The following is a 72,089-nucleotide window of genomic DNA, read 5'->3' on the forward strand; positions in this document are numbered from 1 at the left end:
TAAAATATGTTTTACAGCTTCAATAGCCCCTTTGCTGCATGGGCAAAACTTTAGTCCATATGGAATGCCTTTGTTTCTCCTTTCTAAGAGCGCTGTAGGAAGGGCATTGAATTGGGCCAGAGAGAATGCTCTCCTTCATTTAGGGATTGTGATTTGGCTGACATGTCTTGTAGGTCTAAAGAGGGCAAAGAGGCTACCTAGGAATATATCTTTGGGAAGAGATGCCAAGTCTAACTCGCTGCCTCAGAGCTGCTATTGGACTCTTGTACCTGAGCATGCAGAGTTGTCTTAAAGAAAATCCAGGAGCTCCAATTTTTTGTCTATTGCTTTGCACCAGGATGGGACAAAATTATCAATACGAATTTGAGGTGTCAGACCTGCAGGGGCAAAGGATATTGTGGCCCAATACCTAATAATGTGTAACCAAGCATTACTCTCAATCTTACTGATGCCAGCTTCTGAGCGAAGAATTGTACTGGAAACACAGCAGGGACTTGGAATATGTTTCTCAGAAATTTGGTCTGGACTCTTTCTAGAGGAACAAAAGAACTATGAGGGCCTAAACAGGCACCAAATAGCAGCTGTGCTCTAACTTTAGTTGAATACATGCAGAATGCAGCAAAGATAAATAATGCCCCTTTAATTGCTGATAATTGATTATAAAACCTTATATGGTTCTGGGCTTGGATACCTAAGAAACCACCTCCCTCAAGTAAGTTTGCCCATCTGATCCCCTCTTGTCATGAGGTGGGAGCTCACCTTCTCTACGAGAATGGCCCCCACTCCCCATGGCCTTCCAGAAACTTGTAAACACTTGGCTTTTCTAGAAGGCTTTTAGGATGAATTACTGGAGTCATGGGCACCAGAATTTTTTGTTATTGTTTTATCACTGTTAATTATTGTTATGTTGCATTACTATTTTATTATAATTCATATCTTTATATTGCCTATAGTCCATCTGGATTGAGGTGGTAGATAAATTTCATAAATAAAAAGTTCCAGTTTGTTTGCATATCTTGTTTGATATTGATCCAGTGGAAAATTGGCTGATTTAGCTGTGGACTGAGTTTGTTTTTTATAATTTAAGAATTTTCAGTCCAGTCTTCTGTGGGCCATTAAATAGCTGATTGATTGATTGATTGATTCAGTGCCATCAAGTCATTTGTTGATTCTTAGCAATCACATAGATAGATTTTCTCTATAATACTCTATCCCTAACCTGGATTTTCAAGTCTTCCAACTGTGCATTAATCACCATTGTAACTGAGTCCATCCAGCTTGCTGCTGGTCATCCTTTTTTTCTCTTTTCTTCTACCATTCCCAGCATTAGAACCTTCCTCAGAGAGTTCCCACTTGTGGTTTAGCATGTTAATGCTAATCTAGGAATGTAAATGAGTGGGCATGAGTATTTGAAGGGTGGGGAAGAATTCAGTATGCAGGATTTGGAGCAAGTAGGATGATCAGATGCAGCATCTGATCATTTTCAAAAAATTATGGCACAAAAGGAATTTCAGCTGGTTTTTTTCCACTCATAAAACAAATTGCACTTGCCTGTGTTCCTATTCTGCTCAAACAGTTGTGGAATGTGAGTTTCTATTGGCTAAGCTGTTTGTACTACCATTATAGATTCTTCAAAGTAAAGCTCGGCATGGATGTTCATGTTTCATGATCATACTGACTGACCCTACTTCAGACCATGCTGGATTCCACAATTCAAGTTCCATTAGCACCAGCATTTATGCACAAGACTAAATTTGTATTGTGTAAAAATGGAGAGTACATGTAATGAATTCCAGGGGCCAAGTGAAAATGATATATACACATGTAGGTTCCAGTGCTGTTGGGACTTTCAGTGTGTGGAACTGGGAAAGAGAGTAGAACTAATTTCTGTGATTGAGTTCTTAATCACCCAGAGTCATGTATATGAGATGGGTGGTCTATACATTAATTAATCAATTAAAATTAACTACTTGGGAGTACTGTAGGTCTACCCATACAGATTATATATCTGCTTTGATCAAAACTGCACAACTTTCTTACATCCAGAGAGCACACTTTTCAGTGATATCATAATGTCAGTGGTATGGGAGGACCCAAATGTTGTGGTCCTTTGGGTTGTGTGTGTGTGTGTGTGTAAAAGCAGCAAATTAGATGCATTTATTGAAGCTTAAGGCATCCTCTTTGTTCCTTACCACCACCACTCCCCTTCCAAATGGGAAGTGTGGTTCTAAATTTTTGAGGTTGGGTAGGTTTTATGGGATAAAAGAGATCTTTATGCCTTTAACCACCCCTAAACCCCAAAGTATCAGGCCACCAATTTTGGCTCCTAAAACACACTTGAAAGTTGGGGTATTCAGAGCCTTCCAAAGTGCTTTCCTGAGTGCCCTTTGCTCTGGAGGTCAGTCTTCATTTTATTGTGAGAATAAAATGGGATCACCTCCGTATCCTCTGCTCTAAGCCTCTTGGAAAAAGCCTGAAATAGAAATATATCAAGCAAAATAAGGAAATTAATACCAATGGAGGAAAAAAAAGGGGGGGAATCTTAAATGAGGTAATAAGGTAAAATTGTGAGGAGAGACGAAAAGGGAGAAAAGAAGAAATGTGCTTAAGAAACAGCTCCAGGATCTTCTTGGAGGATCAGAAAGAAAATTTACCCTAGAAAAGAAGAATGGAAGAGGCAACTAAACAAGAATACAGTCAGTCAGGGTTTGCAGGGAGAAAGTGTGCAAAATGAGTTAATAATAGCTAAAGGGATTAAAGGGAATAAATGGTTTTACAAATACATCTGGAGAAACTGAAGAACTAAGCAGAAGGGGAGAGAGGTGAGAAAAGGCAGGATGGACAAGGATTCTAAATGTAAATGATCATTTTCTCTTCTGGCAAAGGAAAAAATGGGGACAAAGCTTAAAGACCTTTTAATTGTTCACTGAGATGTAAATCTGTTGATGCAGTGAATACAAATACTAATAGGCATTTATATTTAGGTATTTATTTAGGTTTATAGGCTAGTTCAGTCATAGATGACTGTGACGTAAACTCCAATACAGTAAACAAGAAAAGTTGAAACAATAAATGATAGTAATGTAATAGAAAGTTAGGAGTAATATTAGCTCCACATCTGTCCCTCCAAGGAATATCACTCTCAGTAGAAACAATCACCAACTTCAGGGTGGGAACCCACCATTCTATCAATTCCCCAAGGCTTTCAGAAATAGCCATGTCTTGGCAGCTTTTGTAAATGCCAACAGGGTGGGTGCTGCTCTGACCTTGGCTGGGAATTGTATTTCTCCAGCATACAAACAATAATATTGTGCCCCTGAAATTGTTACTTCCTGGCTAGCATGTCTAATTACTGTCTAGTTGAATGCCAGGTACAGGTATTAAATAACGATCATGACATCAAATGGTGATAAGCAGTACTTTTGCCCTCACTTTTCTTTGCTATTTCACTGGCATTTTTTAAAATGGTTTGTTGTACAGTATACCCTGAAGTAGCTTCACTAGTCAGTGGTGTAATTAGATTTTTAATTATGTTTTAATTATATTACTTTTTTATTAGCTACTTCTGAATGTTATCCATTGGCAGGAAGTTGAATGTTTGTTTTCATTTCCCACATAGGGACAAATCTAATTTTTACTGAAAAGAAATGAAGATACCTTATTATCTATAGCATAATGTTTTAGAAAAGTTTATCTACTAGTTTAACCAAATGCATAATAAGAAAAGGGAGGATTATTGTAAGCAACTTTTAATTCTTTAAAAAATTCCTCCCTGCTTCTTCTTCCATCTTCTCCTCTTTTCTGAAACTTAGTGCCTAATTTTTCCAAGACTCTTGTTTGCAACATAAAAAAATATATATATAGTGAGGACATTGAAAGGGGGGGTGAATTTAATGTTACAAATATGAACTTGAAAATGTGACTCACTACATATATAAATAAATATGTTGCTCCCTAAAAGATAGATTGCATTCCAGTGTTTAAGGCGGTACATAAATAGAATTTTCTCAAAGAAGACTTTAAAAAATTATAGAGGAATAGAGAGAGAAACTCTGATGTGTATTCTCTGGTCTATAAATCTAGAAATGTTGACTTTAAATTGAATTCACCTTGTGGCTGGGTGGGGCAGGATCCCAGTGAACCATCTCACTGAAATGCGTGGCCTCCAAGTGGACCTGAGTGGCAGGAATCCTCAGAATTCCTCAGAAGAGCAGAACTGCATGTATTTGGTTGCCCCACCTCTGCCACGAAACCCTTCCCCAAATGCACATCTCTCTTAGAGAGAATATCTAGTTTATAAAGAGCTGAAGGCCAGTGCTTGATGTCCCAAGACTCCCCTTTGGCCAAAATCAGTGGATTCAAGGGCCTTGTCATGTGTTCTGGCCCTTTTGTGAGAATAACCAGCTAATCTGACCTAAGGGAAAATTCCTTCTTACTCCCAAATATGTGGATTAGTTAGCCTCTTGGCATGCAAATGAGACTTGTCTGATAAACCTGTAAGAACAGTATACTCTGGAGCAATTTTAGTACAAAATGACAAGTCTCCTGTAGAAATCTGTAGTGATTCAAAGGAAGAAGAGATCAAAATATTTTAGATAGGCAGAGGCTTCTAAAAGAAATCTTACAAAGTCACCTGAGATTAAAATCCATGTTGAAATTCCACATATACATATATTAGGTGTTGTATTAGCATTAATTAAATTCAAAACTGCTGTTGTTGTTATTGTTATTGTTCATACCTTGCCTTTCTGCCCAGGGAGCAGAAATTTTAAAAACCGACAATCTTTTAATTGTTCACCGTAGGAAGAATAGATGTGTAATTTCTACATGTTTTGCAGCTGCCTCCTCCTCCTGTCTTGCTACTGCTATTAATGAATGCAATTTGAATAATACCATCTCCTCTTCAAGCCACACTTCAGGCCACTCCTTGTGTGTCTGGCCTTAACAAAGCAGGAATGGCTATTGTCATGGGAATCAGGTGCCAGTAGGTCTGTCTCTGTTTAGTAGATGGGATAATGCTACTTCATAAAGTGACAATGACTGATCAAAAATACTTTGGGGCTGAAGGTCTTTTGTTTTTCCTTTTTACCTGAAGAAAGGTATCTTTTGATCCTATCACCTTTTCCCATTTATTCTTTCTCTGGACCACTGATGGGCTTAAGCACTACCTATCCATCCTTGCATCCACACAGAACAGTGCCATCCTAAAGTTTGCTATCTCTATTGACAGTCCCTATCCTGATTCTATTGTATCTGTCTGAATCACTACTAAATCTGGTTGTTCTGATTTGTGAATATGCCACTACCTTAGGCAAGGTGATTCATTTTCTACAGTGGATTTGCTGGAATCCCCTTTCTCCAGGCCATCGGCAGGAAAAGCATCCACTGATGGTGTATTGCAGCATGAATGAGAAATGTCTGACTTTGAAACTCTGTCTGGACTTCTCTTGGCTGGTTTATCTACCCTTTTGGCTATGTCCCAAATTAAATTAGTGTGTATTAAAGAAATATATATGAGGAAACCTGGATAGAAATAGCTTCAGAAAGGGGGGAGGCAGATCCTTTCATGATTATGCTCTTGTAGAACAGTATACGTGACTAGCTACTTCTGTTACTTTGTGGGCAGAGGAAATGATGGAAACTAACAAGTAGATGAAAACTGGCAAATCAGCAACAAAAACTCAGCTCCTTCATTATTTTCTGAATAGTGCAATGAAGAAAAGTGGGCTGCTGCATCTAAAGGTAAAAATTCTCACCAATGCCATTTCAGAATTATGTTAACAGAGTTGCACAAAAATGACCCTTTTCTTCCCCAAATAAAATAATGGAGGTTTGCTCAAAATAACAGAGTGAAATGAAAACTTAAACATGTGAGAAGGGGCAGGGACATATATGAAGGAAGCTGAGGACGCAAAATGCAAATGGAAAAGTGAACACTGGGAAAGATACAGCTTCAGTAAAAGCACACCAACACTCCCAGAGCACCCTTCTAGTCACACTCAGAAATGGTCACTTGATCTCAGCTTCAAGATAATACATGACAGAATTTCAGATAATGTTGACTTAAGGACGGAAATACTTTTAGTACATGAGTATGCATTAGTACACTGCATGTAACTCCAACTTGAGGGGGTGCAGGAAACAATATGTTGACTTGCAAGACAGACTCTAGATTAGAGATCCTAGATGTATAGAATAATGTGAGTGTGCTTGGGATAAAATTGAGCTTTAGTTGTACATGTAGTAAATTGATCAAATGTATCAGAACTGATTGGTTAGAAGAGAACATTCATATGGAAACTAGGGCTGGCAATCTATATTTTCTGTATCTTCCTAAAAAAGCATTATGCAAAAGCCTTGGTTAAAAGCCACCATAAGTGCTGGAGAAAGACTGTAACTTAAAAAGTAAGATGAGTAAACGGTAAGGAGTATGAATTAACTAATGAACTTACAGAAAGAAAAATAGCTAATCAATATCACTATTTGGGAGTGTTGAGAGTGGCTCTTGGAGGAGAAATGAACATGGAAAAAAAGAAAAGTAAAGAAAAAACCCTAGACAAAAAGATAACAAAGAATGTAGTCAAAGAGAGTAGGGAATTATTAAGATTAAAAGAGGCAGAAAAATGCAGAGCAATTTTGATGAAAATAAAAATTGTTTTGGAAGTTTGTGAAAAGGACTAAACAAGATCCTCCAACAGAATGAATGGAATTAAAAGTAAAAGTGATGGAATAATTTGGTATGAAACTGAAGTGAGGGAGTGCTGAAGGAATATTTTTGAATGATGATGATATATCAAAGATTGGAATTGAAGTGATGTGTGTGTGTGTGTCCAAAAATAAATAAATAAATAAATAAAATGGAATGGAATGGAATGGTATAATCTATTTTATGAGAATGTTGAAAAATGATAAGGCTGCAGGTATAGATGGCATAACTGGAGAAATGCTAAAATATGGATGTGATTTGCTTCTGTACAATTTGTTTAATGTGTATGTGAAGATTGCATTTGTGCCTGATGGTGGAAGAATGTAATTATTATTCCTTATACAAAGAGAAAATTAGCAGTTCCCATCATCCAATTACCATGCTGGTCTTTCATACATCTGAGAGGCATGAGGTTGAGGAAGGCCAATATAGAGACATCAGAAACACAAATAATATCACTATTACTTCCTTAACTGTTTTTCTTCCATATTGCATATTTCTTGCACTGTTTTCCTTATTATACTTATCTTCCTGTCCACAGCATAGCTTATACTAGGATTTCTCACCTTCCTCCACAGATTGTGAAGGTTCAAAGCCCTTATGAATCTCTTGCTAAGTGTGTTTGCATCTCTTGAGGTCTGGGAGGAACATCTCTATTCAGAAGTGTTTTACAGCAGATGTACAGATAAAAGTCCAAGTATCCAAACCTACAACATCATCTTCATAGCCAAACTTCCACTTCAATTTTTTTTTTTTCTGTGTCAGAACCTGCAACAGGAACAATTATTGATGATCCCTCTATGCCTCAAAATCCATCATTTTATAGCTGTATAAATCTTATATATTGAAAGCTGTGTCAGGCAATGAAATGCGTTCCCCATGGATCAGCAGAAAAAGATTATGACGGTCAGTGAATCTTCCTTTTGCCTCTCTGCTTCTCCTTTTATTTCCGTCTTCTTGAACTTACATCCCACTTTCTAGTCTGCTACTTCAGGAGCAGGCATTGCTGCAGCTCTACCAGCCACAGCCTTTCCTCCTAGCAGTGTTTCTCAAACTTGGCAGCTTTAAGATGTGTGGACTTCAACTCCCAGAATTCCTCAGCTAGCATGCTGGCTGGGGAATTCTGGGAATTGAAGTCCATGCATCTTAAAGCTGCCAAGGTTGAGAAACACTGTCCTAGCAGATGCACAGGTACCTCATAGCAGTCCCAGTTTACTCCTTTCACCACTGCCATGTAAAACCTCTTGTTTACTGCTCTTGCTGTCCAGTCTTTTTCAACACTACTGTGAGCTAGACTTAGCTTGACCCATCCAAGGTTGATATTTGTTTTGCCATTTGCCAAACTTCCTTTTTACTGCTTAGACATAAATGAGGGAGTCCTATTTCCTCTTTTTAGTAACTGGAAACTCTAAGGTCAAATCCTAGTTGGTTGGTTGCCAGCCCAAAGATAGATATGAGAAACTCATGGCTGTGCCAAAAGAAGTTCTTGATGAAGGCGCTAAGCTCTCCTTTGTATCTGGTCCCTTTTAGGAAGGTTTCAAGAACCCTTTTCAAACTTTCTCAACCTTGTATATTAGACATGATCATTTATGTCCACCAGGACTTTTGCAAGCTGGGAAGGGTAGCCTATTTGGTGTCTCACCCTGTGAATGATACTTGTCATGCAGCTTCCTCCTTCTTTCCTCCCTCTTCTGCATCATTAGAAAAGATGGCCAATCTCTCTTGTCTCATTGGATCATTGCTTTTATTTCTCCAAGGAGCAGGTTTGTGAGAAAAACAACAAGAGGTAGCGTTGGGAAGAAGCTGAAAGGGCCCAAGCCAACAGCCATCAAAGCCAGAAACAGCAGCAGGAGCAACGGAAGGCAGCGCTTTGAATAATCTAATGAATCAAGCATGACATTATCTAGAGTGAAATGCCTGGGAAGGGGGTTCCCATGTACTGTTCTGACCTGAAAGGTTGAATCCAGAGGGACCTTTAAAGGCTTTTTCAAAATGCAAAAGACAACAACTAAATCAGAAGGAAATGATATTTTATTTAACCTTGGCGTCAGGGGAGTCAGTGACAGGATCACAAGAGATAATACCATGGGATTGAGAAGAGATAATTCAGCAACATATGGGGCTTTCACTAGAGCGGCGTATGTGCCACCAAGAAGCCAATTCTGCCTCCCCCTCCTGCTCGGCTTCTGTAACGTGCTGTCATTCACTTTTAAGGAGGGAGAGCGGAAGGTCTTTCAGAATCTGCACTACTGCTGTGGCTGCTGCTGGGGGAAGTGGACACTAAATATGTCTGGTGTTCTGTTTTGTTTTTAACAGCAGCAACAACATGAGAGTGAAACTGGTCTTTTCTAGGGTTATTTTCTATGGGTTTTTAAAATATGATTTTTATATTGCTCTTCGTATTTTAAATCGTTTTTTAATTGTTGCAAGCTGCCCAGAGTCATGTATTTGAGATGGGCGGCCATATAAATTGAGTAAGTAAATAAGTATTGCAAATGCTTTGAAGGGACAAGAAATTAACCTTTGTAAAAGGCTGATATTTCTCATCAAGGTATTTACAAATGTGGAGCCAAAGCCTATGTTTCTTTAGGAGACTGCAAACATTTCTTATTGCGGGAATTGTTCTTTGGTTTTCCAGGACTAACCACATACCTCCCAGACCAGGTGATGGGGTATTTATATGGCAGCTAATTTTGGACTTGGTTTATAGATGGCTGGGTTCAAAAAGACAACTATGCTGAAGATTTGCTATTATGACTTTGCTATCATGATCTATAACTTAGTGATATGTATGAACTAGGCCAGGATGGCTTATTCAACAGGAACCCAGGGATTTGCACAATATGGGAATCAAAAGTATTTTTTTGGTTCTATACTTCAGCCAGGGAAGTAAAAGATATACAGGATTTATCTTCACAGATCTCAGTAGATTAGTCTGAGAAATAGTAAGTCTCTCTTACTTACTAGCTAGTATTATTGAGCAATAGGGCTATGCAACAAAAAGGATTTGAGAGATTATTTGGAGCATGCATCGGCATGGATGTTGCACTTTCTTAAGTATGTCTGTTTGGGGGGATGGTGTGCTTGTAGTCACACGCAAGCAGAAAAGACAGATACTCTAAGGCAATGCCAACAACTGCAACTTGGGCAGCCACATGTGCTCCAAATCAACTTTCCCCTTCCAATCCAGAGCACTGCACAGCTCTAGTAAGCAGGCTTTGGGATCGAATAGAGGTTTGGACTCTGTTGCTCAGTATTTCTTTGAAACTTCGTCTACATGTTACTTAATTTCAGTGTGCATATAGCAGAATAGGTTGGCAGTAACATGAACAGGTAATATTTGTCTGATGGAGTGGAGTGTCCTACTTCATTCTGCAGACAGGTTACATTTTTAGTTCTCTATTTAAGAAAATTAGTATGACAAAAGTTAAATTAAAGGGATTTTTCCTTGATACACTAGGTTTTTCTCCCAGTTTTGCTTTTATTTGAAGGAAATCTTTTAAAAAACACAAGAAGAGTTCAAAATTATGACTTCTGTCACTTGCTGTCCTAAGTGGCACTCTCTAGTCTAAACCTTCATTAAATTGATGGCGTATGTGTGGAGCAATCAACTCTGCTGTGCATACCTGGAAGCAGCTGCACCAGCGGTACTTCTGGGATCAAATTCACATAGTAAAAGGCTAAATAGAATTCTCAAAACAAACAAAAGTCTAGTTTACGTGGCCAGGGCAATTCATGTGGCATTCAAGATCTCTGTCTCCCAACACCATGCCACCACTCCCATTACCAGCTTCTGCTGCCTCAGACAGCCACCCTACTTTGCCCAGTGGCCAAACCAGACATGTTCATTGCATGGGATATTCCAAAATCTAGGAATAGCAATCAAGAAAATGCTTTCTCCTTTCTACCAGCTGAGCTTCTTATATCTGTAGTTTATATGGTGGCCTTACCACATACTTGTATCATATAAGTAGGTATTCAATATGTGAATTTGATCCCAGCAATCCCAGGTATCCAGGTAGCAGACATTTAGATAACTTATCCTAAGGCTGGTCTACATATTGTATACAAATAGGTGTAGCTCCCCAAACCAACCAAGCAACCTCAGATCCTTCACCTTTGATTTAAGTGAGCATCTGAAATGCCATGTTGGAGAAAGCAGGACTGGTACGTGGAATGGGATGCATACCCATTTACCTGCTGCTGTTCTATTCAAAGCTCCAGTCGTCCAGTTACTTTTCTTAATAAAGAAAGCAAGTTGGTGCTCTGATAGTATACATTTGTTTCAGCTTGATGTATAAATCTAATCTTTGACTTTCCAGATATCTTAGTACTGAGGAATGGAAATGGAACCACAAAAGCATGTATGTGGTCTTCTCATTCTTCTTCAGGATATGAATGAAGCTGTCCTCCTCCATGATTGTTCTCCTCCAACCCTGATGCTAAGAAGCATTGCTTGCAGTCCTGGAATGAGAAAATAACCCTCCAGGCTTCTAATCATTGAAGGCCTTCTCCTCTATAAATTTATGCATTCCACTTTTAAAGCCATCGAAATTAGTGGCAGCCATCACATCTGGTGGAAGCAAGTTCTGTAGTTTAATCCCATCACTGTATTTTGGAAATTGGTAAAACATCCAGTTCTAGGAAGGTGAGTACTTAAATATCAGATCTTGCTGTGCCACGGATCTGGAGTACATGGAGACTGGGAAAGAGGATGACTCTTGATGTCCAGAGAGGCCCTTCAGATTTTCCACTGCCACCAAACTTGTTTGACTGAATTGCAGGTTAAAAAGGCATGCCAGCTGTAATTCTTGAGCTCTAGGGAGCATGTCCTTTGCCTTAATGAAATACTCTGCTGATTCCATTTGTAAAGAAACCAAAGACTCCTCAGGTTTATGATCAAGTTGTAAAGATTTTATTTACCCCATATTTCCTGCTGGGTTATTTATGAGGCCTTTTGTCAGGCCTCATAAAGCTGCCTAGTAAAATATATTTTCTTACAACAAAAATAAAGTCGTTTGTGCAAAACATCTTAGGACCACAGAGGGCAGATGTGATAGGACACACACATGTGTAGATGTCACAGTCAAAGCCTCAACCCACAAAGTTTTGTTGATTCTCTTTATCTAATTATATTTTTAAAAATAAGACTGCAGCTTGTACCTTTGTCTGGGCATTGAGTCCCACTGAATTCAATTGACTTTACTTTTGAATAGACAAAATATATAGGATTTTACTGTTAATTCTCTTATAATTGTTCTTTCTGGAAAATGATCTGTAGAATTGAAAATAATTATCTACTGAAAAACTACAAAAGTCAGAAAAGGATGATAGAAACATTCAGTCCACATAAATAATCAAAATCTACTTTGTAACAAATTATTTCTGCAAATAATTTGCTTGATTGCTTTTTCTCATTTTCAAGGTATCATGGTAAATGTTTGGTTCTTAAAAAAACAGGATAAATTTAAAGTTACGAAGACTACAAGCTTAGATAAACTTATTTGGAAGTAAGTGGAACCAAGTCAAAAAATTCAAGCGGGGCTGGAACTTGCTTCTCAATAAACATACATGTATTTAAGTTCATAGCTCAGCCTCCCAAGTTTTTACCACTATGCAGTTCTGTCATGTTTTATTAAAAATAACTCCAACTCATTTCAGCTGAGGTTCTTCAAATATATATGGTTTGGATTCTAGTCCTTTTCTCATTAATTTCAGATTGATACAAGTATTATTAATGACTATTTGTTCTTTAGATCACTTTCTGGGGACGAAGTGTGGTGCCATGGGTGTGTAGAGATGGTGATGGTGGTGGAAAATCTTGTATCAAAATTGTGATATTGATATCTAGCTAAAATTTGTGATACTCACATTTCACTTTAGTCTATTGAGGTGACTAGTGTTAAATTCTGAAATGTGTGTGGGAATGTTTCTAGTTCCGGTGGCACATCATTCTTCAGAACAGCTGAAAAATTCTTCCTTCATTTCAAAGTTGGCATCAATCTTATGTCAAAAGGAAAAAGAAGAAAGGAGTTTGAAGTTGATACAAAACTTAAGAGTAAGGAACGACTTGCAGTGGGTCTCAGTCAAACTACTGTCATCAGATTTGGGGGGGGGGGCAGAAAAGGGGAGAATAAGTAAAAAGAGACAAAGCAGAGCATTAGTCTTCTCTAGAGGAGATTCTGCTGCTTTGTTCCTCCCTTCACTGCCAACCTCATCCAGAGCTAAGTTATTCCCATTGATACAGAGATACCAATTGTTGTAAAACTATATACAGACCCTCTGTTGGGTAAGGTGCTACAGTGATTCTATTTACCTTAGTAAAGGAAAACAACAACGGCAAAGGTTTAGGTCTTTCTGTTGCATCTGGAGAAGGTGAAACCTGGACATATGAATCAGCTTTCAAGTAAGAGTTCTATTGTCCAGATTTGTTATATAGAATGCTTTCTTGTACATCTGGTTAGCCTAGATGTTTCCTGCAGACTATGGATTGCGAAGTTAATTGTAGAGATTTTATCTATGAAGTTGAGACCTAGCTAGAACTTTTTGTGCATTTCTTTGAACTCAGCAACAATGCAAATGCAGGAAAGCAGCAGAAGAGCCTCTGAGTTGCACTTCTTGATAGACTCTTCTGTGAAAAACTCTCTGTTGTACAATTTATATGTGTATAAAATAAGTGGCCCCTACACATTAGCCTCAAAGAAGAAAGGTATGACATGCTCACATACATAGAAAACCAAAAATTTGCACAGGCTAATTTATATGAGATGCAAATTTAGAGAATACTTTAATTAAAATAGAAATATCTATTTTGTTATTATGAGAGCCAGTTTGGTGAGTGCCCACCAGTGTAAGATATAGGCCTTCGGTAAACTGAATGGAAAATAGCTTAGCAAAATAGCCAAAAAAATTGTATGTCTGATGATAATGGATGCTCACCTTAGACTACATATATACAAGCACACATAGCATCAAGGAGCAGTCCATCCCAGGTAACTGATAGACCCAGTAGGGTTCCAGAGGGAGCTTGGAATTATTCCTGAGGCTCTAGTGCATGATTTGGCTGAGGCCTTAGTCACGGCTTGGAATGAGCTCATGACTTGGACCAGATCACACCTATGCCTTCGACCAGATCACACCTATGCAGAATCTATGACTTCAGATCCCATAGGGTCCCCCTGGTTTATGGAGCAGCTCCAGGAGATGAAATACCTAGAACATAACTGGAGGAAGATGAGGGATGAAGCTGAGCGGACACAGGAAACAGACTTGATTAGGACTTCCTTGTGATGGTAAGAGTGGCTTCTGTTGGAAAATGGGTGGCAGCTGTAGCCAGGGGGGCCTTTGCAGAAATTCATCTTGGTGTTCCAATCATGCCTATTCCTGAACCAGGAGGCCTTGCTCAGAGTCACATACATCTTAGTCATCTCCTAATTGCATTACTGCAATGAACACTGCATTGGGCTGCAACTGGTCCAGAATGCAGTGGTGCATGCAGTTCTGGGTGCCCTGCCATTCACCCAAGTTGCATCACTGCTGTGTGAGCTGCACTGGCTCCCAGTTGCTTTCTGGGTGCAATTCAAGATACCAGTTATCACCATTAAAGCCCTTCATGGCACAGGGCCAGGTTATTTGTGGGACCACTTCTCCCTGAGGATGTCTGCCTGTCCCATTAGGTCAGATAGGATGGGAGCACTCCAGGTGTCCTCTCTTAAGTGCTGTCATCTGATGGGACCTCAGAGGCATGGCTCCTCTGTAGCAGCCCCAGCACTTGAGATCCAAGGGATCCCTATCTTTTTAATCTTCTGGAAGGCTGTGAAGACCTGCTCTTCCCCCAAGTGTTGGGCTAGGATGGGGGTTGAGTCAGGAGGTTAATTGTCTGGTTGGTCTGGTGAGAAGGGTGGTTTTGTTTTTGTTCTCTTCTATTGGTTTTGTTTTTATTCTTGTTTTTACTGGTTGATGTGAGTCACCTAGGACCATTATATGAGATAGGCAACCATATACAGTAAGTTAAATAAATAAATCAGTAAATAAAGCAATACTCTATCAAGGAACCATTAAGGAGGAAGCCACACCTCCACCAAAATTGGCAGGGTGAGCTAATATAAACAACCAGCAAACCCCACTCTCTGTCACACTGATGATGATACCTAGCTTGGTAATGAAATGCCTGCAAGAAAACAACTAAGCTCAGAGAGCACCAAGAACTCAACAAATTGATGTGCCCCTGGACTCTTTCCTTGGTGACTGCCAGGTGCACTGCCTATTCTGACTTTATCCATGTCTAAACACCTTTTCATTTAAATAAGTGAGATTGGGAAGCTGGTATGTTGCACAGCACAATGCCAACCCAGCATCATGTTTATTTCCAAGCCTGCCTTTGAGCCCCATTTTTAGAAAATAAAAATGCCTTACTAACTACTTTGTTTAAAGTAGTTCTTGAACTGGAGGTAATTACCCAGGGGGGTAATTTGACATATCCTGGGGGTAATGGAGTAATTTATAATTGCTTGCTTGTGAGTTGAGGATCCAGTTTGGGACCACCACTGCGGAGATGCTTTTTGGGGGGGGTAATGACATCAATCAAGTCTGAGAAAAGGGGTAATTGGGTCAAGCAGTTTAAGAGCCACTGGTTTAGAGTTTCCAGCTGCCTTCAAAAGAGACTCTAAAGGTAAACTGGGGAAGGAAAACTGGATCCATCCTGGGGGTTGGAGGAATTGGTAAGGAACACCCTTACCAGCTTGCTGGCTTGTATATGTGACTGGCCAATCCAAAATGGCAGCCTTCTGGAGAAGAAGCATCCACAATATGCTCAAAAATTGAAAATGTGCCCATTGTCCCCAAACTTTTGTGTAATAATAGGAACTTGGGCATATTTCTATTACATACTTTTAAATAAACTGTGTTTCCAAACTCTCAAGAACATATACACAGTAAATACTGCATACGTTTTGAAGGCTTAAATCCCTGGATTAGTTTGGTTTCTTGGAAACAGAAGCCTTTTTCTTTTTCTTTTTTCAATTATCAGTAATTCCAGATACTTTCCTGAAGAATTCCTGCCAGCAGTACCAGTACTGTATTTATAAAAAACTATCGTTAAAGAATACACTTAATTTCCCACTCCCCATCAATATTTTATTTAGTTTTGTTATCAGTTGCCCCAAAATGTGAAGAATGTTGCCCACATATGAATGAAAGCCCTGAATAGAAATTTTTCCAACCTTCATTCCATTTATGGGCTGAGCAGAGTTCTCTACATGTTGCAGAGGATTCTAGGACTTGCCTTGCAGTTAAACCCAGTTTATCTCCTGGCCTTTAGGATTGCTTTATGTGACCTAGGAAGATGCTTGAAGCCGATGTCAGGGTTTGGCACTGTTGTGCATGTTACCCATGTCCTAACATTCCCCATACATGAAGGTAGACATCTGTTTTCTATTAGTTACCACATCTGCTGGCATCTGCCAATGTAATTTCCCCACTGTGTAATCTGCACAACACCTCTTTAGTATTGCTCCAAAGGCCTACAAGCTTGAGAGGGGGAGGAAAACGGGGTGAGGTGGGAGCTGAAAAACACTATTTGGTAGCTATTAGACCAACCTTTTTGCTCCTCGTGATGCCTGTCTGACTCAAGGCAAGAAAAAGACCATGGAGTTTAATGGGTGATGTTGGGCCAGTCATTCTATTTTAGCCCAACAATCTACCATACAGCACTGTTGTTGGAATAGAATTAGGGGTGATTTCTTTGTATGCCACTTTGTGCTGTTAGAGAAAAGGAACAATATAAAAATAATAAAACAACCATTGTTGTTGCTGCCACCTGATATGACAACTTATTGACCAGTTTTCTCACCCTTGACAGTGGAAATAAATGTCAACAATACTGAATGTGCAAGTATAATTTTTGATTCACTTATTAAGAATTCTCCATAAAAGTAGATAGCATTTTTTCCTGTATAGATCAAATGATTTTTTGTTCTTTTTATTGATACAGTAGTTGGTGTGCCCAAGCATTTGAGTACAATATCTCATTCAGATCTATTGTATTTTTCATAGTGATCTAGGAGTTCAAGGCAGTAATTTATTAAGGTGAACAGTTTAGAGTTCATTTTTGCTAAGTATGTTTCTCCCAAATCCCACTCTGATAGGATCACAGTGGATGTCAATTTAGAATCAGAATTGGGATTGTCTATTATCCCTATATCTCTCGGAAGTGTTTGTGTACATTTCTGATGTATAGAGTGCTAGATCTTTATGCAGTTTTGAAGGGGTGTGTGTCAAAAACAGCAAATCAAAAGGGAAAAGTAACAGGTTAAAGAAGTTAACCATTCTCCTTGTACTTGGTCCCACCATTCATAGTTTTCTCTTGCATCTTGATATGATACAGTTGCTGGTAGGCCATGCTTCCCTATTTATAGAAGACAAGTGGTTTATATGAAGGGCTGTCCAAGGATTGTCCTTATTTGAAGGCATGCTCTGTGTGTACAGTTTCTCACCACAGATTATCTTCTTTCTTTACTGCTATGGTGAAAAATATGATGTGGCATAGCAATTATAGCACATACTTCACATATCAATTTGTAGGTAATTGTGTATTTTCTTTTGTCTTCTTTTTTTTTATCAATGTATAAATGGCCAATCTAATCTTAGGAGCTGGTATTAAATCCCACAATTTAGACTGAAATCACATGCAACATTAAGTAATGGTGTGATCCATATCTCTGTACTGCTCAGTTGCATTACTCTCCTCTCTAAATGTGTTTGTGCTACAACTTCCAGAATGTCCAGACAGAATAGGAATTACAGGAATTATCTAGGTTGGGGAACATTGTGTCAGTGCATTACAGAGTACTGTGATCATGAATCTTAATTTTCTTACATTCCAATTTAATCATACAAAAGGAAATTATTCTTAGATTTTTTTATTTTTAATTATCCAGTTAATGATTAAAAACTGATGTTAAAATGTCATTTTAATTATAAGAAAAACAAATACAGCTCTCTGTTGTAAACAGAAACATGGCATATTTTAGAATTTTCCTGCTTTGCTCCCCACCCCCTTTTTTTTTGCCTTCAAGTCTGTTTTTGACTCCTGGTGACTGCCTGGACAAGTCCCTGCAGTTTTCTTGGCAAGATTTCGGAAGTAGTTTCCATTGCCTTCTTCTGAGGGCTGAGTGACTGGCCCAGGTTCATCCAACTAGCTTAACGTCTAAGTGGGACTAGAACTCATGTTCTCCTGGTTTCTAGCCTGGTACCTTAACCACTACACCAAGTTGGCTCTCTTTGGTCCCTTAATCCTCATTTCACTTATTGTACATCTACTGACCTTTCCTATCTTAGGAGGCAGACAAATGAAGGAATGAACCGAAGGCATGTCAAGTGTGACTAAGGCAAACTGGCACTCTGTAAGGTCTGTGGGTTTCTTTCTCCTACTCCAGTGGGTCTGTTTCCTAACTGTACTGGCTGTCAGGAAGATGCTAGGAAGGGTAAACTGGCATCAGACAGATTTCCACAGATCTAGCTGACTGGACTGAGGCTTCTCTGTGTAATGAGCTAATGCAGTGTCATTTTTAATGTAGCTGTTCATACCCTGTAACTGGGAAGGTAAGGCTGCCCAGTTACATTAAAAACCTGACAAGAGCCCTGCAATTAGTGAGAGCCTTAAATAGCATTGATAGTAACTGTGCAAAAACATCATAAAAACACTAATAAAATACTGAGAAAAACAGAGCCTTTAAAGGTGTTCTAAGGCTGTCACAGGAAAAACATACACCAATGCTTCTTTATTCTAGGAAGCATTTTTATACAGTAAGCAAGTTCTGTTTTCATTTTTGATTTCCTAGATCTGAAGGGACGTTTTTCCTTGCATGTATTTGTGCCAAAGTTAATTCTGGTTTATTGGTAAATGAAAGTGGCCTCAACGCTATGTTGCACACAATTTTGTGATGAAAACAATTTAATACTATATGTTACTCCCTTTGCTTTTTTTAATACTTCCCTATGTGCAGCACTGGATCAGTAGCCAAATTATCCAGGGGCTCCAGAGCTGTGATGGGAACGACATTATAGCAATCTGATAATGATGAGATTATATCACTAGTACCGATTGATCTCTATCTGAAAATATAAAAAATGTTTCAAATATTCTAAAATGTAGCAGATATTTATCCTATGCTACCAAATCTGAATTATGTGCTTTTACATATTACATACTTTTGTTATTGTTGTTGTTCAGTCGTTAAGTCGTGTCCGACTCTTCGTGACCCCATGAACCATACTGCACCAGGCCTTCCTGTCTTTCACTGCCTCCCTGAGTTTGCTCAGTTTCATGCTCATTGCTTCAGTGATGCTATCTAACCATCTCATCCTCTGCCGTCCTCTTCTCCTTTTGCCTTCAATCTTTCCCAGCATCAGGGTCTTTTCCAAAGAGTCCTCTCTTCGCATTAGGTGACCAAAATATCTGAGCTTGAGCTTCATTATCAGTCCTTCCAATGAGCAATCAGGGTTGATTTCCTTTAAGATTGACTGGTTTGACCTCCTAGCAGTCCAGGGGACTCTTAAGAGTCTTCTCCAGCACCACAGTTCAAAGGCATCAATTCTTCGGCGCTCAGCCTTCTTTATGGTCCAGCTCTCACAGCCATACATTACTACTGGAAAAACCATAGCTTTGACTATGCGGATCTTTGTCAGCAAGGTGACGTCTCTGCTTTTTAATATGCTATCTAGGTTTGCCATAGCTTTCCTCCCAAGGAGCAAGCGTCTTTTAATTTCATGGCTGCAGTCTCCGTCTGCGGTGATCTTGGAGCCCAAATAAATGAAGTCTGTTACTGCTTCCATTTCTACCCCTTCTATTTGCCAGGAATTGATGGGTCCAGATGCCATGATCTTAGTTTTTTTAATGTTGAGTTTCAAGCCAGCTTTCGCACTCTCCTCCTTCACCCTCATCAAGAGGCCCTTTAGTTCTTCTTCACTTTCTGCTATTAGGGTGGTATCGTCTGCATATCTGAGGTTATTGATGATTCTCCCTGCAATCTTAATTCCGGCTTGTGATTCTTCCAACCTGGCATTTCTCATGATGTACTCTGCATATAGGTTAAATAAGCAGGGTGACAGTATACAGCTTTGTCGTACTCCTTTCCCTATTTTGAACCAATTGGTTGTTCCGTGACTGGTTCTAACTGTTGCTTCTTGGCCCACATACAGATTTCTCAGGAGACAGGTAAGATGGTCTGGTACCCCCATCTCTTTAAGAATTTGCCAAAGTTTGTTGTGATCCACACAATCAAAGGCTTTTTCATAGTCAATGAAACAGAAGTAGATGTTTTTCTGGAACTCGTGCTTTCTCCATGATCCAGCGAATGTTGGCAATTTGATCTCTAGTTCCTCTGCCTCTTCGAAACCCAGCTTGTACATCCGGTAGTTCTCGGTTCACGTACTGCTGAAACCTAGCTTGTAGGATTTTGAGCATAACCTTGCTAGCATGTGAAATGAGTGCAATTGTGCGATAGTTTGAGCATTCTTTGGCATTGCCCTTCTTTGGAGTTGGAACGTAAACTGACCTTTTCCAATCCCGTGGCCACTGTTGCGTTTTCCAAACTTGCTGGCATATTGAGTGCAGCACTTTAACAGCATCATCTTTTAGTATTTTAAATAACTCAGCTGGAATACTGTCATCTCCACTAGCTTTGTTGTTAGCAATGCTTCCTAAGGCCCACTTGACTTCACTCTCTAGGATGTCTGGCTCAAGGTCAGTGACCACACCAGCATGGACATCAGGGACATTAATAACTTTCTTGTATAGTTCTTCTGTGTATTCTTGCCACCTTTTCTTAATCTCTTCTGCTTCTGTTAGGTCCCTGCCTTTTTTGTCCTTTATCATGCCCATCTTTGCACTAAACGTTCCTTTGATATCTCCAATTTTCTTGAAGAGATCTCTAGTCTTCCCCATTCTATTGTTTTCCTCAATTTCTTTGCATTGTTCATTTAAGAAGGCCTTCTTACCTCTCCTTGCTATTCTCTGGAAATCTGCATTCGGTTGCTTATATCTTTCCCTTTCACCCTTGCTTTTCACATTCCTTCTTTCCACAGCTATTTATAATGCCTCATCAGACAGCCATTTTGCTTTCTTGCATTTCTTTTTCCTTGGGATGGTTTTAGTTGCTGCCTCCTGTACAATGTTATAGACCTCCGTCCATAGTTCTTCAGGCACTCTGTCTACCAAATCTAATCCTCTAAATCTATTCATCACCTTCACTGTGTACTCACAAGGAATATGATCTAAGTCATACCTGAGTGGTCTAGTGGTTTTCCCTACATTCTTCAATTTAAGCCTAAATTTTGCAGTAAGAAGCTCATGATCTGAGCCACAGTCAGCTCCTGGTCTTGTTTTTGCTGTCTGTATAGAGCTTCTCCATCTTTGGCTGCATAGTATGTAATCAATCTGGTTTCGGTATTGACCATCTGGTGATGTCCATGTGTAGAGTCATCTCTTGTGTTGTTGGAAAAGAGTGTTTGCTATGACTAGCTTGTTCTCTTGACAGAACTCTATTAGCCTTTGCCCTGCTTCATTTTGTGCTCCAAGGCCAAACTTGCCTGTTATTCCAATTACTCCTTGACTTCCTACTTTAGCATTCCAATCCCCTATGATGAAAAGAACATCTTTTTGGTGCTAGTTCTAGAAGGTGTTGTAGGTCTTCATAGAACCGGTCAACTTCAGCTTCTTCGGCATCAGTGGTTGGGGCATAGACTTGGATTACTGTGATGTTGAATGGTTTGCCTTGGATACGCACTGAGATCATTCTGTCGTTTTTGAGGTTGTACCCCATTACTGCCTTTCCCACTCTCTTATTGACTATGAGTGCAACTCCATTTCTTCTAAGGGTTTCTTGGCCACAGTAGTAGATATAATGGTCACCTGAATTAAATTCACCCATTCCCGTCCATTTCAATTCGCTGATTCCCTAGATGTCGACGTTCAATCTTGTCATCTCATGTTTGACCACATCCAGCTTGCCTTGGTTCATAGATCTTACATTCCAGGTACCTATACAATATTGTTCTTTACAGCATCGGACCTTCTTTTCGCTTCCAGATACATCCACAGCTGAACGTCCTTTCGGCTTTGGCCCAGCCGCTTCACTCTTTCTGGAGCTACTTGGAAATGCCCTCCGCTCTTCCCCAGTAGCATATTGGACACCTTCCGACCTGAGGGGCTCATCTTCCGGCGTCATATCTTTTAGCCTTTTAACATTGTCCATGGGGTTTTCTTGGCAAGGATACTGGAGTGGGTTGCCATTTCCTTCTCCAGTGGACCACATTTTGTCAGAACTCTCTGTCATGACCTGTCAGTCTTGGGTGGCCCTGCACGGTATAGCTCATGGCTTCACTGAGTTACACAAGCCCCTTTGCCACGACAAGGCAGTGATCCATGAAGGGGTTACATACTTTACAGGCTTTTAAAAAACATTATATCCAGCTCTGTAAAAGAATTCTATTCCATTAATAACTGAACTCCCCAAATCTTGTCTTACTCTTCACTTAAGACGTGTTTTAAATGACGGACCATTTCTATCTTTCCTTACAGATCGCTCAAGAGCTGTATTAATGTCATTTGGGAATGAACTGAGATAGCTATGTATTTATTCTTTTTACTACCTTCTATTTCTGCATCTGCTAGTCCTGCAGGCTGTTGTCCCTTTCATCGTCTCTCTCTCTCTCTCTCTCTCTCTCTCTCACACACACACACACACACACAAAGCATTTTATTACAAGATAAACCTTACACCTAAATGGTAATTATCACCAAATCATCTAATTATTAATCTAACATCTTGGTGGAATGTTGCATTGATCTTTCTACATTCCAGTAGATGTGGCTGGGCTGTCTTCTTCTATAAACATAATCTTTTGCTTGTGGCTATTTGTAATGATCATTTAACTTCCAGCAAAGGAAGCATCTGGAACAGGACCTCATCCAATTGTCTTCAGGGTTAGGGCTAGGGAATGTCAGTACAATGTTATGAGGTCTTGGTCTATTTCTAGCCAAAGTTCAAACTGCTAGATAGGACCTATAAATCCATGAAAGACTTGGGACCATTTTCCCCCAGATCCTAGCACTATTAGTCAAAATGTATTTGCAGCTTTTTTGTCTTTTCATCCTTAAGAAGTTTCCTGTGGAAAGAAAAGAAATATTCAAAAATTACAGGAAGACACGGAAGGGTTACAAATGGAGGATGTCATAAAATTCTGTAAGTGCGTGTGTGGAGTTATCAGGTAATAAAAGCTTTGTCTGGAAGGATCCCAAATTATCTGGAAGAAGTATTCTCTGATATGATTGGGTTAGTGTTTGATCTTTCAAGAACTTTGGGACACACCTTTATTTTTGTTCCACCAGCTTCTGAAGAATGTTTGGTAGGAACTGAGAGAGGGCCTTGGAACTCAGGGCAAGGGAAGTTCCATCTGCTTCTCTGGTTACCTTCTGTCTGTAGGCTCGTACCTTTTTATTTAGATTTGTCTATTGCCTCATATCATGACTCACATGGTAATGGTGAATACTGCAATTTAGTTGGCTGTTGTTTTCACTGATTGCCTTGATCTTTCACCCATCTGTTTAAAATATTTTGATTACTGTGTGTATCTTACTTTGCTTTTTATTGCAATCTGTCTTGACAAACAACTAAAATATGGGGAAAAGAATTCTAAAGGAGAACATTTGCTGGACTGCCAATCAGACCAGTCACTTTAATGCAGTGTTGTCCAAATGTGGCCACTTTAAGATGAGTGGACTTCAACTCCCAGAATTCCCCAGCCAGCATGGCTGGCTGGGGAATTCTGGGAGTTGAAGTCCACTCATCTTAAAGTGGCCACGTTTGGACAACACTGCTTTAATGTCACGTAACTCTGGATTTTTCAGTATTTATTCCTTTTCATCCAGAGTGGCCATTTAGTATAGTCACTAGCCTTTCTGCGAAAGAGTCAGTTGTATTGCTCAAGAGGAGTCAGGTAGGGTGGCCTTGGCTTTACCCTTTCTTCAATTTTTCTTATTCACTGTCTTGACTGCTAGGAGTCTGAAGAGCATCACTGCTCTACTCAGTGGTTCAGGGAGATATATAAGCGCTCGGTTTCCCCTCCTCCTCCATCTATATTGGCTTCTCAGTTTTCATAAAGGCTGCAAATGAGGGAAAATACTACCTCCTTCACATTTTGGGAGTGCATAGTTGTTGGAAAGTGTGTGTTTGTGTATGCGCATGCTGGGGAAGGAGTAGATGTAATTCAGTCTCCATCCCAGTCATGTCCCCAAATATCTTGAGCTGCCATTGGATTGGAATTATTTCTGTCTCAGAAAAGTTCCCCTGCAATATATTTGCTCAGCTGGATTTCTAGCACCTGGTTGAAACCTTGGCTGGAATACAAGCTGTCTGGTAACACAGGAAATGGGAAAACAGCTAAGTCATTGACAAAATGACTAAATGAGCTAGATATAGCAACAAAACAACACAAACAAACTCTTTGTCTCTTGATGCTTTCACATTTCAAATAAACTTCCAGATTCTTTTATTCAAAAAATTGGCAGTGGTAATGTATTCTTCGAGAATTTCTGTGAAATACCTTGATTTGGAATGAAGGTTTTAATGGTCTGCTTTGGCTCTCCAAGTATCTTATCTTTACCAGAGCATCTTGACTTGAGACAGAAACTTCAGTTACTCTTTTAAAACCTTTTATTACAGGATTGCCACCCTGTTGTCTATTTTTAACAGTTTTGTGATGTGCAGCTATTTGACAGGTGTTCTGTGCTGCCAAAAGCTGCACCAGGAGCCATGCTAATGGAAAGGTGGCCATGCTGATGCTGCCTGTCATTTAGATGTTGGGCAGAAGGGTGCTTCTGATACTGCCAAAATATGAAATGACTCACATGGTACATGTGGGAGGGGGCAGCCCCTTTTATGAAAGATTATGTTGTCAAACGGTGTTAGTGTAATCATATATCTGGAACACAGGATAGAAAAGAAAGACTTAAACCACTGGGGGAGGACTGGAGCCAGGATCATAACATCTTAGGTTAGGTACCAGCTCCACCATGCCTTTAGCAGTGTTCCTGGCACAGTCACCTTGTTAGTTTGAATCCACAGAAACCTTGGCTGCATTCAGTTCAGGACTGCATCCAGCTGGCCATTTCTTCAACTCCAGGGAAGCCTGAGAGCTATTCTACACTTTCACTGTCTCTTCAGTCAGGCATTAAAATACCCTCTCCAGCTTGTGCTAATACTGCATAGGCTTTAGGCTGGCAGGGTCTGGTGTCTCTTCAGCCAAATACTTCTCAAGCACAAAGAATTAGGAAGGTGAGAGCTTCTCCACCACATAAAGTAGATCCAAAATTCTCATGTAAAGCAAAGTTGAGTAGCAAAGCTCATGCTTAGTGAAGAAATTCTGACTAAGCTAATAATTTTCACACTTTTTCTATTAGATTTACAGGTACATTCCCAAGGTCTAACCTTAAGTCAAATTTGTATGTAAGCTGTAACAGTATTATTGTATAATACTGTGTAAGTAGTATTGCGTAATTAACTCGAACCATTGTGTATTTAATTCGAATTTTGCTATAATAAGCTCCATTCTTAACTATGGGTCATCCGTAAATTGGGCATTCTTAACCTGGGGACTACCTATATTCTCCATGGTCAAGAGCTGAGGTGAGGTGCAAATATGCAATATTGTAAGCCATTTTGAGCCAGAGTGGAATGAGATTTGCAACAAAAATGGCTCTTATCATGATGAATATCCATGGTAAGTTCCAGGCAAGTAAATAAAAGGAGGGTTGAACAAAGAAAAGAATAATAGTAAGGCATAATGATGTGGATGGTAAAATGAAGGATCAATCTTCCAAGATTTCATCATTCTTTTTCCAGTGTGCTGCCACTGGAGTGATTAAGGATGGTCTGATGCCAAGGGTCAGTCTGAATCTATTCCTTTTCCTCTTTCCCATCCCGTCCACATCATGATATTTTATGTAAGCAGCAAGAGTCTCCCCCCTCCTTTTGGTGGTGTCACACTGTCATTTGTAGTGTGTTGCAGTTCCAGAACAATAAATCAGAATTTATTTGGAATGTTGCCTTACAAGCTGGACTATGATATGGACTTCATTTGGGCTTCACTGCAATCTGGTACCATGACACTGTTAATTTTTATGCTGGTACCAGCTGAAAGCAACTTTATCTGCCCAGGTCTTTGTATTTCTTAGAATTTTCAGACTAAGAAAAAAGAAAAATCTAAATGTCTTTTTAAGGTTCTGGTTGTTCTGTTCCAAGCTTTTTTCTCCTGATTGTTAAAGGGTTCCCTATGACTTCCATGAGCCTCAGTGGTGGTAGCAACAGCAACTCTCTCAATCAGCATTAGGAGAATTGCTAATCTGGGAGCATTTGGGGAAATGATGTTCATTTACATGCAAGTAGTGGTGGTGTGCTCTGCCTGGGATCTCAGCAGCTACTCAAGGATACTATTTACTTATTCTGGGGTCTGAGTACCAGTTATCAGATGTAGAAGCAACTGGTTAGGGCTGTTGCTTGTAATGCCTTTTTCTAAACTTTCCAGAAGCATCTGGTTGCTATTGTGGTTTACTGGTTTTAATGTTCAAATCCCAGGAGAGCCCGGGATTTTCACTGTTTTCTATTCAGAAATGATATCCAGTGTTCTAATGAGGTTGAATAAGGCTGGGGATTCAAGTCTATGCATGTGTGCTGATGGTGTGTCATTTGGTATGTGTCACAGGCTGTGAATAAGTATTTGGTGACATAGGGAGCATTGAACTAATCTTTCCCAGTTTGATTGGTGCCCTCTATAGGGAATTCCCATAATCCCCAATTATCTTGCCTAGGGTTTATAGGAATTGTATTCCAATCCAGGTGGAGGAAGACTACAGTGAACCATTTGACTAATATGTTGGGGAGGAATTAGGGAAAAGGAACACGGAAAAGCCCTCCCACTCTTGATAGAGTGACCTTCATTGATATGGTCAAAAGGGGAGAGGTGAAGCTAAGGACAATCCATGTTGGGATGAGAGCAGATGGCACTTTGCAGGATTGAGCAATCCAGTCTACCAAAAAGAGGGAATCAGACCTTGAGGAAGACAATGGCAAACCACTGTTGTATTTTTGCTAAGAAACCTGTAGGGCTTGGTTGAAGCATTTAGACAAGCTGGGTTTACAGGATGAGAACACCAGACTGGAAGGGTCTCCTCTAGTTACTGAAGATGATAATCAAACTTTCAGAAATAAATCTGGAGGTGATGACATGGCCAGATCAAAACCACAGTTTGAAAGCATTGAGGGTGGAATTCTTCATTTTACAAGGACACATACAACTGGAACATGGAATATGAGAATTATGAACTAAGAAAAAGTTGAAATTGTCGAAGTGGGACAATGAGATCAAAAGAAAGAATGGAGCGCACAGCATTCAAAAAGGACATTACTAAATATGTGCTCAACTAAATACAGAACAGAATCATATTTATTAGAATTAGTGTAGAGTCACTAAACACTTAAGTTATACAAAGACATCGAGGAATTCTATGATTAATTTCAAAAAGTGGTAAGTACAACATCAAGAAGAGATGCAGTACTACCAATGTGGGATTATTATAGGAACATTTGAATAAGGTGAATGAAATAATGCAGGAAATCAATTAATAGAGTTTTGTGTAAAGATATCTTTGTTTATAATATTCTCTTGAACTACATGAGCAGTACATGGAATTTGATAACCGGACAACATAAATGGATTCCCCGTGCCCTTACTATAGCTAAAAGACTGATATTGCAACATTGGAAAGATAAATGTGGAGTCCTTGGGGTTCTCTGAGCTTGGTTGTTTTCTTGCAGTCATTTCACACCCGTCTAGGTAACATCTTCAGTTCAACCCTGAGCTACATATATTCTCTTCTAAAGATAAATCTATGGCCCCATTCACTCAATGGATTGAAGACCTGATTACATTTGCCAGCTATGAGTGGATTGCCTATAGACGTAGACTTTGTATGGACAAGTATAATGAAATCTGGAACTCATTTATACAAAATACAGTAGGTTAAAAAAAAAGAATGATAGGGTTATATAAATGTATTAGAAATTAATATATACTTACTTGAATATTATTTACACTAGATAAGTACATATAGAATTGTAACTGTTGTTATAACCATATATATTATACTTTGTTTTCTTCTTTTTTCTGTTGTATTTTTCACTTTTTAAAGCACTTTTTATGTGTAGTTTTTTAATTTCTTTGAAAATGTATGTATTTGTATTATAGTTATAATTAAATTTGTGTTTTGTTTTCTTTTTCTGTTATTATTTTAAAAGCAATAAAAATACTTTAAAAAGATACCTTTGTTTATTACTAACACCTGCCTCGGGCATCATAAATGCAGACCTCACATGTAGACATTCCTAGACCCACAACATGAGAATAAAATTGACTATATAATAGGAAACAGAAGATGGAGAAATACAACCCAATCAACCAGGACACTTTCAGGTGCAGATTGTGGAACAGGCCATGAATTATTTGTGCCAAATAAATGGATTAAACTTGGAAATTAGATTTGACCTGGAGGATATATAGTAAGATTTGATCTGGAGGATATACAGTCAGAATATAAAATCAATTTAAGAAGCAAATTTGGTGCATTCAACTTATGTAAAAGAGAACCAGAGAAGCTATGGGAAAAGATAAGGCAGAGTATGAAACCCAAAGAAGAAGAAAAAATATTCCAGCGCTTCAAAGAAGAACGGAACCAAGTCGTTTTTAGAACAGACTACCATGATAGCCAAGAGAGTTGTAAAATGAAAACCCTCAGATAACAAGAAGGTTGTAACATGAACAGACTTTCAGTGTTGAGAAAGAAAGGACAAGGGAATGTATCTCAACCAAGAATGTCAATAATCAGACAAAAATAAGAAGAAAAGGAAAATGAGGTATATTTTTAAGAAGATCAGAGAAATTACAGATACATTTTCAGCCAAGGTAAGAATACCCAAGCATAATTATGGAAGAGATCTAATAGAGATAAAGAAGGTTCAAGGAAGGTAGAAGGACTCTACTGAAACTCTTTAAAACGGATATAGAATAACAGAAAGATTTGCAGTGAGACAGTATGTTCAGGAGCCTGCTCCATTAGAAAGGGTGGCCCAAAAGGCAATAGACAAGCTATCAAACAGAACAGCACTAGGTGCAGATGAAATACCCATTAAAGTGTTTAATGATTCAGGATTACAGATAAAGTGCTATAGTTCTATTTCAACAAATATGGAACAAGACCGTGTAGCATGGAGCTTGGAAATGATTGGTGCGTATACCAATACAGCAAAAGGCAGATGCAAGGGAATTTATCCATTATTCAAATGAATAAACCATTGCATAATTCTTCATGCAAATAAAGAAGAAAAGAGCCATATATGGAGAGAGATGCTAAGTGAACCTCAGAAAGGTTTCAGAAAAGTGAGAGGGACACAACATCAGGGAGCTAATGTAAGATGCATAAAGGAAAAAAAGCAAGGTTTACTTTTGCTTTATTGACTACAGGAAGGCCTTTGATTATGCTAGAATATGGAACATATTAAGGCTATTGCTTGTGCCAGAACACCTGATTATTCTTCTGGGGAACTTTTACAGCGAACAAGGAACTACTGTCAAAACTGAATTTAAAGAAACAGAATAGTTCAGAATAGAAAAAGGGGTGAGACAAGGATGCATATTGTTCTCATATATGTTTAATATATAGTGAACTTATTATAACCATGACAGGATTAGAAAAGACGACAGCAGGAATCAAAATAGGAGGCTGAAACAATAACAATCTGGGATATGCAGCCAATACTGCTTTGTTAGCTAAAAGTAAGGAAGACTTAGAGCTGGTGGAAAATGAAAAGTGAAAATTGTGGGTTAACATTTAATATTAAGAAGACTAAGGTGATGTCAACTAGCATGCTTAGTTAACTTAATCATCTATCCAATCCCTTTCTCAGTGCAAAATCCTCTAGAGCTTCACTGGCAAATCACGATTCTGTCTCTATTTAAAGACCTCCAGTGAAGGAAAACTCATCACTTCATGTGGCAGCCTGTTCCAATGGCTTATAGCTCATATAGTCAGGCAATTTCTCTTGACATCTTTGTAGTTTTAATCCACTACTTCTGGTCCTACCCTCTGAAGAAATAGAGAACAAGTTCATTCCCTCTTCTATGTGATAACCCTTTCATGAAGTTAACAGTGAAGAATTTAAGGGAATATTTCCTTGGTTTCAAAAATGGAAAAGATGCATAGTGCACTAAAAAATTAGAGGAGATTAATGCTGAGGAGAAAGGCTATGACAAACTTAGGCAAAATTCTGAAGGATATTTCTATGGCAACAAAGATCAAAATAGTCAAACCCATGCTAAGAGCATGACAAAGAGCTTGAAAAGAAAGATAGGTTAAATTATGGATCTGGATAGTCCGGTGCCATGGACTGCAAGTAGACCCAATCAATCATCCCTAGATCAAATGAGGGCTAGGTGCTTCCTCCCGGTGATGAACAACGGAAACTCATATTATGAAAATGTGATATGAGTAGGTGAAATACAGTATAGAGAAAATCACTATGTTTGGCAAATTTGAAGGAAATAGAAGAGGAAGAGAAGGAATAAGGTGGATGGATAAGGTCAAATAAATTACAGGACTGTCCTAGAAAGAGCTACAGGTATTATTAGAGACAGGTTGAGATAGTACAGCATTTGTCCAGGTGATCACTAGGAGTCAAGACCGATTCAATGGCACATAGCTAATTAACCAACCATTGCAGAAAAGAAAATCTTTCCATTGAAAATGTTTGTACAGGCAGCAGCTTCTCCTTGAACCTTTCCCCTTGAGAATTCTCTCCTGCCTCTATTTTTTGCCCTTTGTGAAAACCAATCTGTATTTTGATTGTTAAAAAATGTAAATCTACATCTGCAGTGAATGAGGTATTGGAACAAAGTAAGGAAGGAGAGATGAGACAAGCAGAAGGAGACACAGAAGAAGGGAAAGGGACAGGGTGGGTGTATGAGAGGGAAAAAGGATTTCCAGAGGAGGAGGAGGAGGAAGAGCAGAGAGAAAGAGAAATGGCCGGCCTTGATGTGGCTGCAACCAGACAGCATGGTTACCTCAACCTCAACCACACCCCCACCCTTTCCCCATCCGCATGGCTTGGACTAACTGTAACAACATCTGTTCCACTTGAGTTCTGCTCAGCTAGTGGTCTGTTTGTTTAATTGTCAGCCTGGTTTGTAATTTTGCTTCCCATTAGGAAGCTGAGGAAAAGAAGAGCAGGAGGGTATTTTCATTCTGGGAAATATTTCACCAGGACAATGAGCTTCTCTCGCTCGCTCGCTCACTCTCTCTATACTTGTTTGTTTGTTCTTTCTTTTCCACAGCACTGAATGGCCCAGAACGAGCTGTACCGCTTCTCTTGACAAGACAGACGCTTGTGGAGGCCATTGTTCGACCTGATGTATTAAGGCCTCACACTTGTAATTTTGGCGCTGATCCCCTTTTCCCATTGTGCAGTCAGAATAGGCTGCAAAAGGAGAACCTGGCCTCTTCATTCGCCAGCCAGCAAAGAAGGCAGCGGTGGTGCCGGCAGCACATCTTCTCTCCCCTCCCCCCCTCCCCCGCCTGCCTTTTCTCTGTTCATCAAAGTTTTCTCTCTCCAGTTTCAGCCAGGGAAGGAAAAGGTTTCCTAAACATTCAAAGGAGAGTGCCCCATGCCTTTTCCCTTTGTTGAAGATACTTGGCAGCTTTCCTGCAGGGCTGGATTGAGACATGAACGTTTTGGAAGAGTGTGACTTCTTCCTGAGGGGTTTGCAAAGTTTGAATAATAATAACTAAAAAAAACCAAAAAAACCTTCAAGGAGAACCGTTGTAGTCCTGGACGTCAGCCCTGAGGAAGGGAATGATCTGTTTACATACTGGCTGAACAGGAAGTTGTGCAGAGAGCTCCAGCATATTCTTTGCTCCATCACTGATCTGGGCTAAGGTGATATTCTCTGTATCCTGAATAGGCTTGTTCTTACCTGAAAATGGAGCTATCTTGTATTTGGAGAATCTTGGCCTTATAATATCTGGAAAGAACTTGTGTTTGGGTCAGGAGAACTCTTGGGCTAGAGCAGTGTTTCTCAACCTTGGCAACTTTAAGATGCGTGGACTTCAAATCCCAGAATTTGAAGGAATTCTGGGATTTGAAGTCCACGCATCTTAAAACTCCCAAAGTTGAGAAACATTGGGATACAGAGTTAAAATAAGCCCCATCATCAAAACAAAATGAAAGTAGGAGCTTGTTGTTGAGTTGGAACCTAAGAGGTATCAAGATGAAGACATTTAAGGAGATGAACTATTAATCAGAGCATTCCCAGATGAGATTTACTGAAGCATTCTGCATTAAATGAAGTGGTAAGAATCAGGGCCAAGGACAAGATGGCACCTCTTGCATTCCAGATACAGAAGCTGATTAATTTGGCAACTGAATCTTTTTTTTCGACTATCCACAAAAATATAAGGTCTTCCACCCCACCTGAGTGCACCAAGTGACATAGATCTGTCTTTCAGACTGTTCTGGGAGACTCAAAAGAAATGACTGTTGTCTGCAGACATATTCCTCTGTGTGGCTTCACTCTGTCTAAGGATAAATAAGACTGGCCATGAGAAGGCTATAGCAAGAGGATAACCTGTAAAGACGTAAATAGTTAAATAGTCTGTATAACACATGGGCAAAATATTGAGAAATGGTTCTGTGATGAGTGGTGACATAGCAGTTAAGACTGGGAAGACCTGGATCCAAATCAAATTCAAATCAGCCATGATATGCACTGAGTGACCTGGATCCAAGCACTATCCTTCAGTGTAACCCACATTAAAGGGTTGTTGTGAGGATAAAAAGGAGTATGTGGGGAACCATGTATATATACAGCTTTGAGCTGCTTGTGATATAAAGAAGAAAAGGCCACTGAGAGAAAAGGCAGATCCTGGAGCTATAAAACAGGAAGAATCAGTAGTAGTTGAAAAGTATGTGTAGAAAATCAGAGAGATGAAGAATAATATTTTTCTGGAAGACTGTAACTGTTATGACCTGTTCTTATGGAGGCAGCATGAAGGTCACTCCATTGGTTACATGTAATTTGCTTATTTTTCTCCATGTGACCTCATGAAGAAATGTTTTGCACCAATCAGGCTATAAAATATGCCAACCAGGCAGACAACTATAGACTCCCACCATCCTCCGCTCTTGATGGCTGCTGACTTGTTTGAGTTTTATCCATGTTTAGTCCAGTTCTAGACTGAGGTTCTTTAACAAAGCTCATAAAAGAAAGGGGGAGGAAGCAAGTTTACACTTCACTACTTACACTATTTCACACAGGACTTGAGAGGTATAAATTTATATCAGCTACATGTCTGAATGTGAGAGCTATGTAAGTCTGTTGAAACAAATCAGCAGAAAGCCCAGGGGCATTTTATGACTTTTTATTGCAACATGAAGGTTTTTTTTTTTTTTAATGAACTAATTTAAGGGCCCAGTAGACTCAGTATTATGTTATTGACTCATTTCCTTTCTTAGTCAGGATAGGCAAGTATGATAGTATGTAAGTTTTTAAGATATACCATCTGGATTTTCTTTTTTTTAACAAATTAGTTGGGCTGATTTTGAAGCAACAAAATCTATAGATTCTGAGGGAGGGGGTCAGGAAAGCACCTGGATTGTAACTTGAGATCTTGACAAAGTTGTTCTTGAAGAACTAGGGTTTATTTCACCAGGGCTCCACTAAGTATGCCAACGTGGCATCTTCTAGATATATTGAACTACAGTTCCCATGATTCCCAACTACTGTAGTCTAACACTAGGTTGAGAAAGGCTAGAATACACTATCAAAGAATAGTATTTCCATTGTATTATCCTTCCTCAGAGCTCTGTAGCAGATGAGAGGTGGGAAATGTTTATTTAAGCCCAAGCCCCCGCCCCATTTTTTTGTAAAACATTTTCTCACTGATGTGATAATTGCTTTTGGATAGACCTGTCTCCCTGCATCCTTGTGTCTAGGCAGTTTCACAGCATTCCCTCTGCCCCCAGCAGAGCTAATTTAAAAAGGACTCCACTCTAATGAGATATTCCAATGGTTCCCAAAAAACAACAACAGTCGATCTCTCAAAAAACAACAAAGGGGACCAATTGCAAACAAATGTGTTGAAGGGTCCCAGAGCTCCAGGCAGGAGGATTAGGGCTGCCTAAAGGTCAAAATAATTTAGGGTGTAAGGAAAGAGGAGGGAAAGGAGACAAACAGGCCAGCTTTTGTTATAGACAAAACAAGTCTGGTCAATTAAAAATGAAAACTCTTTTTTCCTGAAAAACTTACCTTGAATCATTTGTTAGGTTTGTGGAAAGTGGTATACAGAGCCCCTAAACTGGCAACTCACCATAGGCTAATGGGATTTGAATTGGTCACGACTAGCCAGCAAAGAAATTTGGAGGAAACATTGGTCTAAAATAGAAATGCATCACCCAAACGGAGGCCACAGGTTTGCAAATGCTAATTAATAGTATTTATCAATGCACATTTAGAAATTATCTTTCAAAAGAAATGCTTCATTTATGCCTGCTCAAGCCAGAGGCCATCTGCTCGTGGACAACTTCAAGGCCAGCCATTTATAGGCATTTTTTCCCCTTTCTTAGGACTTTTTATGTTTAAACTTGATTTGGGCCAGACAACCTTTCAGATATAGAATGGCTTCAAATCAAGGATGGTCCTCTGACGATCCTTCAGCCAAATGATTAATCACACTGCACTGGTTCATCTGGATACCCAGATTGCAGATAGTTCAACCAACATGGCAGCTTAGTGTCAAAAAAGGCACCATCTTATGTTTGGAACTATTTGAAAAGAAATTGTCAGTCAGTGACTGGATTCACATATCATACTGAACCATAGTGTGTTTATTTATGGTGCCTTGAATGCCATAAAACATGGGTTCACACACATGCTCAGCCATAAAACATCGTCCACAAACCACAATGGCTGAACTTGCACAGCACACTAAATTTTAAAAAGCATAAATCACATTATAGTGTAATGTTCTGTGTAAACCCAGCCAATATCATATAATGTCTGTGTAATTAATCAAATGTGGTGTAGCGGTTAAGATGTTGGACTACGGTATGGGAGAATCAGATTGATGTCCAATCTCAGCTATGGATGAGTGGGTGACCTGGGGAAAGTCACTCTCTCTCAGCCCAACCTAATGCATAGGGCCGTCCCGGATAAAAGATGGAGGAGAGAATGCTAGATATGCTGCCTTGAGTTCTTGGAGGAAAGGTGTGATATAAATCCAACAACCAAATAAAGTACAGTTGTATTTGGAAAATGGTATGATTTCTTATCTTTAGAAGTATACCCTATTTAGGGCTGAACTCCTTTCCCATGAAGAAAAGCTGAAGATTTGGACTTTCACTGTTTAAATAAAAGATGCCCCCAGGAAGGAAACAAGACAAAGGTTATAAATTACGCAAGATGGTAAGAACTAGGAAAAACAGAAAACTTTCATCTTCTCACCTATTACAAGAACTTGGGTCACCCAGTCAAACTGGATGGGAGAAAGTAGACAAAAATTAAACCCATGTTTATGAAACACCTTTTAGACCGTGTTTGTCATCATGCAATGGCTATGGGCCTAGATGGCTCTAAATGAGATTAGACAACTCCACATAAAATAGGTCCATCATGATATGTGGGGGCTGCAACAAACTGCTGCAGGGTGGAGTACTTCTGTTCATGTTCAGTCAGCCCAGCCATCTTCCATTCTGTCCTGCTCCCACCCACATTTCTGATTTTTCTCTCTTTCAGCTAACATTTTATGACTAAGGAACATGCTCACCCTTCAGTAGATTGCTTCTGGCTCTCTACTTCCTTTTAGAGTCATTCTCACCCATTAAATGTGTTGGAGGTCTGCAAACCACAGATTCCCCTGATCATCGGATATCCCTTGGTGTATTGGATTATTTTTTTAATTATTTTTAATTTATTAGAAGATTATAAAAAAACAAACAGAATACCAGAATATACAACAGCAAAATTCAAACCAAAGCAAAGCAAAGCAAGCCAAGAAATAAAAAAAAAATCTTCCTAAGCCCTAAAAGACCATAACAGAATTTAACAAATTGCAATACTTAACATCTAACATATGTCTTCAATTTATAGATGGTTACTGGTTAACAAAAGATACCTTATAATTTTGTAATCTGGAAGAGCGAGGGCAGCTGTGGCCAGGAGGGCCTTTGCACAGGTTCATCCTGTGCACCAGTACACCCTTTCCTTAACCGGGGGGCCCTTCAGACAATCACTCACATCCTGGTCACTTCCCAACTGGGCTACTGCGATGTACTCTACATGGGGCTGCTCTTGAAGACCACCTGGAAGCTACAGCTCCTTCAAAATGCAGCAATGGGCATTTCTTGCTAAGCCCATGTGTCACTGCTGGTATGCAAGCTGCATTGGTTGCCAGCGGCCTTCTGGGTGCAATTCTAGGCGCTGGTTGTTACCTATAAAGCCTTTCATGGCATGGGCCTGGTTATCTGACGGACTGCCTATCTCCAGTTGTTTCTGCCTGCCCAGTACACTTGCGCAGAGTGAGTGTGCTTCAAGTCCCCTCATTTAAACATTGTCATCTTGTGGGACCAAGGAAGTGTGCCTTCTTTGTCATTGCCCCCACCCTCTGGAACAGCGTCCTCCCCCCCGAGATACAGATGGCACCCACTCTCCTTAGGGGTTTCAGAAAGCCCCTAAGACCTGGCTTTGCTCCCAGGCCTGGGGTTAATGTATTTGGGAAGGCCTTTGTGACTGTTTTTAGTCCAGGCTGTTACGTTCTAGTTTATGTTTTAACTGTTTTAATTGTGCATATGGATTTTGTAAGCTGCCCAGAGTCTACTAACAAATTTAATTAATTAAATATTAAACAAGTACATAATATAATATATTGTAACCACATTAAAATGAAAAAGAAATTAAACTAAATTTCTTTAAGATAAAAAAAATTATTGTAAATATCATGAAATCTGTACCAAAAAAGAACACACTGCCCCATTCTTTGATTAGTTGAAAATATTGCCTTTCCAGAATGGATAAATTAATTACACATTGCCATAAACCAATCTTTAATGTCCGGAATAATATCACTTTTCCAATTTCTCAGTATAATTCTTTTTGCCAATCCCCCACCCCCTACTCCCTATGCCCTGTATAATGATTGGTGTATGGGAGTTATCTGTTTGATTACGTAAGCAACAACACACATTCTGGACTTTGCAGGAAAAAGAGTAACAGATATGCCAAACCTTCACTTCCAGAGACTTCTTGTCCCTGAATAATAAAGATTAAAGAGCAATGGTGGGACGGTTGTTGTCTTCAAACTGCGGAGGGGTGTTTATCTATCTATCTATCTATCTATCTATCTATCTATCTATCTATCTATCTATCTATCTATCTATCTATCATCTCTCTCTCTCTCTCTCTCTCTCTCTCTAGGTCCGCCCACTCATTCACCTGCCCATCTGCCAAATGACTCAAGGCAACTTATAAAACCTTTCTTGATTTGTTTGCAACTTCCCAGGAACTTCCAATAATTCATTCTATATTCATTGAATTGTTGCATTATGCCATTTTTGTGAGATGAAGATGACATGAATGAGGATGATGAGAATGGTTACAATTCCATAGATTAGAGAGTAAAAGCTACATTATATACCTATATTAACAAGTTCAGGGTGTGTGTAGAATAAATCCATTCAGAAGTGGGCATGCATTGGGGCAGCCCTTTCTAAACTCCAGAAGTATTAGATTTCAATTCTTATAATTCCCAGCCACCATGATGGAGACCCAACACATCAAGAGTGTATCAAGTTGGGAAAGGCTGTGGCTGCAGAACAGTTGTATCTCTCATTGCAAGGTTACTGGGTGATAGCTAAATTTGCACATTCAATGTTAATTTGATTTTGAAGAGGAACTGAAATGCCAGAAAAAATATTGTGTTGTGGGGCTGGTACAGTTGCTGTACTGATTGTTTTGATGAATGGGGTTACCTTGGCTGTGAGTTTGATATATTTTATGATGGTTTGTATACGCTTTTATATTTTTTATAAAATATAAAAGTTTATATAGTTGTACTATTCTTTTTTGTTGTTTTTATATTTATTTTAATTGTTTGTAAGTCACCCAGAGTCAAATAAGTGAGACAGGTGGCTACATAAATTAGAATAAACAAACAAATAAATAAGTAATATTATAATTCTGTTATGTAAGTTTCCCATTTAAAGCAAAAAAAAAAAAGTTCTTTGCAGGTCTGGCTGTGCCACGGCAGAAAGGATATGGAAGTGTAGTAGAAGAGATCAGTAGCTACTTGGCTTTTGAACAAAACTTGTCACACAACATAAGTTTCTTTGCTTCCAATTGCCATTGGTGATACGAGCTGGGAATTCTGGGAGTTGTAGTCCACATTCTCTCTAAGGGACCAAGTTGAGGACGGCTATCCTAGAATTGTACAACTTCGCCCTTCTTTACTCAGCACTCCCCCCCCCCCCCAATATTTGGGACTGTAACCTCCCTCATCCTTGAAAGATGTCCATGATGCCTGGAACTAATAACATAATCTATTTATTTTGAAAATTGACAACTTGATTTTTAGGGTCAGTAATTTCATAATAACTACCAGTTTTATGAATTCAAAGGCTAATGAGATTATTTTAATGTAGCTATATGTATTATATACTGACATGTTTCTTATTTTTTCTGTACTGCTCATTTCCACATCTAGTGCTGACTGCTTTACTTTCTGGTACAACGTCAAGCTCTGCTTGCAGTGATGCTTATATTGTGTGCAAATTTTATGTAAGATATAAATACTTTCCATAAAAAGGGAGCTCTGCTTCTGGAGAATGCCCTGGAAACTTGGCCTTGTACCTTAATTCTAGATACGGTTATTTGGCACAAGGCAGTTGCACTAGAGGCGTGCTCAGAAGCACTCATATTAGCACTCCACATATTTCAGGGCTGAATTTTAGCTCTGAAAATAAGTTCCAGGGTGTCAATTAAATTCACTTTTGCTTATCGGCACAATAAGCAAAGGTATATCTATACGAGCAAGCCAGAGTTAATTTACTGCTATAAATAATGAGTCCTGGGCTTTTTGTTAATTTGATACTACAGGCGATACTCTTAAAGGATTGCAAGAGAAACCGCAATGCCAGGCCAGAGCGAAGAGTGGTGTGCACAACACTCTTCTCAATTCCCCCCCCCCCCCAGCAACAGGCTTGTGCAATAGGTTGGCTCAGAGAATGACTGGCCAAAATTATGTAGTGAGTTTTCATGTTCTAGTGTAACACCATAATCATTGCACCAAAGTGGTTCTTTATGCTTGCTTTCCCATCCATCTTTTAGATAATGATAACTATGACTTTTTCCATGGAGCACCTGTGTTCTTAATATTGTACAGCATTTTGTTCCCAAACTTACAACACTTAGTATTCCAAATTCCACCTAGACCTCTCATCTTGTTTAGCATCATGATCAGATAAGATAACACATGTTCAGGAGAGTATGGACATAAATACTCAGGAAGGAGGTACTATAGATTGTTTCATCATTTGTGCAGGTTTCTGAATCCAAAATGGAACTTGGATTCACCTAGATCCACTTTGTCTGTGCTGACTGGAAGTAGCTCTCCAGAATTTCTTCCATGTCTTTCCCTGCAGGGATTGTGTTGTGCATCCTTCTCCATATAGAAGATGTGTCCTACTTGAACTATAGTTTGTTCCCACTAACTTTGAAGTTGGTGCAGCGTTGCCTGAATTTGAGTTTGTTCCCTAGCACTCTCCCTCTTTCCCTTTTAAAATGAAATCAATCACAGCCGTAGAAATGAGAGGGGAGCACACAAAAAGTCTTTGGAAGTCATATGTGGCCCACGTACATTGCATACATCCTCTTTGACCTGTATAGGTCAAAGGAAACTACATTGTGTCAAAACAGCCTGGCTACTGCTATCTGATTGAATTGCCTTCTGCGTAGTCAGGAACAGGTTTAGATCAAGCGCTACTTCCCAGAACAAGGTATTGATATGCACCTCAGGTCCTGAGGCTCAGGAGCTCTAAATAAACATCTCCCATGCATTTAATGTGTTTACTGGGGTGTGGTGAAGCTTAGTTCAGCTTGACCTAGGTTGAACAAAATGTGTGTGAAAGCATAAGAACCGCCTTGCTAGATTGGGCTGGAGATCTTTTTCCCTACATATAGTGCATACCCAGATCTCTCTGGGAAGGTCATAAGCACTGCAGACCAAAGGGTGAGATCCTTCTATTTTATTCCCTGTAACTTCTGGTACTGTGAATATTCACATTTATTTAAGTAGCTATTGTGTGCTAGAAATGATGCATGGCGTTTTTCATTGCTTAGCAAAAACACTCCTTCCAGAGAGGCTGACTTGTCCTTCCTCTGTCATAACACTTGACTTGGGTCACCTAATGGATCTGAATGAAGTGAAATTCAGAACAGAAGAACCGAAATACTTATTCTCACCATACGTATATAATTTATTATTAATAAAATACAATAGCCACCAAATTGGACAGATTTAGGAGATTAAACAAATTCATGGAGATTAAACTATCAAAGCCTACTGAGAGTCACTGAAAGTGATATATTAGTCATGAGGGTGATGTATCACCTCTAAATGCAGTGACTGGTTCGTGCGTCATGTAAAGCTATTGCTTGCTTAAACATGGTTTTGGAACAAACCATAAGAACTGGGTTCACCTAAACCATAAACCATGATATGCACATCACAGTGGCTTTGTTCATTCAGCTCACTAAGCCAGGGATCTCAAATGTTTTAGATGTTGCCTCAGGCATGGCAGCCCAGCCCAGCCCAGACTGTTGAGTATGGTTTTACTCAAACCCTTTCTACCTCCTTCCTTTTCTTAGCAGGCACATAGGATTCTATGAATCACTAGCACTAATGTATTTTTACATTACTCTTTCTGTAATAGAAAGTTATTTTGAAATGCCTTGTTTATTCCCACAGATCTATTTTACAAAATGTTTAAACGTATCTATCAAAACCTGTCATTCTGTGAAAAGTAATGATAACATTTTGTAATTTGCTTTGATTAAAGCATAATATATTTCATTTCTGCCTCTTGTCTTTCATTTAGCCTTCATATATGCATCTGTCCTGCCACTGTGGGAAAGAGGATAATGGGCCACTACCTGCATCTTTGGTGCAATCAAGTCAAGCTTTTATTTGTACTAGTTTAAGAACAAGACCTCTATTTGGAAATGTCCTCTGGTTGAAGAACTTCCCAGTTCAGAAAGTAAACATCCAAAGAAAGGAGAACTGGAGAGTCTTGAAAGTACCAGTCAGTGTAAGAATTGACTAGAAGGTCCACTGGTCATCTTCCCTCGTATGGTGAAGAACTTTTTATTTAGATATGAAATTCAGGATATATTTTCAAATTTGCATCTATGCATACATTTTTCACGTCTAAACATTTGAGATGCCTTTTCTGTTTTTCTGGATTATGTGATTTCTTTCTTTCTCTCTTATTAATGCATAAACTCCTTTACCTGGCAGGAGCTGAGGCAAAGGAAACATCCAATGTTTTGTGACATAATTCTTAGGACCGGCCCCATTGGACAGGCAAGTGGTGAGGAGAAGGAGGAGAAACCTTTCCTTCCTTCCAAGAGGTCTTCAAAGGATATTCCCCCCCCCCCCGCAACACCCAAAGTTCTAGGGAACTAAATCCATGGAGAACAATGTCAAACTCTGCCTAAAAAAAGTTTCCTTGCAGCTTTAATTGCTTTTTGATAGCATTCCCACCGATTTAAACATAAAGATCTATGATGTCTAAAATAGTGATGTATTAAGATCCAGCTGTCCCACATCCACAAAGCTGCTATGTCTAAAGATGTCTATGTCTGTGTCTCCACGTATTATCTTTAAGGACTATCCAGCTAAATCTGTTTCAGAAATGACTGCTAATTGCACAATGCTGCCCAGTCTCTCTCTCTCTCTCTCTCTCTCAACACCTCCTCCCCTTGTTCAGCTATTTCCATCTTTTGAAAAAAGTGACTGAACAGCAATTTTGTACATGACTATGTAAATCCCCTGCAGCTGATTAGCCTGGTAACAAAGATACCTTGTCACCCACCCAGCTTAATCCGTGCATTTCAAAGGGTGGTTTTATTGAGCATGTTTCAACCCCAGATCTTTATTTATTTGGCTTGATTGCTTTGAAGAAAACCACCACTTTCTCATTCTTTCATTTACATATACTTCATTTCATGTATATATGTACAATCTTGAATATTCAAAGATTTCCAGAGCAGTTGGGGTTATATATCCTCCTCCTTACCAAGAAAAAGTGTCTGATCAGCACCTGTTCATTTTAGCAATGATGCACTCTCGCTGCCTCTTTCTCTATTTTTCCAATATATCTTTGGGTATATGTGACTGTCGGTGTGCGTGCGTGCGTGCGTGCGTGCCCGCCCGCCCATCCATCCATCCATCCATCCATCCATCCTTTTTTTAGAGGGAGTGCTGAGGTGCAGTAGGTTTCCTCTCCTCTGGCCTTGCTTGGAAGAGAGAAGAAACTGGAGTCAGACAGTCTCCACAGAGTGTCATACTCCAGTCAATGTAGGAGAATATCTGAGTCGTAAATCTGTCAATACAAAGAGAACAGCACACCACAAAAATGTGACTAAAACCAAGAAATGTAGCATAATTACAGGTTCATTATTGCAAACAAAAGCATCTCCCGTTTCCACCCCTTTGGCAGGGATGGAGCCATTCAAAAGGGCTCATTATGTTGTTACCTAGGCAGGTTTGGAGGCCCCCTGAACTGCGGCTGCTGGTCTGCTTATTATCCTGCTTGGGAGTTTGGGAATGCTGCTGCTCCAGACACGGCGGACAGCAAGAAGACCCCTCCCACCCCATTGTTAGGTCATTCCTCAAAAGAGGATCTTGTGCGTGTTTCTCTTTAATATTCTTTAGCATCGCCAAAAGGGGCCAGATTGACAGGCCTGGAGACGAAAAGTCCTGGGCTTATCCATGGGATAGGTGGGGCAGTGGAGGATTGCTTCACTGCCTGAGCTGCATGCTTCAGTGCTGACCTGGGGAACCCCTTCCGAGGCTCTGCGTGCTTAGCCCAGTTTGTGACTCCCGAGGCATGTCTGTACAAGGGTCTTCCTTGTGCTTGTGTTCACAGACCAGATCCTTGCACAGGCAATATATATGTACAACCTTAATTAATTTATTTCACTGGACACTTGAAGTCACAGGCTTCTGGATCAAACTAGAAGCACGGCAAACATACATACACATGCACACATACACACAGTGGCTGCGTTGGAAAGAATAATCATGGGTATAGCCTCTCTTTCCTTACTGTCTTATAAAACATGAGACTTCATGGCCTCCTGTCTTTGCCTCTGCCTTGTCATCATGCCAGCATTGACATGGCACTGGCACTAAATAGTAGGCAAAATTGTTTTCTTGTGAGCATCAGAAGAACATGTGTTGATTACACAGAATGGCTCAATAGCAGATGCTGAGGTTTCATGGTTCACCTTCTCCACCAAACACTCTCACGAGAGGCCGCTACTCTTATGGATCCTCCTCTATTCTTCTGTAGGGTGAGAGGTCCACCTTTATTGCTCTGGTCACCTTTTGGACATCTATTTAAATATGCCTCCAACAAGGGCCAGTTTGGTGTAGTGATTAAGGCACCAGGCTAGAAACCGGGAGGCTGTGAGTTCTAGTCCTGCCTTAGGCACGAAATCAGCTGGGTGACTTTGGGCCAGTCATTCCCTCTCAGCCCTTGGAAGAAGGCAATGGCAAACCATTTCCGAAAATCTTGCCAAGAAAACTGCAGGGATTTTCCAGGCAGTTGCCAGGAGTCAAAAAGTGATTCAAAGGCACCAAAAAAAAAAAGCCTTCAATGCCACGTCCTGGAAGAATTCCTGTTGATACTACTTTTCATTCCTGCTCCTCTGCCATCACCTCCTGGTATGATATTCTCCAGAGCTACCACCAGTGTCTGTCCCTGTTGCCCTATAGTATTTGTACCAGGGCAGATATATGGGTGGAAAACAAAGCCCCAGATAGAAGAATGTATTACTATAATGCATAAACAATGAGTCAGCACAGATCACACCTGATGTAAAGGAATATAGAGCTGGCCTTTGGGAAGACAGGAGTGAGGAATTAAGGGGAGAGTTGCAGCAAATATTATGTAGTGTTAAAATAGAGAAACGTGAGAAACAAACTCAAAATAACGCTGCCTTGATTTTGTTTAGTATAAAATGGGATAGAGAAAAACTTAGAGAGTCTTTCATGAATCTCTGCAATAAAAGAGCATTCCTGGAGTCTGCTATGCCTGTTTCTTGACCTGGCCTACCTTGAAGGGGCAACATCAATCATGTCCACATTTGATAGAGTTGCTTTTTCATCATTTCCCCCCTTCTGTAAACCCTAATCATTATAATTTGGTAACAACTTTTAGAGGTCTTTGGGAAGCATGCTTAAGATTTCCAGGGGCCACATTCAGCCTTTGGGCCTCAGGTGATGCCCCTCTCTTTTATGAAGATGATACATTTATTGCTGCATTCTCCAGCCTGGGACCCTCTACATTACCGATCCTATCACTTCTTATCCGAATGACCAACCAGCTAGGGAACTGGAGACCAGTATATCTGGAGGCACTGGATTGGGAAATGTCTTTTTGGGGTGGGACAGTCCTTGTAAAAGAAGGAAAAATGTTTATTGCTTGCTTGTTCTGAGATATTTGTATTTGTTTTTAAAAGTTAGCAAGATAGCTTCCAGCACTGCAGTAACTCAGAAAAAGGTTAGAAAACACTTTATGAATAATGAGCAAAACAAAATCTATAAAACAGCAGGCACGTTATTAAACTCAGGATCCCTGTTCATATAAAGCCTAAGTAAATAAAATTAATCTTAGACTTGATGCTCAGTGGAATTGCCTTTAGGTGAACTTTTCCTGGAAGAGTTCTGCATCTGAGAGAATAAAAGAAAAAAAAAGATCTTTGGGACAATCAAGTTGGCTGGATCTATTCTAGTTAGAGAATGCGATACTGGATATATCTAGGTACCAAGTTCTATAGGTCTTTATAGGTCAAGGGCAGCACTTTGAATTTCACCTAATAACCTACTGGAAGCCAATTCAGGACCTATAACACAGATGTAGTGTGTACCTGACAATGTGCACCAGTTAACAGGTTGGCCACTGCTCTTTGAATCAACTGCAGTTTCTGGATGAACTTCAAAGACAGCCCCATGTGCTTTCCATTCCATTCTGTTCAATGCCCTAAATCAGAGATCCTTCGTATTTATGATGGCTCCATGAAGGCACAAAGTTCATCAAGCAAAAGACTCCCTAAATCAGATTAACATACCATTCCAAAATGTATGTAAACAAAGTCACAAGAAAAAAACCCCACAAATACCTTCCCCATGTTCACAGTATAATCAAAATGTGTTCAGCATACCAACTTCTTTCAGTCAACAGCGTAAGATTCACTCTTAGACCCTTTTTTTCCCCACAGGCAAGCATTACTGCATAACAGCCTGTTTGGTCTTCACTGGGCTTGGGTTTTTTTTGCCTCCTTTAAGCATGCTCATGTTTTTCATGGCCACATTTTAGCTCCAGTTCTGTCAGTATTCAATACCCAAGTTCATTGTTAGGTGAATAATGGAAATGGAAGTTACTCCCAAGCAAATAAAAGTGTAGGGATCGTCAGTTTTATGTACTGCTCTTTTTTTTTAATTTGAATTTATTAACCGCCCAACAACAATGGACTCTGGGCAGATGATATAATTTTATAAGTTCATTATTTATGCACAATTCTGTTACCCTCTCCCTTGAGGCAAGACAGGGTGAAAAAAAATGTCATAGGCATCTGTTCCAAACCATGAAGACACCAAAATGATGAAATGTGAATTCTGACATCACAATGCAAGGTTTGCCTTTTTGTACTTGTATTGCAATGTCACATGCAAGCACATAAGGTGTGGAGTCTGCATTGTGACATCATGAGGCACATTTTGCTCATTTGCCTCTTCACCCCTCTATGGAAGCCTATGAGGGGCAAAAGGGAAATACAGTTGATTCTCGTTATGTGTAGTAGTTATGTTCTATAAAGGCACCCTGAACACTGAATTAGCGAATACCTGAACACTGAATAATACTGAAGCATTACTCTTGGGGAAATACAGGACACTTATTTACAGTATGAGAACTGAAACGAGAAACCAGAGCATTGCCGTGTTCAACCTCAACTGGGAATGTGTGTGCTGGGCAACTCACATTTTTCACTCCTCTTCGCATATCTGCAAATAACTGTAAAAGCACCATGTGTATTGATTTTGGGGTTACAAATAAATTTTAGTGAGTAGGCAAATCCACAAATATGAAATCTGCAAATAGTGAGCATCAACTGTATTCCTATCATCTTTTGAAATGGAATGCCATGCTAGGTAGATCTTGGATCGATTCAACAGAACCTCATCTGCAAGACTTGAATTCATGTTACTGTTCAATTGGAAGGGCTTGAGCTATACTTACTTTACCCCCCCCCCCGCTTTTATCAGTTTTCTTCTATTACTATTACTGTTATTAATACCACTACATCTCAGATTATCACAGTGAAGGCTAAACTTTATACATCGAATGACTTTAAATCTGCTGTTATTAGTACTATTGAACATTATCCAACTATTTCTTGAGAGATGATTTAAAATTCACTGGTAATTCCTGGGGCATCTCAGTATGTGTGCATGCAGCCTTCTTCTCCAGATAAGTTGCCCTCATGTGACACCCTTTGAAATGTATAAGTAACCTGCTTTGATTCCATTATCGTAGCAAAGAAACATATGAGTTCATGTCTTCCAGTGTTAATTTAATATATTTATTTTAGAAGAAGTTTCTTTCAGCACTGGAAGAATAACATGGACATGAAAAACACTGGCGCAACAAGATTATAGGGGGAAGAAAGCAAGGTCAAGTATGGAACTGCATCTCCTTCAATTTTGGCCTCTGAAGCAGATATTAGGCCTATATTTCATGTGGTTTTGGTCAAGCTCTCTCCACCTTCCCTGCTCTGACAGCTGGTGTGAAGTTACTTCTCAGAAAAACATGGGACTGGTTTTTGCTACTTGAGATGTTGCAGCTTATAGTAATGTCTCTGTGAAAACATAATGGCATTAACTATTCCTTGGGTCTTGAATTACTGTAAAAATGTATGCCAAACACTGGGTTTAAGAGTTCAAATGAAGGAAAAGGTGGAGCAGTGTTTCACTGGCTGTTTCCCTGAAGAATGAGAATTCCAGGCTTAGTAAAGCCATGTCTTCATAAACATACCCTTCGCTCGATTCAAACCAAAAGTGCATAGTGATTTTTTCTGTCTTCCTTATCTTTCATTCCATTAAAAATTATTGGTTTCTAATTAAGCTGAAATCTAAGTGACTGTGAGTATGGTATTATATAACAAAACAGAAATATTAGGTAATCAAAATAAAAAGAGGAAAAATAAAAATGATATTTTATTTAATTGTATATTGATTATAGTGCTTACTTGAAATGCTGGGAAATCTAATTTGAATAAAATTGAATACATTAATTAATTAATTAATTAATTAAACAAACTCCTGCCAAAATTGTAGACTATATAAGCTATAAATATTTCAAAGTTTAAGATCTTATTTCTTATTTTTTAACTTTAAGATTAAAATTCATTAATTTTAATAAATTTTGAATCAGTCTTCTACTTTCAGGCCACCTAGGGGATACTATCTACCTGATCTTGGGTGATCTTGGAAAGCTGAGACCAGAGCTGATTGACCCTTAGATCGGAGATCACCACAGAATACCAGGACTATAAACTCACCTGGAATTTAAAAAAAAGTTCCAGAAGAAGGCAATGGTAAACAATATCTGTGTTGCTGCCAAGGAAACTCCATGTATGTATCCATAAGTCACTAGAAATCAAGGTGATCTCACCTCTACTCTCGAAGCAATTGATAATAAAAACATACAAAATAATCAAATGAATTCCTACCCATCCCCATCTCTAAAACTAGTTGGAATAAAAGAAGAGAACTACTCCTCCTGAAATCAAGGAACTGCATTAATTACTAAAAACTTGACAGAATAGCCTAAAGGCTGAGTGAAGAAACCAAATTTATCTCTCTAAGGAGGAAGTTCTATAAATGGGATCTTGTACAAAACAGTTCTCTCTCAAATCTGTTACTTCTCTTATTATTATAAATGCATGTGTCTCCTATTGATGCAGTAATATAGATGGGAATCTACATTTTAACAGTCAGAGGAACCCAGAGTTATGTAGCTCCTATCATTCTCATATGATGACCAAGCTGGATCTGGGAGTGGTGGTGGTCCTTCCTTTCTCATTTAGCCAGCTGTCTCTGGAATACATACATCTGTAGAATGACAGTGATTATGTTGTGAAAGATGAAATCAAGGAGATAATGATACAAAGAAATTAAGATTATGGCTTCTGGTTTGCTAAGCAATTTTAATTTTATATAAATTATTGAAAGTGCCTTGAAAAGGACCCTAAATTTATGTTGTGGTAAGTCACTATGAATTTGGATGATTCAGCAACATACAAATTTAATATTACTGTTGCTGTTGTTATTGTTATTGATGATGATGATGTATAACTCTGGCCCACAATGTGTTTACCCAACACACTTAACTGGATCACTGAAAGACTAAAGGCTATATTTGCTCAATGTGCAAAGTTTGGCTAGGTTTAATCCTGGATAGGTTTGTGTGTGTTTTAGTGTGCCGTGTGTCTTTTAGTGTGCTGTGGGAACCCACCAACTGTGGCCAAGTAGATGCCTAGAAAATTCAGAAGGATGGATAGGTGGATGACAAATCCCTTAATTCTCACCTAGCATGACCACACTGGCTGAATTAACAAGAACTGTTATCCAAGGGACCTAGAGACCACCACCTGGGGAAGGCTGGTCTGCCTGGTTTAGCATCCTGTTTCCCACAATGGCCAACCAGATGTTTTTAGAAGGTCCGCAAGTTGGACCTGACTGGGTTTGGATGACAAGTTTATGCAAAGATCGGAGTTCAGTTGTCACCTCCTTTGCCATTCTAGCTCAGTGCTCAGAATAGGAGAAAAGCAAACATGCTAATATCCACCCCAACAGCACCTTCCTTTGTTTTGCCACAGATGACCTAGAGTGCAACATGTCGGCTGAGTGGCTGAAAATGTTATCATCCTTTTCTTTCAGTGTTGTGACAGTTGGTGCTGATGGGCTGTGTATGTTTTAATCCAGCCACTAGAATCCACCCCCACCTTCCACCCCTGCCAGCGAGGGGCATGCGCTGCCTGGCTGACACTGCCTACAAATTCTATTAGGTTTGTAATTAAAAACAGCTGTAATCTGATCAGGTGGAGATCATAGTTACAAAATGAAGGAAGCCATTAGCAGGAAATGTTGTGGTTCAGGCAGACATCAAATCAGTTTAAAGAGATTGGATTTCATTGTTTTTATACAGTTACTCCATTACTATAATGCACTCACCCCATTTAACTGACTCGCTCCAAGGAGCACTCCTGCAAGGCAGGAGTGACATCTATGAGAAATTAATGGCATAAGCAGAACACTGCATGCAGGAAAATTTATAGAGAAATCTTTTCTATGGAGAATATTAATGCATGCTGACTTGGTGCCTATTTAAGGGCCCAGTTTTAATTCCCTTTGGCTCCCAATATTTCAGTGCCATTTATTCTAGCCTTTCCTTGTGGAACAGATCCTCTTAACATATCTGCTCCAAATATTAAGACTTTATCTTGTTGAGGCTATCTGCATGCATACATCAGTATATGCATGTATACACACACACACTCATTCATTCATGAACTTCAATAGTTCACAAACTTATAAACTGGGGATGCTGATTTTCCAGATGTTGTGGGACTCCAACTTTTATCATTTATTATTACTAAGGGGCACTTAGTAGCTCCCATGGTTAGGCATAATGAAAACTGGGAGTCCACCAACATCTCGAAGGCACTGTTTCTCACTTTTGAAGAACTTCAAAGGCTAAGATAGTCTGATATTAAAAGTGAGGGGATTGTGAGCAGGGTGAGAGAGCAGTGCTTAATCTGTGTCCTCTTGAGATAAGTGAAGGAGAAAGAACAGATTATGGGGAATTTATTTACAACAATTTATGGAAGGATGTACTTAGGTTTACAAAGGGAACACGATAATCACATTGCATTGTGAAACCAGGCATGTAAATTTCCTTGGGCTCAGGGTAGATAATGGATCTACCTGTTAAAATAGGTGCTAAAATATATTTAGTAGTAATACCATTTGCACAACTGTGTGGTTTTGTCTGGCGCGGGGCTAACTGGAAAATTTGTAGCCTTTGAGATGTTGAGTCCTTGGTGCTCTCTGAACTTGGTTGTTTGCTTGCAGACACTTCATTACCTGACAAGGTAACATCATCAGTGCTAGAGAGTGTGGGGTTTGCTCCCTGTTTACAGTATATACAGTAGCTTGCCCTGCCAGTGTTGGTGGGGGTGTGGTCTTCTCTTTGGTAGTTCCTTGATTAGGATATTGTTTTCTGCTTGATTGTTTGACTGGTGTTAATCCCTGCTTATCTGGGTGTAGGCTGCTGGAAAGGATGTATTCTGGTCTTTTTTTTCCTTCTTAGCTTTTTTATTATCTCTTTTGAATGGTGTGTAAATGTGGTTTATCTCTATGTGTCTATTGATGGCTGATTTGTCTGAGTGCCAAGCTTCCAGGAATTCCCTAATTTTTTTTGCATTTACCTTGGTCTAGGATGTTCACAATTTCTCAGTTGAAACTATGGTTGAGTCTGTCCATGTGTTGTGAGATTAAGGAGTTTTCATTGTGTCCTCTGACTGCTAGCTGGTGTTCATGGATGCACTCTGCTAGTCCTCTGTCTGTCTGTCCTACATAGTGGCTGTTATAGTCCTTACATCCTATGTTGTAGATGACTCCTGTTTTTTCTTCTTGGACTACTGGGTTTTTTGGTACTTAAGATGTTTGGAGGGCTTTAGTTGGTTTGTGTGCTACTGTAATGCTGTGTGGTTGTAATAGTCTGTTGGTTGTTTCTGAGATGTTTCTGATGTATGGCAGTGTTAACCTTTTCATAGCTTGTGTTGGTTGTGCTGTAGCGGGTTGAGTGGTCAGGTACTTTTTGATAAAGTGGTCTTGGTTTTGATAAAGTGGTTTGATAAAGTGGATAAAGTTTGAGTGGTCAGGCACTTTGAGATGTTGCTGAACTATAATCCCCAGTATCCCTTTTTAATAGTCATATTTGCTGAGGCTGATGAGAATAGAATAGCCTTTTTCAACATGGTGCTATTTCCTGAACAGGGGCAAAGGATTTTCTTTTTCTTTTACTCCATTAAAAAGAACAAAACAAGCATGTTAATTTGTTCAACACAAAGGAGTCTTTTCCATTTCCTTCATGCATCTGTTCAGAAAGTAAAGGTTGACAGGCTGCAGCACAAGCAAGGGAGGAAAGGCCTAACAGCTACTTTTCTGGAAATCACTGCAATATAAGCCAAACACCAAAGCTACAAAAGACACTAAAATGTTAATGGCTGAGATCTGAGTGTCAATCTAAGAGCTCTAGTTTGCACTTCAGCTGCTGGGCTGTGGACCTAAGGAGTTTCCAACCAGCAGCCAGGAGTTTGAGGTCATAATATGCATTGTTATTTTTTATCCACTGAGGATAGTGGAAGTACGAAGTGCAGCAGATTGCCTCTCTTCAATCTCTTCTTAGGCACTGACACTCCATTGCTCTCCCAAATTATTCTAAAGTCACCATGGTCCTCTCTACACCACAGAGAAGCACTCTTCAAATGGAGCTAAGAGAGAGAACAAGGCCCATTTTTCATATAACATGAGATAAAGAGGGAGGTCTCTTCCAGGCTCTGCCTCATGGGAATGTATAAGAGCCCTGTGCTTTGCTTCTTGTTCCTTCAACAATATTGAAGAGGCATTCATATACTTCAAAGGGTCATCATCTGACTGATGTCATCCATCCTTGTGATATCACATCCTGATGTAAGCCTCTCCTTTTAGCCTAGATTAATGTTTCTCAACCTTAGCAACTTTAAGATGTAGGGTCTTCAATTCCCAGAATTTCTAAGACTTGAAGTTCATACATCTTACAGTTGCCAAGGTTGAGAAACACTGGCCTAGATCAATTTATTACTTAATTTGGACACCTAAGATTTCAAGGAGCATACTAGTAAAGTTTTTGAATGTTGGAAAAACCTCTAGTAAAAGCCTTGGACTTGAAATGATTTTGTAAAATCCATTTTAAATGCTTGTGATTGAAAAACAACAAGCATGGCTTTGATTTTTAGTATGGCTGCTCCATATGTAAATGTATAAAATAATGAAATTAAAGTATATATAAATGCAAACATCTTTAGATACATCTTCTAAAACTAGAACCAAATTTGTTTAAACAATAACCAAACAAAAAATGTCAGGTTGGCCTAAAACACATTTCAACAGGTAGCAAACTGGAGCTAATACAGAGAAAAGCCTGTCTCCGTGCTGAATAAGAATTCCTCTATATCTGAAGCATTGGCTAGTCTCATATTCAGGGCAGATTTTCTGAAAGCTTGGTAGAGCTGAATTGCTGTTCCCCGTTGTAGAAGAGATGATCCTGTCCTAGTATAATGCACCCAAAAGTTGAGGGATGTGAAAGCTTGAGCTTCTTCGTTCAAGCAGCTGAGGAGATTTGGGGCTGGGACCAACTTGTAGAGTGAATCCTCATCCCACCCTTACAGGCCAGTCCTCTGTTTAAGGACTGTCCAGTTGAAGGGGGCTTCCAACAAAACAATATTGTGTAGTTGCCTTGTCTCATTCATGGAATTACATAGAGGTGATTCAACAGACACACTTTCCTCCTAGGCTTCCCCTTCCCTCTCCTTTGCCTCTTCAACATCCACTGTGGAAGGAAACACAGTGCATTTCAGTTAGTAACACTAACAGCCTTTTCTCAGAATGTCCCCCCAAGTTCAGTTTAAAGGGGGGGGGAAATGGGAAAAAAGCAGCAACAACAGGAATCTTATATCTGATTATTCATATTAAGCAGCTGATAGCAGACTGAATGCCCAATCTAATCTTCTCCACAATTGTGAGTTACGCTATTTTTCTTCCTCAGTGATAATGATTATTCCCAAATCTGCCTATGTATGTTTTATGCAGATCTGTTTGTAACCACTTTTGCCCTCTCATTTTATTACGATAATGCCTATCTGGGCCCCACTCCTGACAGATCCTCCTATTGTTTTCATGGGTTTGTGACTGAACTCTTCCTTGAGTTCCCTCAGCCTTACTTTGGATCCTGTCGCAGCTTTCATCAAACGAAGGAGACATAAGTAAGAGCCAGTGTATAACACAATTGTTCCAGAATTCTCCAAGTAAGGATACCTACAAAGCCGAAGCAGCCAAGCTATCATGTTATAAAAAATGCAAAATCTGTGACATACATTGATTAGGATGAACTAGAATACCACAGCAAATAACGACAAACTCTCAAAGTTGGCTCTTGAGATATATCCCTCAGGGAGAGGGGGCAGGTTCGGACACTCCAGGAAGAGTCTGTCAGTGAGTCAATTCCAAAGAAGGCAAACAATGCAGAGGAATGGAGATAAAAGGGCCTCTGCCGACAAACACTCAGCCTGACTCCTCCAGAATCAGCCCCAGTCTAAGCAAACAGACCCTTTCTTTTTCTCACCAGAACCCTTTCATGATTTAGATTACGACTTAAGTCTCCCTCTCTCTGTCGGTCTGTCTCTCTCTCTCTCTGGTTGAAGCTGGCTCGGTCAACTTCACACGAATCCAGTTCTAATGTAAACAGGCAAAGTCCTTTCGCTGCCACCTCTTCTCCCCCACTGTCTCCCATCCCCCCTCCCAACTGTATCGAATGCATCAAAGCCCAAGTAAATTGCATCCCCTTTGACCTGTTGGTGATAAGTTCAGCCACAGTACATTAAAGCAGCCATGGCTGCGGTTTCATGGTCAGCGATGATGGAGCCAAAAAAGGAACTGCAGCCTTTTGCAAGCTCTAATCAAATCACTCTACTACCCTTCAAACCCAAGTTGTGAACTTTGGATTGGAATCCATTCTTACAGACCCAAACCTTAGCCTTCCTTTTGGAGCTGCAGAGCGGGGCATAGATGATGGCAGTGGACAGGTTCTAATCCATTTTGGCTTTCCCTTTCAGGTCCAAGTAAGGAATTGTCCTAATCTTGCCAGATCAGAATATGAAAAAGAGGAAAAACTGGGTCAGTGACAGTTCAGTTTGGAAAAGAAAGACAGCACTGATGCTTTGAACAAGGACAACCCTTTAAAGTACTAGTCTTTAATATTCAACTCCCAAGGAAAAGGCAAAGCTATGATTTAATACAGTTGTAGCAGCTACAATTGTGTGTCCTCACTGCTAGGGAAAAAAAATCAAGATTTCTAGTATACAAGAATTAATGATCAAACAGTGGAGTTCAGTACTAATGCTGAATGAGTCTAATAAGTTTGCAAAAGGGAAGCAGAACAGATACTGTCAAAGGAAAACTGTTACTGATTATTGGTAACTGGAATCAAATGTACAGTGTAAATTTAATTCCATTTATTAGGAAGTCCACATCACTCAAAGATTTGCGCTCTAATAATTTGCACACTATGATCTGCACACCAGCCCTCATTGTGGTGTCACATCCCCAAGGTGGACAGGCTTGATATTGCCACTACAATGCCTGTTTAGTGCCATCAATCAGCATAGGGGTCCTCTAAGTTATTCTATTTTACCCTTGGTTTTTGGAATAAGAAATCACAAACAAGCCAAGCATTCCTATTCACACTTCATGCTAAGCCACAACTGAAATCAATAAGCCAACCACAATCTTCATTTAAAACTATTGCTAATTATCCTAAAACAAGCCATAGTTTCATCACTGATACCTTGGCATCACACTAAGCCAAAAATAAGCAGCTATGGCTTAGCACAATGTATGATCCAAATTGGGTCAGTAAGTCTAGATTTGCAGGATGATATGTGGCTCACTTACCTGCAATTGCAGTTAAGAGTTGGATATGACTGAAGTGGCCTATAAGTCTGAATAATAAATAAATAAAGACCTTGAAATGCAATTGCCCGAAGTCTCTCTCTGGTATATGAAAATTATAGACTGCAAGGACGTGTGTGCTGCTCTATCCCCTTCGGCTAGTGTTTCATTCCCTTCCATATGCAAGAGGCATGGATCTACAGCAAGTAGCCTTCATCTCCTTGGAGGCTCTGGGAAGATTCAGTGAACACATTCACTTCTCATCTTTAGCATTTTAAGAACATGCTGAGCATTCCCACAAACTGGCTATGACTAGTCACAAAACACTAGTTTGCTAGAAGACAAACTGGGAGGATGCTTCTCATCAGTCCTGTAGCCTCTAAGGTAAGTTTTATCATCCAAGCTCACCTTGACTTTGGCTTTTCTTCTGGGTGGTTGGATGCAGCAAAGTTTTAGGCTTGCAACTATCCACCATCTGTATTTTACAACAATATCTAGGGAGCTTTTTGAGCCCCATGATCAGTCCTACAAATAAAGCTAATTCTACAGGGTGCTGTTGGTTTGCAGCGTGCCAAGGTCCCATTAGAAAAAAACCAGTCAGGTGGGGTGAACTTTGCAGGCACTAAAGAAGGTGCCTGCAGGCTTGGAAGCCATGCTGGTGGCCTAAAGTTGGTGCATTCCTCTCATTTCCTCCTTTGCATGCCAGAAGAGGGATAATGAAAAGATGAAATTAAGAACATTTAATTTTTTGTAAAATGCCAGAGCTGCAGCAGACTTACACTGTGGAGTACTTCCTGTTCAGGATTTCAGTGACTTTAGGAATCAGCAACCTTTTCCAGCTGTAGACATCAGCCCATGATCTTGCATGATCTCATCCTGCTGAAAAGAGAGAGCAAAACGTGCCTGAAATCTCAGAAGATTGCTAAATATTATGAGATTTTTACTATGCCAAACTATTCTAATGTTTGCAAGAGATTTCAGTGCTCTCATATACAACCCCATGACATTTTTACCATCTTGCGGCTTTCTGGATATTTTGAAATATATTTATTTAATAGAAGGGAGAACTGAAAGCATCTTATTTAGAGGAAAAAGCATGGTGCCTATGTGCACCATGTTGCCAGCCAGTTTCTCCACGCTATTCTCCTTCCACCATTTTTAATCTCTCCCAACTTCCTATCTATTTCTCCTTCCTTCTTTCCTGTTTCTATGGCACTTGATTCCAACTGTTCTGAGCAGAATGCAGCATAAACAAGAATTCAGTTCAGAAAAAGACTGTTGTATAACCATAATGGCACCATTCGCCAGAGGCAGGCCCCAAGCTTAACATCTCCAAAATGCTCTCTTCCAGAGTCAAATTTGACATCTCTGAAAAACATCATCAGCGAGATAGAAGTTTGTTTATGTGAGAGCATGCTTTTCCATGAAAGGGAGTACCACTAAGAAGGCCCAGGTATGGGGTTCCTAAATATGGAACTCCCAAGGACAGACAGATTCATTTCAGGCAGATGGATATATCTGTCCTGGTGTAGTGGTTAAGGCACTGGGCTAGAAACCGGGAGACTGTGAGTTCTAGTTCTGCCTTGGGCATGAAATCAGCTGGGTGACCTTGGACCAGTCCCTCTTTCTCAGCCCTAGGAAGGAGACAAGGGCAAACCATTTCTGAAAATCTTGCCCAGAAAACTGCACGGACTAGTCCAGGCAGTTGCCAGGAATCAACACTGACTCGAAGGCACAAATATATTGGTATTGTGCATTTATGTATTGTATTGTATTGTATTGTATTGTATTGTATTGTATTGTATTGTATTGTATTGTATTAAATATAATATTATATTATATTATTATACATCTTAGGGCCTTTCCCCGCCTATACCGAGCTGCAGCACAAATATGCTTTTGAAATAGCCAAATAATCTTATGCTCATTAATACTGACATTTCAAATTGTAATCGATATTGATATGTCACTTCCTTTCTTTTTACCTTCAACTGTCTAAATTATCTAAACATTAGTGTTAATAATCTTCAGTCAATACTGTATGAATATCACTGCATTGAAACAATACAATGTATTATGTAAGTTGTATAATGTAATAAAAATGTTACTTTAAAAAAGCCATCTTTTTTCTGCTGTGTCCCCATGACATTGCTTTCATTTCATCCCAGCCCTTGAGTGAGGCAGGCTTAAGTCATTCTTAGTTGTTGTTGTTTTTAAAGACCTTTATTACATTTCAGTAAAGGGTAAAAAGAAGGAAAAAGAAAATAACAAAAGAGAAAAAAATATACAGAAGAAAAAAAGTAAAGAAAGTAACTTCTGACTGTCTTTGCTACAGGTATAGATTTAAAATACATTCCCCTTTAGTATTTAAAAGACTACAACACACATGTATATCAACAAATAATATAAAACAGATTAATACATAGTATCTCTCTAGTTATAAAATAAATCATCCTTAGTTGTACCTGTGTTCAAGCAGTATTTTCCCCCTTACTCCAACACACTGGCCAAGGAAAGCCTTAGGGCTTATAAAAGCTGTTAGGCTCTGTCACCCATTATCTTGGAGGGAAGTCAGGTGACTGCAGGGAACCGAAGCAACAGTGGCAGGCTAGAGATTGGCAGTGGAACATCTGGATGACTCCTGGATGGCAGCAAAGAGATCCTGAAAACTTTATCTAGTGATTGTCCAGGTTTTTGCAGCCTGAATATGGTAGCAATGGAGATAGTACATTTCATGTCAGCATATTCTCCTGCCAACTCAAGGATGTCTTTCCAGCGTTGACACTTATGGGGTGAGATGAATAGTGGTTGTCACTTTTAAAGCCTGACATGACTCAAGACCTAGATATCTTCAGGAATGCCTCCTCCTGTGCCTATTCAACAAGAGCTGGAAGGGAGGGCTTCCTTTGGGTCCCCACCCTAAAAGACTATAACTATCAGGGGCTGCAAAGATTGGGTCTTTTCTATTGCTGCCCCTATTCCCCCCCAGGATCAGGTTAGCACTAACTTTGTTGATGTTTAGGAAAGCTATTAAGACTTGACTTTTCCAGAGAGCCTTTGGGGTCTGAACTGTGAGTTGGGATAATCACTTGCAGTAAGTGATGGTTTAGCAATATGACACAATTTCTTTAATTCTTATATTGTGCTGTTGTACTTCTTCCACCAGTTCACTGAACTGGAGTGTATGCTGCTTAGACTCAGTTGCCAAAGATTCATTCGATCAACTTTCCTGCCAGGGCTGCAGTGAGGCTAAAATGCAGGACTTGAAAGAAAGTTGGGAAAAGATCTTGAAACTCTTGTGAGAAGCAAGAGAGCAAGCAAGCAGAGAAAAGATCTTGAAACTCTTGTGCATAACTTATGGCTTTCCAGATGTTGGACTCCAATTCTCATCAGCTCCAGCCAGTACAGTTAATGGTCAGGAGCGATGAAAGCAGAATCTGAGGGAAGACATAGATTCCCTGTTTTAACAACTGTCTGCATTCTCATCATCTTGGACTTTCTATCCCATAAACTATGAGCTTCAATTAAAACAACCCCTTAATTCAAATTACAAATCATTCTTCAGCATATATAAAAAGGCCCTTATGAATAAATTTCAGAACTAAAGCATTTATACACCCCCACACAAATACATATACACATACACATGCACACGCACACACTATGTACATTCACAATTAAAAACATTTCTCTGCTGTGGTTATAGTGCTGGGGGAGGGGCAGTGACAAATGTTAATACAACCTTATGTGTCACTTTTGAAATTTATAATAAGTATGTAGATAGATAGATAGATAGATAGATAGATAGATAGATAGATAGATAGATAGATAGATTCAATATTGAAAACAACAAGGTATGAAGCTTCAACACTTGGGCTAGGGTGAGGAGCAGAACTGTTCCTCAATCTTCCTATCACAATTTCTTCCTCTGCCAAATCATGCCAGTAATAGTGATCAGAAAAATTAATCAAACCATAGAAAGATCCCAGCTGTAATTTGATTTAAACCAAAGAGAAGTGTTGAGAATTGGGCAGTCTAATGACCTGGATGATACTAGTCCTGAAGATAGATAGATAGATAGATAGATAGATAGATAGATAGATAGATAGATAGATAGATAGATAGATAGATAGACAGATATAGATAGACACACACACGTGTTAGGTTATTCTCAGATTTGGCTCAAACAGTGGATATCCAAGGTAGTGTTAATGCTAGTAATGCTTTTTATTAGCTTTGGCCAATTCACAATTGCAGCTTATCTGCAATAGGAAGGTCTTTCCTAAATGACTCATGGTTCAGTTATGTGGAAATCTAGATTATCATAATGTGCTCTGCGTGCAGGTATCTAAGACTTTGGGGCTTAGAACATCTGTAGGGGCTAGGCATTCAGATCAAGTTCTACCTGCTGTGTTACACTGGCAGCCTATTTGTTTCCAGGCCCAATGTAAGGTGCTGATACTGATCTTAGTTTAACCTTAAATAATTTGGGATCATGATATCTGAAGGGCCATTTCTCCCAAATGACCCCGCCAGAGCTTTAAGATCAGGACCAAGGGGTTTGTTTCTAGTCTAGTAGCAAGAGTTATTATGCTGGTAAATACTAAGGGCAGGGGCTTTCTATAATAACTTTTTACCTCCAGACTCCCCTTGCCCTTAATGACCTCTTCATTAAGGAAATAATTAAATATATTTTTATTTGGGTCTATATCTTGATCATTATATTGAGCTCTATTTTTGAAAGCATTTCTGCTGTTGTGATTTTAAATGTTAAAATGTTGTGTTTTGTGCTATTTCACTATTATTTTAATACTTTGAAAAATTTAATGTGTTAGTCTGTAAGTGAAACATACTGCAACAGCAGGTAGCTTGAAAGATGGGATAAAAATCTAATAATAATCAACATAGCTGTAATCTTTAATGCAGAAAAGCAAATGTTCTGACTCTATTGGTGTAATATGCCACAGATCCAAAATATGAAAATAAAAATCAAGACACAGAAAAGTTCTTCCACATAATTTTTGAGAGAAATTAGAATGTCAGGCATTCTCTGCATTGTTTCTCTGCAGTTAACAACAACAACAAACTCATATCCAGATGTCCTGGTTTTGTCTTTGCTTACAGGCAGCGCGTGATGTCTGTCCAATGAGCCAGGCCCAACCACAAACAGTGGGATCTGTCAAATTCTGGACCCAAACAATTAAAAAAAATCTTTATTTCTTTCTGAGGAGCCTGCTGGATCTTTCATCAGTTTGTTTTTTTTCATTAGCCAGCACAGGCTTTGTACTTATTTAATGAAGATTAGGATCTGCTGCCTGCAGCCCACACTTTTTGCTTCTCTGTCAGGCCTGTGGGGGTTTTGCTCTTTGACAACATGCTTGATGTTGTATGATAGTTTAAATAGAGGGCAAAAGATGCCCAACCTCTTGAATTCATTTCCCGGAGAGTTCATTTCCCAGCTGCTCCTTGGCTGGATTGTTCAGATCGCTGCCTTCAACTTCCCCTGGTCCAGCTTACTCCACCAAGAAGGAATAAGTTAACTCTTGCTACTGTTACTTCTCATCTTAAACAAGCACATTTCTTTGCAGCATTTCTGATATAGTATCATCTAGGTAATCCTCTTCTGAATTTGGGACTACTGGACTAAGACAGGACAGCCCTGTCTGGACATCCTAGAAGTAGAATACAATGTGTGGAGGGGTAAGAGAAACCATGCCTAAGTGCTGCTCCCATCTCCACCCTTCATGTGTAGATTTTGCCTTGTGAAGAGAGGTTGCATGCGGACAATCTCTGCATGTACAATCCTGAACTCAGCATTTTGCAAGATGTTGTGAAGACAAGGAGATAGAGAAGGTCAAAACCCATTGCGTGAGTCATCCTGGTACATTCAGTCCTAGAAATCTGCAAAGCAGCCTGACTAAAATGGACAAGTCCCCACTTGAGCCATATGGGGCTGTAGAGAAGACAAGGGAAACAAAAAAAATAAAAGAACAGGAACTTTCCTATTTAGACTGGCTCCAAAAAGACTGCCTCCCTGAGGGAAGTCTGTTTCAGCCTCAGTGCAGATAGTGTCAGGATGAAGCCCAGATTATTTTTGACAGGCGATCTGTTCTGAAAGCACCCTAGTGTCCCCAACACCCACCTCTGTTGCCATGCAGAAAATTTCCACTAGTGTTAGTGGGGATACTCTTTTCTGCTTGAAGACAGTAATCTATTTGGAGGCAGAGCCTCTGTAGCCATCAGAGATCCACTTTGACAGGACTGCCCTGTGCAAGAATGTCCATTACCGGGGAACTGCTATTTACCTATATTCAAAATGCTTATTCAAACTGCTAGCCAGCTGCAACATTTCCTTCCACGTGCACAACTGTGACATGCCTTTTGCAGCGTGAAAGGCAATTGCATTCACATGATGGGCACTCACTGAATGGTGCCCTCAACATCACTGTAATATATGTCCCCGGGCTTTTTCTGTGTTACTATATCATGGCCCTTTACTCTTGCTTTTCTCCTTTGAAAATGATGACTTCTACACTTCTTGCAATGTAAACGTCTCCCTTTCTAATCAATTATCTCTGCAGCAAGTCACATTCAGTTGATCACATCCATGGGTAACAGATAAATCAGTGCTCCGCAGGAGAGAAACTTTAGGTGACTACAGATGACTCTCTGACTGGTGCACAGACAACCATTTGGTAAGCCAGATGTCTAAGCCATCATTCTAAATAGGGCCAATTTATTAATTCTTAGTTTTCTTCCACAGATCTGTAATCAGATGCAGATGTGTACTAAGGCCAGTTTCTCCCTTGACAGGATAGTATGGATGAATAGCTTACAAAGAAGACTATCTCTTGCCTGAGATAACTAGCCATTTGGTAAATGGCTTTTTGTCTTTAGCCTTTGTCTGGTGCAGTTACTGGGAGGCTAACCAAATCATGAGAGTGCTATTCCTTTCAGTTGTGGAACTCAATGTGGAGTAGCAGCAAACACTTCCATTGACTGAACTGGAATTCTGTGATTTCAATTCACAAGCGGGACCTCACAGAACTAGTTCCTGGACAACTGCATAAGATAAAACATAGTTTTCTGCACAAGAAATAGAGGAAGGATAGATACTGGCTGGACTTAGACAACTTTAGAAGCTACCAATAGAGAATTTATGTAGCTCAGGGTTGAACTGTAGAGTCCCTGGGGTTTTCTGAGCTCAGAGAACCTCAAGGATTGTACTTTAGAACCTACTTACATGAACTCTGTAGTTCAAGGGATGCTGAACCTGTGTTCCTTCAGATCTTGCTCCCATCATCTCTCCCCATTGGCCATGTTGGCTGAGCTGATGAGAAAATAGTTCAATAACTCTAGAGGGCTACACATTTCCCATTCAGACTGTTGGTACTGATCTTGGAGATCTTCAACATTTTCCTAATTGCACTTGACACATATTACTTACTTTTCCTTTTTCTGAATTACACTACTTTTTCTTCCCCTTTCTTAGCGGTTACTCTTGCTTTTAAATCTGTACTTTCTCCTCCTTAAAGGCACTAGAAAAACTACTGTCCCATAATGCTCTGCCAATATTATTTTCTCTTGTATAGTCTTCCAAGCAATAAACAGGCAAAGAATGATGTTACTGTCCAGTCTAAGAAGAGAAACTTAATAAAAATTGTGGACTGCTGTCATCACCATGAGATTTTAGAATGTTTGATTAGTAGCCAAAATTTTGACTGAAGTAGGATTATCATCAGATTACATTAATCCTTTACAGCAACTTTCCCCAACCTGGGGATCTCCAAATGTGTTGGGATCTTGGCTCTCAGAATTTCCAGCTACCAAGTAACAGTTTACTAAAGTGTTTTGATATTAGCCAGGAAGTTGAAAGCTCTTTTTCCTTTAAAAAAAAAAGGGGGGGCGGGGAGAAAAAGCACTGAACTTTAAAGGCCACCCTTAATAAAAAGCTTCAACTATTTTTAGTAGCACTCTGTTATTGCAAATATCTGCAACTAGAAAGAGCTGGGTAGCTTTATGACCAAATGGTCAACTATGTAAACTGGGTTTATGCAACTCCTGCTTAAGGGCACAGGCTCCTTGCCTGCAGGAATTGGGGATGGAATTCCCCCCCACCCCCCAGCATTGCACAACTGACCCAGGTGCATTGTGGGGCCATGGTGTATTTTTTTCCCTTTTATTTGGAAGCAAGAAGTACTTGAGAAGTTTCATCTAAGACACAAGATTTGCTAAACCAAAACTGCCATCCTGTGTCTCATGTTATATCTAGTATAATAGGGAAAGGGTTTTTTGGGGGGAGGGGGACATTCAGTCATTCTAATATGATTATGGGTTTGGCCAACTTGCTATGGATATTTTTGTGTATGTCCTTTGTGTCTCTCTGTGTGTGCCTGCTTATGCAACTGCTGTTTTACAATGTCAGGTTTTACTGGCTTCAGAGTGTATTTCAGACGGGCACAAGAAAATTCATGAAGACTTGCAGGCCCAGAGCAAACATGCCAGAAATGCTTACAGCCTCCTGGAAACAGGGAAGGCAATAACATTGCAAGCCAGGGCTGATCCTGGCTATTCAAATAACAAATGGCCCCAATAACAAACATGATTTATTTGATTATGATAATATAATTTGGAGCATCCCTAAGTAGTAGTTCAATTTTATACATTTACCACATGCATTACAAAAAATGTGAATATTGCAAAAGAAAAAGATGATATTCTAGCCACAGATTTGTATGCTTTTAAGGGACATTTATTTTAATGAGGGAGCTAATCATGTGCTTAAGTCTCTCCCCTTAGAATTAATAGCACTTAAAAGAGCCTACACTTGACCAGATTGCTTCCTCTGCAAACCAGAAACAAAACATCCAACTAAAACAATTCAGGTTTACTTGCAAGACCAGTATATTTTGATTCACATTGCTAATTCTTTTTCAGTTTCATCAGCAGGGTTGAAATCCAGCACAGATCATCACAGTACAATTCTTGTTCTACACCATTATTTTTACCAATGCTTTTAGTGCTCAAAGCCAGTCAGCTTTTCTACTTGGGCTGTATCGTGAGTAAATAACATATTGTGGGTTCTCCTTCTTCTCCTTTATATGTCATTTACACTCCTTTCAAAATGGTTTGGGGAAGGGAGCTAGGGAGCACACGAACCCTTAATAAAGATAACATCTAGCTTGAATGTCTATAAAAACTAAACTCAAATTCCCAGTTACTAAGTATAAATGGCAGAGTTGGGGATGGGGAGCAGAGACTGCGGTTATTTATTAATAGAAGGGCATTTCAATATAGATCTGAGCAAATGATACCGGCTTGAATGGCGCCATTTAATGAAACAATTGTTGATATGTTTTATTCAGCCAGCTCAGACATCCCCACACCCATTACACTTGCTTCTTAATGACCGAAAATGTCATGCAGGAGACTGACCACCAGGCTGTCATATTTCCAGATGGATTGACCAGGATGCGATCACTAATTTCTGATATTGGCAGAGATGATGTAGACAGTTGCACTGGAAGATTGATGCCCCCAAACTGAACCTGTCATCCTGATCTCATGTAACTTATGAGTATTCCACAGTAGTCCTATTTACAGCAAGGAAGAAAAGGCCAATTAGCACTGTGGACTGGCAGCATTAGAGAAAGTTCTAAAATACTGTCCTGATAAGCTAAATGTTCCTGACTGTCTAGAATAGAGCTACTTGGAAGCTCAAGGCCCTTCAGATAAGCTGTGGGTGCTTGGTGGTGAAGGCAATACAATGTGTGTTTTTGTAAGCATATGATTAACGTATAATCTGTTGGACTCAAAAAAGTCAAGATGGTGTCTGTAACCACATGTGGAAGCCCTGCCCCTCTTTTATGTGTATTGTCCACATAACACGTAAAAAGGAAGTGGGGCTTCCATTACATAGTCACTGACACCATCTTGATTGTTTTTACTCCCTCTCCAGAGACCCCTGAACTTAAGCCTGTTCACTGGAGGTTGAACCCTCAATCAGGCCTTGAGGCAGGATCCCACAGAAATTCCTGACCTTTGCCCCATTTGCTGCTCAGATAGGTGTTTTCAACTATTACTACAGCAGGAAGCTCCAGATGATACTTTTGGTACTTGCTGCTTCTTGGGCACTCTGTCTTGCTGTGTTCTAGTCACTGAAATTCATTATCAGACATTAGAAAGTAATGCTTCATCTTTTTGCAAATTGATGCAGAAGGTATTGAAATTAAGTGGTGTGTATTTTGCATGGCATTTTTCTTTAAAGTGTATGTATGTATACATTCATTCTTTCAATTTATATTCTGCCTTCATCCTAAATGTGCATCAGGACACTGCGTGTAGCTTATGTACTGGATATAGACAAGTGTCTGTTGCCTCGTAAAGTAGTTTCCGATTAGAGATGCCAGTTTATAAGGGACAGCATGGGAATGCTTAGGGTAAAGCTGGGGTTTAGTTGCACTTGTGGTACGCTGGCCAAAGTGTGCCAAAATGTACTAGTTCTGGCCTTACTGTTAGCAGGAAATGCTGCATCTGGCTTGGGTACAGTTCTGCTGACCTTCACGAGAATGTCTCTATTTTATTAAAAGCATTATATGAAAGCCTTGACTGATCAAAGTCACAATAGGCAGTGGAGAATAATACCTGTGGGCCAATTGGTTGATGGTCATGGCATTTGGGAAAATTGCAACTTGCGATGTAAGACGAGGAAATGATAAAGAGCAGGACTTAATGAATGAAATGACAAAGATTAAAATAGATCTGTTAAATGCCTGTGAAGAAAGGAGAAAAGGGAAGATGCAATAGATGTGAATGTAAATGACCTAATTTTATTGGGGGGGGGGGTGTTGATGTATATCTAAAGGAAAATGGACATGTAGGTTTAATTGTGAATTAAAAATAAAAGTTCTGATCTAAATTGTTGTGGGTGCATATAAGAATAGGAATTCATAAGTTGGTGATAGTTGCATGTTACACTGCAGTGAATGGTGATAATGGAGGATGTTTTGAGGGGCTGGGGTGGAATTTGCTGCTGCTGCTGCCCTCCGTGATTTCAAGCTCAGCATATTCATCTACTTTTCCAGCTCCCAGAATCTTCATTTCACTCACCTTCACTTAGCCACTCTCAATAAGAGAATATGGTGATGTTGATCCTGCCTTTTAACTCAAGCAAGTACATGACAATTAACAAAATTTTAAAAAACAGAGTACAGTATAAACAGTTTAAAAACGTAAAGTTAACACTAAAAGGAACCAACCATTAAAGCTATGGCAAAAGAGATGCATCTTTAAAGATATCTAAATTGTGAATGAACGGGGACCAAATGCCAGTCTTAAAGGAGAACATTCTGTAGTCTGGAGTGATAGAGGGGAAAGGCTTATCCTATAATAGGAGGCAGGGGTAAGGCATGTTTGCCATGGTTTTCATAAATCTCGGAGGTAGGACCCAAGAGTTAGAGTCCATGTGCTGATCACAGGAGGAACAAAAGGCATGTTGAAGACTATGGGTGAGGTGAGTGGTGGTCAAATCCCGTGGCAAGGTCCTAGGTGAGAGAAGCCTGGGCAGCAAAAAAGATAGGCTACCACTTCTTGCTGATACACATGAGCAATGTCTGTACAAGTATCGGGCAGTTCAAACGATGCTGCCAAACCCTTCCTAGTTCTGTTGTGTTTGGCTCCTAAGGCTACAATCCAACAATCACATACAGAAAAAGCGTACACTTTCACTTATCACTCCTTATCTAAAGTTACATTGGTATTTTTTAAATTGTGCGTGTGCGCGCGCGCGCCTTTGTGTGTGTGCATCAGAGTTCTTTCCCTCTGAACCAAGCCTTTCGAAAATAAACAAGAAAAGAAAGGCCACTCCTCTTGAAGGGCTTGCAACAAATCTTTCATTAACACTTGTTGCGCTCCGTTCACATGATTACAGACGGTTCCCCAAAGTCTCATCTTTAGCCTAGACTCATTAGCTGTGCAAATAAAATGCACCACAGTGAATTGACTGCCAACTACACACCCTTTCTTCAGCACAAAGCCAATGACAATTGGTTGGGAGGGGGGTCTTTGGGGAGGCAGACTGTGTCAGCTGCTGCTCTACCTTCTGGGGCCACCAGGTTTTCCCACCACTCTGAGAACCCTTGGGAGACAGCTTGCTCCTGTTGTCAAAGGCTTTGGTCTTTCCACATTGTTAATCTCCATTTGCCCAGTTGCTCCCAAGCTTCAGTCTTCCCTCGGGAATCCTGTGAAAACAAGCTGGAGTTCTCACTGCTCCTTTTCCCTGCTTCCTCTTAGGAAATGTTCTGCACAAGAGGAGGCAGGGGGAAATAATGTGTTTCCTTAATTGATTGGGTTGGTGGCGGGAGACGGAAAGGTGCAGCACCAGCACTGCTAGAGGAGTTAGTGCCAAGCCCATTTGCACTTTTGAAGTAGGTAAGGTTCCTGATCATCGCCTCTTAATTGGTGCACAGTGTGAATCGGATGTAATATTACACTGCAGTACCTCTCTCCTTCTTTGGGGAATTTTCTTTACTCAGAGATAGGAATGGGCTGTTCTCTGTTCCTTCCATGGTGCAGTTGCTTAACATTAACAGATTCCAAAGGCATTCCATGGAATTTATTTACACCCCATAGGTTAGGGTGGAAGTGCCCTTACCTGGAACAAGGGCCTGCTTCAAAGGAGATCACTATTTCTTTCCCGTAGGATCACTTATTTCAAGTTCCATTATTATTACATTGAAAATCTTCTTATTCCATTTCTATATGATTGACTGCCACTGGGAGAAGGAGGAAGAAATGACAACATATTGATGGACCACACAGGGCAAATGGCCCCACACACAAGAAGAGAAAGGTAAAATGGTACCATAAGACACCCATGCACGCTTTGTCCTCTGAAGAAGCCCCCAGAAAATCTTCCAGGTGGTTTAAAATTTGTTTAGGGTGAATAATGTGTCAGAACAAAGGGGGCTCAGATGATCCAGTGGGCCTTGGCTGAAAGAAATGGAGGACATTCTGTATTCCTACTTTTTTGTTTTAATTTTTTTACCTTACCTTTATTATTTTTATAAATAACTCAAGGCGGTGAACATACCTAATACTCCTTCTTCCTCCTATTTTCCCCACAACAACAACCCTGTGAGGTGAGTTGGGCTGAGAGAGAGTGGCTGGCCCAAAGTTATCCAGCCAGCTTTTATACCTAAGGCTGGACTAGAACTCACTGTCTCCTACTTTCTAGCTTGGAGCCTTAAACACTAGACCAACTGAGTTCCTTAGCCAGCAGTGGTTGCTACCAGATGATCTGGCTGTTTGGGTCCATGAAGGCCTTATTATGGCCTGGGGTGACTTTCAAATAAACACCATAGGATTCCAGCTTCTGGGTAAAGGAGGCATCTACCCCTTAAATGGTACATTTTATGCACTGACACCATTATAGGAATGCAGGAAGTTGCTGCCATCACTAATAAGCCTGTAGCAGCAAGAAAACAAAGGCTTATTTCACCCAGTCATGAGCCTCTCATGAGCCTCTCTCCTGCTGTTGCTTTGCATGTAAAGGACAGAACACAATTTTGACTAGGCTTCTATCAGGTTTTGAGAATCCTTTATACCCATGGAAGGAGATGGATTTACAGTCACACTTCAGTCTGTCTACATATGCATGAATATGTGTCTAGAGAATCTGATACAACTGTCTAGTCTTGGGCATGCTATTTCTGCTGAGGACTTTGTATGTTTGTCCTCCATCTTATGTGGTAATGTTTCTTTGAGAGGCTCCACCAGGTTTACTTACTGTTTATTGAATTTTCTTTTTCTTTTCTGTTATCTTAGGTATTTGTAATTCAGCTACTTTCTGTAGTCCTGCACTTAATCTCCAGTTAAACTGGCCAGATTTAGAGTGCAATCCTATTACTCAGAAGTGTCCCATTGTATTTAACAGAAGAAATTGCCTAAATTCTGTTGTAGATTGTAATCCCATGCAGGTTTTCTCATGGAATATAGAGGCATTTGTTTCCAAATGCATATGCCTCAGCAGATGGCAGCATCTGGTTGACTTTGGGTCACTTTGAAGCTAAGCAGGGAGGGACTACATTAGTATTTGGATGGGAGACCTCTAGACAATTCTAAGCTAGAAAGGGAAGTCAGGAGGCATTTTGCCAGAAGACAGTTGCAAGCTGCTTCCTTATTGTTTCCAAGAAAACTTTGTGGATATGTACAGGTCAGATAATCACCAGGAACTGAAACTGGACTCAGTGGCATTTTAGACATGCATAAGGTTTCCTTTTCTGAAAATATATACAGTAGAGATACTCATGGATTAACCTGAAGCAGGCAAAATGAAAAAGGAGTGGAAAAAAAATACTCCCTCATCTGGAGCGTTAAAGATGAATACTGAAAATGTACTGGCTCATCCTCATCCCCAGAATTCTGGGAGGGAGATAATATAAAACCTACATTGTCAAATACAAACCAATCAACATAAAATATGAATGGGACAGCTACTTCTATCAAGTCACTTTTTATGGTGCAAAAATGAGAATGATTCCCACCAGTTTCAAGAATGGACATTTCCTAGCTCATCTTATGTACATTTTTATTTTTCAGACATATTTTTGGGCTTTGACATCCAAATGTAGCATTTTTGCTGGTTGTGCCAAATCTTGGTAGCACCATAATGAGCACATCAGCCTTTATTCTCCATATGCTTTGGATTACATACTCCTACCTTCCCCATTTAACATTACTCCAGGGTGAGGAAGGCTAGCATAGCTGAGAAAGTTCTTGTGTTTCTCCAGGGTGGTTTTCCACTACAGTGCATAACTGTGGTGTCCATTCTTTTACTGTCGTGATGAAACCATTTAAGGATATAGCATTCCTCCCTCTGTTCTGAGGTGTGAACTGAGCTCCTCATGTGAATCAGATGCCATGAAGAATAGCACCTAGGGAGACAATCATCTGCCTCTTTGTCCTCCCACTCTTGCTCATCAGAAAGGGAAAACAGGCCCATGTTTCAGCAAAGGGCTTTGAAGGCCCCTTGGGGGAGGTGATTAGGATCGCTGGGCCTGGAGGCCTGATTAGATGGGAATGCCTGCTGCAACTTGATAACTCAGGGAATGGAAGGCTTCAAAAGCTACTATCAGATTTTTTGGTAACCTAGTGTTTAAAAAAAGATGGTGGGGTGGATGAATGGGAAGATTTAGATATCTGCATCAGTGTATTCTGACTCATCTTTACGCAGACATACACACAATATGCATATTCAGAATACCTAAATATATGTGTAAGTGCAAGTCACACAGACCATCACTTGCATATATCAATGAAGTAGCCCATTAAAGCGCTGCTTTTCTTTGTTCTAGTTTTTAATCTCATCTGGAGGCCACCAGCCAAGGGAAACCTGATCTAGATTATCACAAAAACGAGAAAGGAAAATGATCAGAACTGTGCTTGGGGTATGCACTGGGAATCCTTTCAAGCCTTTGTAATAACTTGATTAACAATATTGAAGAGAGAGCTTGCAGAAGTCTTTTATTATAATTAGAATAGCCTGCCAAATGCACAGGATGAAACTTGTGGAGGAATCATTTTCCTATATATAATTCCTCCATCCAGAATGACAGGACATTTTAAGTTCCTCACCCCTACATATGTGCATCAAACACATATAGCAGCACATCTGACATCTTCATAACTTCATGAAAATATATGAAATGCCTTTATACTGTAAGCTCAAGAGTTATGATGCTAAATATTAGGGCTGCACAAACCATTTGGGAGGACAGTTTGTCAAGTGCTACTCCGAACCTGCTACGTTGCTGGCAATCCTGGAGAAATAAGTGTTTTCTGTGCATGCACACACAGCATATACTCAGAAGCCGCAGAGCAACTTGGAGCCTTCAGGAGGATGCGAGACCTTGAACTGCATTTCCAAATGGCTCACACAGCCCCACTAGATATACCATTAAAAATAATAGCCCTGAGTTTGCAATGTAATTTCTGCCCTTCACGTTAAAAGTCAGAAATATATGTTTATAAGCAGGGTGGTCCTTTGTTGAGAGAATTTCAGGGAATATCAGGACTATAAGCTACACAGGCAGCTTACAACTACAGCAGCAGCAGCAGCAGCAGCAACAATATTGTGTGGAAGGTAATGGCAAACCACTTTCATATTGCTGCCAAGATAGCAAAGACTCCAGGAGTGTGGATGACTTGACCTAGACCTGACTTGCATATAGATAGTATAATTTTCAGTTTTTGCTCTTCAATCATGAGAATACATCATTAAATGTTCTATAGAAGTTAATCTGCACATACTATCAAGACAAACGAGCATTAAGTTCTCATTCATCAAAAGCATTGTTACCCATCAGCTTGTATGATACAAGTATGTCCTTGTGGATTCACGTTGAACATTGCTGTCCAAAGTGAAAGATTCCTATACGGTATATCTTTTGTAAATTAAACACTGCAAAGAAGAACAACTGAAAAGGCATTCAGATTCTATTTTTGAACTTCAAAAAAAAATTCAGCTGCTGTTAGTAAAGTCCGTTTTGCATAAAATGGACAGGTATCTGTTTTTGCCTTCACCATATGAAAGTGAAACATTTCAGTGATTTACTCCCAACATCAAGGTGTTCCACTTCTCCCATCTCCGGGCAAAAGTGCCTATTTTCTTTGACCCTGACCTCAAAACTGTCAATGCAATGAATTCTAAGCACCCATAAACTTCAGGGGCAGTGACAGTTGGAAATGACCTTGCAATTGTCCAGGCTATAACTCTCTGACTGGAAATTCAGCTTCCAGGAACTCAGATTTCCCAGGTAGCAAAAGGGGAAGCAGCTACGGTAGAAAAAGCATGAGTTGAACTGGGATGGAACAGGGGAGAATGGCATAGCCTGGAGGAGAACCCAGTCTGAATGTGATTCTCAACATCCTTTCTTTTACATTATTTGAATTAGGTTTTCGGGGGTGGGTGGGGAAGAAAGTCAGTTGAACTTCCTGGGTGACCTTGAAAGAATATCTAAGGTCTGTTTCAGCAACTCCCAGGGAACCTGTGATAATCCAAGTTTAGACTTTTCTATGCTATGGAAGCTTCAAATGTTCCTTAAACGTAATGAAATCATTAAGCTCCTGAAAGAACGTGCTAGGTGGAAGTTGCTATATGAACTGTTGTCTTAC

Source organism: Python bivittatus, unplaced genomic scaffold (assembly GCF_059951505.1).
Source record: "Python bivittatus isolate LINGU-HERP-01145 unplaced genomic scaffold, Pbiv_v1 ctg000080_np1212, whole genome shotgun sequence".
NCBI lineage: Eukaryota > Metazoa > Chordata > Lepidosauria > Squamata > Pythonidae > Python > Python bivittatus.